Source organism: Eptatretus burgeri, chromosome 11 (assembly GCF_056783735.1).
Source record: "Eptatretus burgeri isolate ZD-2024b chromosome 11, Ebu_testis_v1, whole genome shotgun sequence".
Classification (NCBI taxonomy): Eukaryota; Metazoa; Chordata; class Myxini; order Myxiniformes; family Myxinidae; genus Eptatretus; species Eptatretus burgeri.
This window is the reverse complement of record NC_140971.1, coordinates 2,873,714-2,943,715: the sequence shown is the minus strand read 5'-3', so window position 1 is coordinate 2,943,715 and position 70,002 is coordinate 2,873,714. Positions and strand designations below refer to the sequence as shown.

At 46.5% G+C, this 70,002-nt stretch overlaps 2 protein-coding genes across 10 annotated transcripts in view; one reads left to right on the top strand and one right to left on the bottom strand.

Annotated features, from left to right (window-relative positions):
• Window positions 1–11,052: 11,052 nt before the first annotated feature.
• On the bottom strand, window positions 11,053–51,495 carry SCMH1 (Scm polycomb group protein homolog 1). 8 transcript variants are annotated; one of them, XM_085847771.1, is made up of 15 exons: window positions 51,376–51,495; window positions 43,697–43,718; window positions 43,403–43,527; window positions 35,181–35,248; window positions 34,850–35,084; window positions 31,773–31,861; window positions 31,539–31,640; window positions 29,473–29,614; window positions 22,224–22,459; window positions 22,008–22,053; window positions 21,819–21,908; window positions 19,731–19,814; window positions 18,905–19,051; window positions 13,575–13,723; window positions 11,053–12,997 (listed from the first exon to the last, which is right to left on the bottom strand). In XM_085847771.1, the coding sequence occupies exons 3-15, from the start codon at window positions 43,500–43,502 to the stop codon at window positions 12,857–12,859; spliced, it is 1,629 nt and encodes a 542-aa protein (XP_085703897.1). In that variant the 5' UTR covers window positions 43,503–43,527; window positions 43,697–43,718; window positions 51,376–51,495; the 3' UTR covers window positions 11,053–12,856. The 8 variants fall into 8 exon arrangements, with proteins under 8 accessions (XP_085703897.1, XP_085703903.1, XP_085703900.1 ...); XM_085847777.1 differs by having other exon boundaries at window positions 43,403–43,465; window positions 51,376–51,488; XM_085847774.1 differs by lacking the exon at window positions 43,697–43,718 and adding an exon at window positions 43,564–43,641 and having other exon boundaries at window positions 43,403–43,465; window positions 51,376–51,477.
• Window positions 51,496–62,266: 10,771 nt separating this feature from the next.
• LOC147016305 (transportin-1) overlaps window positions 62,267–70,002 on the top strand; it is a 44,573-nt gene continuing 36,837 nt past the window's right edge. Inside the window, exon 1 of one of the 2 annotated variants that reach the window (XM_085844916.1) lies at window positions 62,267–62,559. In XM_085844916.1, the coding sequence (XP_085701042.1) occupies window positions 62,455–62,559 (105 nt within the window). In that variant the 5' untranslated portion in view covers window positions 62,267–62,454. The remainder of the gene's footprint in view (window positions 62,560–70,002) is intronic. The other variant, XM_085844915.1, reaches the window with a different exon arrangement.

The window sequence follows — 70,002 nt, the reverse complement described above, 5'->3', positions numbered from 1 at the left end:
CTCATTGACTTGAAATTTGAAGAGGATTTATATTTCAGGTCATTGAATTCAACCACCAATTATTTTTGAGCTCCACATTGGCCAAAAGGACATCGGCCGACTTTCTAAAATGTCAATTTTCATCCGATGGGCTTGAAATTTGAAGAGGAGTTGCACATTTGGTCACTGAATTAAACCAGCCAATTATTTTTGAGATCAACATAGGCCCAAGGTCAACCACTAAGATGGTATTCCTAAAATTCTCAATTTTCATCCGATTGACTTGAAGTTTGAAGAGGATATGTGTTTCAGGTCACTGAATTCAACTAGCCAATTATTTTCGAGGTTCACATTGGCCAAAAGTTCAACATAGGTTGAATTACTAAAATTGACAATTTTCATCCCATTCACTTGAAATTTGAAGAGGAGTTGCAGATTTGGTCATTGAATTCAACCACCAATTATTTTTGAGGTTAAATTTGTTTATGGATTTTGCAAGTATTGTGCTCTGCACGGCATCTTCTTCTTGTTTGTTTGTTTGTTACTTGCAAAATCAAAGATTTTTCAAATATATTGGTCAGTCAAACTTGTTTGTCTGTCAATCGCGTACAGGTCACAATTTTAAACCGATCTTCTCGAAACTTCACCATGTGGTCCAGTTTGTCATAAGCAAGAAGCCGATTGGTTTTGAGGTCAAAAGGTCAACAACTTAGGTGAGATTTCTAAAATCCTCAATTTTCATCCGATTGAGAAATTTGAAAAGGATTTTCATCGCTTACTGAATTCAACCAACAATTATTTTTGAGGTCAACATAGGCCCATGATCAACAAATTCGGTGAGATTTCTAAAATCCTCAGTTTTCATCCGATTGACTTCTTTTATTTTTTTCTTCTTTTTTTTGTATTCATTTTCGAGGCTTATTATGAGAGCTTAACACACAGAATGCACAACAAGGGGGGGGGGGAATTACAAGAGGGGTGGGAGAGGGAAGGACAAAACAGTGGGGAACAGGGACATGAGGAGAACTGTGGAAGGGAGAGGGATGGGGTGGGGAACAAACACGGGATAAACAAGATGGACATTACAAGGACTTTCAGGAAGGAAAGCAGGGAATTTGAAGGACGTGGGTTTGGGGTGGATTAACGGGGTTGAAAAGATTATGATTTTGGATGGGGGAAGATAAGAGATGGTGGTGAACGGCTGTTTTGAAGACCTGGAGGGAAGAATGCGATTGAAGAGAGTGTGGGAGTTTATTCCAAAGGTTGGGGAAAAAGATTAATGAAAGAGTGAAGGTGAGCATTGATTCGTTATTTTGGTAGTTTTACCAGAAGAGGGTTGTTGACGGATCTTGAGCACCCTGCGGAAATATGGGGGGGAGGGGGGAGACATATCGCAGGCAGCAAGGGGGGCGAGATGGGGGGGAGACATATTGCAGACAGCAAGGGGGGGCGAGATCGGGGGAGGGAGACATATCGCAGACAGCAAAGGGGGGGGGTGAGATTGGAGAGGAGACGGCAAAAGACAAAGACCACCGACCTGCCTGCAGTGAGAGAGTGAGAGACCCAAAGACTCAGCCTCATTGTGGGAGATACCAATGATCCGAAATGCCTTGGTTTCCAAAGCGTGAAGCCGAGAAAGGTGAGATGCAGGAGCACCAGCCCACAGGGGGAGAGCAGTACTCTATCAGGCTGCGGACTAAAGCTTTGCGTGTGGTCAGGAGCTCAGGTGGGCCAAGGAATGACTTTACACGACGGAGGATGTCCAGTCGGTGACTGGCTTTGGAGGCCAGCTTGGGAATGTGGATTTAGTCTGAAACAAATCTGGAGACAGCGATGGTTCATGAGCAATGTACACGGTTTGCCTTTTTATTTTTTGACTTTCGAGGGGACGCCACGGGCAAACTGGCAGGAATCAGGAAAAACGTAAATGATGAAAGTTGTCATACTCGAAGAGCACTACTTGCATACCAACTTTCATTCGAAACAGTGGAAAACCCGAGGAGCTCGATGCCCAATTTATTGATTTTTTTTTTGACATTTTCTAAGTTCGTGACCTTGTGACCTTGACCTTGGGACGAAAATGAAAAATCGAGCTCCGTGGGGCTATGTAGGTGCCATTGGGCTAACCAAACACCGAAACCCCTGCCAGATTCGACAGACCCCCTCGGAGAAGATGTAACTTGAAATCGGCTACCCCCTAAAAACACGTTTCTTGGGCGTGGCTCCGCCCATAATGGGCGCACCACGCCCATTCTCAGGAAAACAACTTGATCATGATATCAACCTCCCACCCAAATTTAATCAGGATGGGATCAAAACCCATGGAGCTATGCTCGGGACAGACAGACAGACAGACACACACCCATAACGAATATAGTGGTCACTTACTGACTCGTGAATCAATAGTTGTCACTTACTGACTCGTGAACCAATAGGCCAGTCAGATTTTGGAGGCCAGTCTGAAATATAAATCCTCTTCAAATCTTGAAATTTGAACATTTATATTTCAGTTCAATTAATTCAACCAGCCAATTATTTTTGAGGTCAACATGGACCGAAAGGTCATGGACCAAAAGGTCAACTTAGGCCAAAGGTCAACAACTAAGGTGGAATTTCTAAAATTGTCAATTTTCATCCCATTGACTTGAAATTTGAAGAGAAGTTGCATATTGGGTCACCGAATTAAACCACCAATTATTTTTGAGGTTCAATTTGTTTTATGGATCTTGCAAGTATCGTGCTCTGCACAATGTCTTCTTGTTGGTTTGTCCGGCCGATATCTCAGCCACCTTTTGAGCGAGAAAGCTGAAATTTGTGTACAAAAGTGAAGATGTGCTTCAGCAAAACCGGTATTTTTTATTTTATTTTTTGATTTAGCAATTAATTATTTTACTTCATTATTATTGTTTTTTAAATTTTATTCCATATTTATTTTCTTTCTCATCTGAGGCACCTTTTGAGCTCGGAAGCTGATATTTGGATACGACAGTGACCAAGTGATTTGGCTATCCAGAGTATTTTTGATTTATTTGATTAATTTATCGATTATTCATTTTTCGATTAATTACTTAATTTTCAAAAAGTTGCATATTCGGATGAAACTGTGGTGGTTTAGGTATACCATAAGACAATTGATTGAGAAATCAATTATTTTACACTTATTATTTATTTTAATTACGCAATTAATTATTGTACACCGCTCCCTCCCAATTCCGTCTCCACGTGCTGCAAGGTGGCATCCCTGAGCATTGAAGGTGCCCCTGGCAATCTCGTGTGCTGTTGGATTTGTCTGTCTATCTATCTATCGTAGGGGAGGTGTACTTTGTACCTGTACTTGTTTTTTATCGTTTCCTGACTGCCATCTGATGACATCCCATGAGTAAGTGAAAAAGTCACTGTGACAATAACTGCAGTTTGCGTACGAAGCAGTGTCTGTTCATTGTAGCGGGCAGTTTTAGATTTTAACCAATCGCAATCCTTCGGCTTTGACACTTCTTTGAAAATACTTTCCCCACCAGGTCGGCGACTATGTCATTTTGATCGCTCAAGCAGTGACGATTACTTGGTTTACGAGCTGCTGTAAGGAGTACCAATAAATGGGTCACACGACTCGCTGTGCCGTGCTCTGTTTTCATCTCCTTCTCTTTCCTTTTGTTGCGCACGAGGACGTAACGAAACAAACTAACGACACCTGTTGAGTTTGATTCACATTGAAAGCTGGATTTTGGTGCAAAAAAAAACCCCCCAAACTTTATTTTGCGATGCAGTTTTCAGGTGTTCGAGTATGATAGTTCATTACCAAATGTGTGTACAAAATACAATTTCCATATGTGTTCACACCTCCACCTAACTACCAAAAAACCTCAAAGTGTATTTTAAAAATCTCAAGGTATCGTTTTGAGTTTAATCAAATAACTGGATTTTTTTTTTTTTGCCTGTCTTCCATGCAATGTTTTTATGTTCCTGTTGTTCCAGACCAGAATATTCATTTAATTGTGCTTTGGTGAAGGAATTGTTTTGGTTGTTGAGAGTCCTGTCGGGTCGCAATGACACCAGGTAAAGCTGTAATGTTCTCGGCAATGACAACATGAGATCAGAGACACCAATGGCTGCCACAGTGGCCTTGGCAATGATAACAACCCGAGATGGAAGAGACCCTGGCAGTTTGCAGAAGATATACTGGGTGCAACAAAAAGAACTGGATAACTTTGGTAAATATATTTAGTACCACAAATTATATGATGATACCCCTTGTTTTTATGATACAGAAACTCTTAGTTTTCTTTATTTTTCAGGTCTAATGGTTTCATTTAAAATAAAATTATGATTCCACAGGAGAAAGCTCAGTATGTTAAGTGGTTCGTTGAGACGAGATCCAACACGCAAGTTCAGCGTAATTTCTGTGCAAGGTATGGAAGGAATCTGCCATTGCGGATGAGATTCAGAGAGTGGTACAAGAGGTTTAAAGAGATTGGAAGTTGTCTCAAACAGAAAAATACCGGTTGACCAAACACAAGTGCAGCAGTCGAACACATGCGTAAATCATTTCAACAAAGTCCCAGAAAATCAATCTGACGCACATCCAGAGAATGGGGACTACGCACCACCGCTGTACAAAGGATTTTGTAGAAAAGACTGAACCTTTATGCCGATAAGGTGCAGATTCTACAGGAACCCAAACCCAAAGACGGACCCAAACACAAGGTGTTCTCTTGGAAATTCTCAGTCGCATCAAAGATGACGAAGGTTTCCTGAAAAAGGTCATATTCACAGATGTGTGGATCTGGGGCTCTGAAACACCCCACATGGTCATTGAACACATACGCCAGAGTCCAAAGGTCAATGTGTGGTGTGGCTTTCTCCATGAGCACTTGGTGAGTGTGTTTTTTCTTTGTGGAGGATACAGTGACCTCACCAAGTTACATGAACATGTTGGAAGGATTCACCTTCCCACAGGTTGAACACCTGCAACCGGGACGGTTTCAACGGGACGGCCCTCCCCCTCATTAGGCCTTCGTCATTTGAGCCATCAAGAATGAAAAACTTCCAGGTCGCTGGATTGGCTGAGACGGACCAACCGCCTGGCCCCCACGATCACCAGATATAAGCCCCCCCCCTTGATTTTTTTTTTCAATCTGTGGGGGTTTGTCACACATGTTGCTTACAATACCAAGGTGGCAAACCTGCAGAATGTTGGTTCTCAGATCACAGCTGCATGCGCACCGGTGGTTTCAAACATGCTGGGCCAAAGATGTACCGCCTTGATGTCCTGCACGTGACAAAAGGAGCTCACATTGAAGTGTATTGATGGTGTGCACAAACTTTATGAGTTTCTGTGTATCATATCAACCACAGTGTATCGTATCGTTTGTGGTTCTAAATATATTAACAACCAAAGTTGTTCGGGTCTTTTTGGAGCACCCTGTATAAAGCACTGACGGTTTGTGTCAATTGGAGAGAGGAAAATGTAGAAGGAGAAGGAACGGAGGAGATAAATGGGAGACATTTTCCTGAGCTGCTGGGCTGATTTTGATGTGATTAAAATCATTTTAAAACCAACTCACCCAGTAAAGGAGGAATGGAGGGTCTTCTGTGTGTTAACCTGGAATGGTTCAGCGACTGCCCCGTTCCCTGATTACGAAGGCCCCAACTTCACCCCACCTTACGTTGGTTGTTGGAGATTCAGTTTCACGACTTATATCGAACCCGGTGAGGTATCGTTTGTTGAACTCCCTCTACTGGTCGGACATTGCACTGCTGTTGGCTTGGAGACAATTTCAAAGCAGGAATCTCTTCACTGGCCCATTGTCGAGAAGGCAGCTTGCCCGTTCCTCTACTTTCTAATCTGCAAGTACCCATTGTCCTTCACATCTTAAAGTCCTGTCTTCAACGTCTCACACAACTTGACATGTGGAGTCATTCTTTTGCATACTTCAGTGATACAAGGATTTCACCTTGTGAGGTCTTTTACGACGTGATTGGCTTGTCAGTTTCATCCTGTGCGCACCCTCTGGACAAGATCCTTTTGACCGTACTCACTCCTGAACCTTCATCCATTTATAACCCACTGAAGTTCATTTTACAAACTGTTTGCTTGAGATAACTCACGACTCTTGGGCTGGAAACTTAACATCGCTGCATTGCTACCTGGGACGTTTGTACCTGTTTCATTTGGGGATTCTTAGAAGTGTTGCTTTTAATCAGTATTATTGTACACCTGGTGTTGGCTCAGTGGTTAGGGCGGCGGCTTGGGATCCTCGGGTCCTGAGTTCAAGCCTCGTCGGCTGCTGAATTAATACACCAGGGGGTTGACTCAGCCTGTCATCCTTCCGAGGTCGGCGAAATGAGTACCAGTTCCAGTGTGTGTACTGGTAGAGGAGCACTGCATCAGTGACACAGTCACGCTTCAAGAAATGATAGCTACCATAGCAGCTAAGCTGCCACACGACCACCACCACCACCACCACCACTATTATTGTTTTTAAGGTAGACCGTCGGGATGAATAAATATGCCTTAAAGTTATCCGTCTTTTCAAATGTAGATTTCACCCATAAAACATAAAAGGCACATTCGTGTCTTTATTTCTTTTTTGCAGTGATATCCTCCAGGTTACCAGTGCACTTGTCACAGTGCCTTGAGGTGGACTCGAAACAGTGTCTGTCTCGGCCGTAACTTTTTTTTTATCACTTAAGCTTTTGTCATGAGATTTTCAACAAATTTTTATTAAGAGAATATGGAGAAAACAAACTAATCGGGTCAAAGAGTAAAGTCACAGGAAGTACAAAGAGGCCTTATTAGCCAGACCTGCGCAGCGTGAGACAGCCAGGTTTTGGAATCGCTTCTGTATTTCATTGTTTTTTTTAACCATTTGAGCTTTTGTCATCATATTTTTTTTACAAACCTTTATTAGAATATCGAGAAAATTAATTCATACATTTTACTCCTTGTTTTTAAGATGCTGCTGCTGTTGTCAAGTTGAGTTCAAGCACAGAGCAGACATCGACTGGCTTTGCATTTTGAGATGCTTTCTAATTTTCATTGGCAAGGTCAATGTAGTTGAAATTGTTAATGGTAGCTGCTGTAATATTGTGTCCTAAAAAGTACAAAATCTGGTGTAAAAAAAACAACTTTTGCTTCCTTGTGGAAAGGTTTGTTTGAAGAGAGGTAAACAATGTAAATACGAGGGAGGGATGAGGAAGAAATCGTTTTTTAGTTCCTGTGTGCATTGAATAAATACAAAATGTTTCCCTGATAGTGTCATATGTGCCAGAATATACATTACAAGTTACTACAATTGTTAAAACATGTAAAGGGATGTGTCGGGATGTTCCTCCAAAAAGTACGGAAACAAGATGGAGATGGTCCCAAGAAATGATCACGTGAAATCATCTCTCCATCTTTCTTTGAATAATGGTTGGTACTAAAAAAGACACTGTGTGCGTTTGTGTTAGTTCTTGTTTGACATAACTTGGTTGCTTGAAGGATGAAGTGGGACAAATCGTTGTGGACCCAGATAGAATTAAAGGAAGATTGAAGTGATATATGGAAAGCCTGTTGAATGTAGAGAATGAATGGGATGGCAACATCGAGAGCAACCCAGTTTTAAGACCGGCAGAGAAGATAACTGAGAAGGAGCACAAAGGAGGGTTTACCGTGGGAGCTGCTGTATGCAGATGATTTGGTGTTGATTGCAGAGGGGGGATGGACTGAAGGAGAAGATGAACAAGTGGAAGGAATGTATGGAGACAAAAGGTTTGAAGGTGAATATCAGAGATGAAAGTGATGGCAAGTGCAAAAACATGTGGTGAGGTGGAAAGGACTGGGAAGTGGCTGTGTGCTATGTGTAGGAAGGGTGTCAAAATGAACTCCATTCAGTGTACAATGCACATTGAGTGAGTTGATCGAAAATGTTGTGGTGTGAGAGGGTCATTAATCAGTGTGGCAGCTACATTCAAGTGGAAGGTGTGCATAGAGGGAGCTGCAGATGAAGGAATTGTTGAGTTGGATCTTGGAGACGGCGTAAAGCTGGAAGGTGTGAAAACATTTTGCTACCGAGGAGACATGCTGAATGGAGAAAGTGGATCAGACTCGGCGACGGTTGCTCGAGAGATGTGCACGGAAGAAGTTTCGGGAACTGAGTGGTGTGCTGACGAGGAGGGGAGTGTCGTTGAAGGGAAAGGTGTATGCTACATGTGTGAGGAGTACAATGATTTATGGGAGTGAGACATGGGGAATGAACGTAGAGCAGCAACGAAGGGTGGAAATGCGAATGGTTCGGTGGACGTGCGGAATATCGTTGAGAGAGAGGAAGACAAATGATGAATTGCAGAAGATGATGGGAATAGAGCCTGTGATGGAGGTTGTGAAGAGAAACAGGTTGAGATGGTTGGGTCATGTGTTGAGGAAGGATGAAAGTGATTGGGTAAGAAGAGTGATAGAAATGAATGTAGAAGAAAGTAAAGGATGGGGAAGACCAAGAAAGACTCAGCTAAAGGTGGTGGAAGGAGAAATGCGGGTTAGGGGGTTAACAAGGGGAGACGCAGAAAATAGGGCAAAGTGGAGAAGATTGTCATGGAGCCCACAAGGCTAACCCCAACTCCAGCAAGGCAAAATGGCCTTAAAAATGCGTTGTTGTTGGAGTAACATCCCGACATCCTTTTACACGTTTTAAAACGTTATTACTTGTTTCTTTACATGCTGTTTAATTTCATTGTTGTTGCATGGAATTTGTTTTTATTTTTAAGATTTGTGTTGCATTAAACACAACCAGTCGCCCCTTCCCCCCTTTCTGCTGGAATGATGTGGGTACAGAAGAGGAGTTTGAAGTGGAGTACAATCTATGCAGAAGCTACTGAAGTGATTCCATTGATGTAATGGTAATTTCTGGTTCTGCAGTGTTTTGCCAGGAGTATGTGACAAGAGTGCCTTTTAAGGCCCTGTCACACCTTGACGATTTAGCCAACGTATGCAAAATTGGGCTAAAACGCCGGCACACGTCGAATACGTTATGGGTAAGTTTGTATACGTTGAGAGCACGCTGCAAAACACTGCCATGCGTCGTAGTACGCTGGCTTTCATCGTTGTACTTTGCGGTTGTCCTCAAATTTTAGCATGCTTGAAATTTTACGATGTATGACTCGCACGTTCCGCTACGCTGGCCATAAGTTGTAGGCACGTTATGCGATCGTCGACACACGTTACTTGCAAGTTACTCATAAGTCGAAACACGTCGAGGTAATGATTCGCGTACCCGAAACTTATTTATAACCTACGAGTAACGTGTTGTAGGCACGTTACACGATCGTTGCACACACGTCGAGGCACGTTACTTGTAAGTTACTCATAAGTCAAAACACGTCGAGGTAATGCTTAGCGTACCCAAAACTTATTTCTAACCTATGAATAACGTGCTTTGAACCTATGTGTAACGTACCTCCAACGCATATTGACATATGTAGACGTATTTGATTGACGTCTTCAGGACGACCACAGAACTTACTGAACGTGTTTCTAATTTACAGTTACCGTATAATGGTGTATTGGCAGCGTTAAAAATAAATAAGTAAATAACTTCCGATATTTCGTCACGTGCCGTTACGTCACGTCCGATTGCCTCTTCAGTTTGCTCATGTCTTATTCTTTGTTCCTCCTCTGTGAATATTTTCTGTTTGAGGATATTGTCACGTCGACGTCAAAACTTAAAAGCAAATGTCCGAATATATTTTAAAATTCGTGATAGACTAAAAAAAAACAACACAACAACAACAACAACTTCAGATATTTCGTCACGTGCCTTCACGGAGCCAAGGAGAAAAAAAGAAAATGTGCCTTGATGGAGAAAATAAGTTTCGGGTATGCTAAACATTACCTCGACGTGTTTCGACTTATGAGTAACTTACAAGGAACTTGTGTCAACGATCGCACATCGTGCCTACAACTTATTCCCAGCGTAGCGGAACGTGCGAGCCATACGGCGAGTACATCGTAAAATTTTCAGCATGCTTGAAATTTCACGACATACTAAACGTACCACAAAATATGACAGCGTACTCTTAACGTATACACAACTTACCCATACCGTATTCGACATGTGCCAGCGTTTTAGACACATTTTTCATAGGTTGGCATACGCTGGCTAAATCGTCAAGGTGTGACTGTGATGTTGACACTTCCAATTCTCAGGCGGTTATGATTTAAATCGGCTACGCCACCTGATCGTCAGCGATACGTGTAGCGCACTATGCCTAAGTTAGACTATCGTTGGACATAGGTTGTGAACGCTGACAACAGGCTAAGCATTCGTTGGTATCAGTTATCTATAAGACAACGAAACGTTCTGTGCCCGTTACTAATGTTATGCATACGACCAACACCTTATCAATACAACCGAATCTTAAAAAAAAAACATCAATTTCAGCGTACACCAACGTTTTGCATACATTTTTATACGTTGCCATTGCTGGCGAAATCGTCAAGGTGTGACAGCGCCTTTATTAACGATGTTCTACCAATTATTGTTGAGGACAAATTTGTTTTCTGGATTTTGCAAGTATCGTGCTCTGCATGACGTCTTATTCTTGTTTGTTTGTCTGTTTGTGTACAGGATATCTCAAAAGGTTGTGGACGTATCCAGATGAAATTTAATGCGCAGGTTCGGTGAGTGACAAGGAAAAACTGATTAGATTTGGGTGAAGATCCCGATCCGGTTCCAGATGCAATAATTTTTTGGCGATTCTTCACCATTGAGAGAGAGGGCCAAAAACGATACATCGCATGATATTTCAAAAATGTATTCGGCCCGATGTGTTTTTGTGGATCAGGCATTGCATGGCCGAGGTTCCTTGAAAGGGAACTCGTATGAAAAGGCAGAATGTCGAAACTCTGTCCAAATCCCCTCCATTCCACATGAGGGTAATGTGAAAAAGGTTGGGTTCAAATTTCCATGGTGAAAGCTCGACCCCGGAGATAGTAATTTGGACAGAAGTTTCTGAAATGAACATTGCTGAGGGTCTTAGCAATATGTATCTTGTATACATGAAAAGGAATGCACAATAAATGAGGGAAATCAAGCGTAGCATTTAACTATTTATTGCAACGTTAGAAATTGATAAAATGAGAATTACAGCAGATTACTTGATCTCAAATGAAATGGGACAGAGAAATGGGGATTGCTTTTGGCCAGAATCACAAATAACTATTAAAAATCCATGATTTCTTAGAAAGGGAGAGAGAGAGATGCATGGATAAAACGATGTAGATCCTAATTTTTCATTCACCAGAAAGATGCTTTAGGGACTAGAAAAAGGTTGGGATTGATCACGTGGAAATGATGCACATATCACAAAATAGCAAAAACCACAGGGGTGCAACCAATTTGATATTCCATCTCAGATGAGTCGAGTGGTACAACCAATTGTAGATTCCATTGACAAGAGGCCCAGGGGTACAACCACTTGGAGATTATATGATAGGCCCAAGGGTACAACAGTTTAAAGCACAGAATGGCTTCACTCCCAACATCAATTGTTTTACTCGTGAAAAAAATAAGCTGGATACCTGGAGGCATGAATGTTTGATCTGTAAGGGTGGGGGTGGAGGGGGAGGTGAACAAGGACAGAAGAGTTGGGGTGAAAAGGGGGGAGGGGGTGATCAAAGGTGGGGAGTCTCCTGATGCAAGCCGCATCATTGCCATCAGCACGAGCAATTGGGTCTATCAAAAGGGTATAAGGAATAACCAGGGTGGGAGATGAAGTCCTGGATATCCCGTGAAGGAAAGTCATCTTGTCTCACCGAAATCAATCACAGATCAGGTGGTGACGTGTAGGAGAGATAATCATATTGGCGTGCAAGCCTTTTAAAGTTGGTGACTCCAGATGAAGAGAGGGAACATCCAGTCCTCCATCTGGTCCACCAAAAAAGGGGATTGACTAGAAAGGGTGTGGGTGCAAGGCGGTGGAAATACAGGTGGGGATTACAGATAGAGAGAGACATTAGTCCAGAATAGGTTTCGAGGAAAGGTTGACCTGTGTTTGCGTTCGGGTTGTTACAATGCAGTTTGTGCTTTGGGTACCGATACTGTTAACGTGGTGACAAGACGGGTGAAGAGCTGGGTTGCCGAATGCTCGACAGACTGCACTTTACCTGTGTGGTGGATTGTTAGGAATGGATTTTGTACTGTTCAGAAGGGAAGAGAAACTGGGAGTGAACATGGTCAGAGAATGTGAAAGGGTTCGAGAGAGAAAAAGGAAGAAGAGGTGTCTACCATGAAGGATGATGTTCCATGGCTCACATGGCCAATCAGATGGGGAGGCAACACGATCAGTGATGTGAAAATGTGTGAAATAAAATTGAAACCTTTTTTCCCCAATAGTTTTTGATGAGCGAGAGAGTATAAAGGATGGTTGGGAGGTATGAAATGAGAATGAAATGTTGAAGGAAGTCGAAGACAGGAAGTTACAGGAATAAGAGAAGGTGGTGGGGTCAGAGGATCTGAGCCAATGTCAAAGGGCACGACGAGGAGACCATGTGTATCACACCCAAACAACAAATAGGAGTGAAAACATGAAGTCAAACACAATTTTCAGGTGTCGTAATTGCCATGCTTCGGTTTAAAATCTTTGATGAACACAAACACATGGAAACAATTCGATCGACAGCTCGGCTTATGAAGGTGTAACGTCATGCACTTACTCCAAACTGGAACCATAAGCAATACCTTTACTATTCGATGTGGTTTTCCCCATTTTACAATCTTTGCATCATTTGAAAGAGAAACAAAAAGATAGGGAGAGAAAGACAATCAGAAAGAGTGAAGACAATACAGACAGATTGTGGTGGGGAGAGAGAGAGCAAGTAATGGACGTGAACATAGTCTATCTAAAGTCGCTGGCTGTGTGCTGTTGTTTCTCTAAGACGTCCAATGTGGTGGGAGAGCTTGAGTGCTGGACCCAACTTCAACCCCATGTAGCGCATCATAGCATCTGCTCTGAGCAGCAGCAACGCTCGGCCATCTATTTCCTGATGGGAGGACGAAGGAGAGCAACGGAGAAGGGAAGTAGGAAGAAGATTAATGCAAAGCAGGTCAACAACCTTATTACTTTGAGAAATTATTAACAACACTGGAGTTAAAGTGTCTACTTTTAGGGATGGAGACAAATTATGAATCCCATGAAGAGCCATTATGACGTCCACAAATGAGAAAAAGGAAGGGGTTCAGGCTGTTAAGCACAGTATTTGCAGTGCAGAAGGTTTAGGGGGAGATGGGGAGTTGTACGTATCAATCATCATCGGAAGAAACTTTAAAACGATGTTCCTTTTGGGTATTATATTATTTAATAATAGACTCGATGATGCTCTTCACACAAGATGAAAATATTTGTGCCGCCACTCTTCTAACCGCTCGGGTAAAAAGGATGCTACATTGCCACTTGGGTTGCGTTCCTCTCCTTACTGTGCACCTTGCAACAAAGCACCCATTAACCCCATTCGTTGTGTGCCAAATATTCAGGAATATCCACCGAGCCAATCTTGCTTTCCGTCTCACATCTTGCTTTCTGAGCGTTAGGTCGGCAGAACAAGTGGCCGAGTAACTTACGTGCCGCCTAAAAGCTTCAGCCTGAGCACCACCCCCACCAGGATCGGCCGACTTCACAAAGTTGATGACATCATCAACCGACCAATCATCTGGGTGGCCCCGTGGAGGGGAAGGGCTCATGGGCGTCTCCGGCCCTGTAGTGGAACTCACTGTGGAGACGGGTACAAAAACATCACTCATTAGATACGTGCAGGATAACACGCTCCTTGTACAAATCAGTCACATCGACACAATGCTGTACCTCAGTTATATAATACCAAATTCTTGTGAACAAAAACCGTTTATAAGAAGAAACGAGATGCTCGACTTGTGACGTTACATCAAACATGGAACTTAAATCATACCTTCTGGATTGACCTGCGTGGTGTTCCCCTCTGAGCATATAGCTCATGATGCTCGGATCCCAGGTTCAAATCCTATCTTCTCTTTTGCCCACTAATGTCCTTGTTCACATACAAGTGCAATCTCATCTCCTAATGTCCTTGTCCTGTATGTACAAGCTCCTGCACGAGCCTTAAACTCAGAGTATCGTAAACATCAATACCTCGTGACACTCCAGCGACATTTGATTTTTCAAAGCAATAAATTCCTTTCGGATGACTTGATTTGATATTTGAAATGAAACAATTCGTTTCCCTCATGTCTGTCCTCTGAGCACAATCCACCCTTCCCTTAATCATCCAAATGAGATTTCAGTGATTCAAACAAACTACACAATGTGGGAATAAACTTAAAGATCAGTGAAAGTCCAACATCGTTCAGCTTCAGGTATCAAAAGGTGGTATGTGTACATTGTGATAGACTGCCTTCAGAAAACAACCCCTCGACTTTAGTCATATGTTGTTGTGTTCCAGCCTGAATTTAAAACAGATTAAATTTAAATTTTTTGTCACCGATCGACACAAAATATCCCGTAATGACAAAGTGAAAACATGTTTTTAGACTAGAGGGGGAGCACTTGGTAGAGTGCAAAACCTCCGCCGCCAATACTGCGAGGTCACTCAAGTGAACCTGATATCCTATTCATTCAATTTGACGTCAACAGTGCTCACAGAGTTATAGTTTGCAACTTTCCCTTTTACTTTTAACTTTTACATACTCAATTAATTCGTCATAACTAGATTCCTTGAGACAGAAATTGATTTTACATGGGTATATCCACCTGAAGTTCCAAAATCAGCCGCAATTATAATTTTGGCATTTTTTTTGTTGGAAATCACATAACATGTAGAAATGCAAAAAAAAAAATCGAAATTTTGTTGAAAAAAAATTAGCAATTTTTCTCGAACAATTTTTTTTTGGGGGGGGGGTTGGAAATCACTTAAAAACATGTAGAAATGCAAAAAAAAAAAAAAAATTCAAATATTTTTTCAAATTGGCCGTCATAGCGGCCATATTGGATTTTGGACCAAGTCCAAAATCTAATGGCATGATCCTTGGACCAGACCTAACCCCCCCCCACCAAGTTTCGTCGAAATCCGTTGAGTTTTTCCGTAATATTGTTCACAAACAAACAAACAAACAAACAAACAAACAAACAGAAAGGGGTGAAAACAGTAACCTCCATCCATCTTCGATGGCGGAGGTTAAAAATTTTAATAATCAATTTAAAATGAAAAGCTGAAATGTCTTGCGTCAACAAGTATTCAACCCCCTGGTCAATACTTTATAGAAGCTCCTTTTAGTCCTGGGGCTGATTCTCAGAAGGGGCCTAAAATGAAAGTTTACTGCACCCCCTGCCAACATAGGTTTTATGTGTTTTTCTTGTTTATTGATCTATAAGGTGATGATTTTAAAACATTACTCCTTCTAAAAAGTGTCCATTCGAAGTTTTTGGGGGCATTTTTGATACCAGGTATACCGCTTTACCGCTAAAATAGGTTTTTTGTGCTAGGGATGGGTGGGCATATTACATTGCAGTTAGGTTTGCTCAGAGTGCACATAGACACATAGACACATTAAATACAAATCCAGGTGTTTGATTTTGTTTTAGGAGATATTTTCGTTAGAAATTGTGCGAAAATAATGTAAAGATAGTGTGAAAATGGTAAAAAAAAAATTATGCGAAAATTATCAAAATTTTGTTAAAATTATGACAAAATACAATGTTTTGTCACTAACATCATAAACTATTATAGAAATTTGCATTCCAGTGTATTTCTTGATGTTGACTGTTGCAAATAGTGTCTGGTGCTTATTCAGTGTGAATTGCATTCGGTGCAGAGTATCACGGCATGTATTGAGAACTGGATAAACCCTTTCCAATCTGACGAGCAGCTGTGTCATTTGGCTTCTGGACACGTGGCAACCGAAGTTGTAAAGCGAGACCTTTTGGATGCTCGTCATAGAGGCGTAGGATCACTGAGGACATTTGCAGCAGACAGATTAGGGAAAGATGGAACCAAAGACTTCTACGCTACTTTACTACAACTGCAGCTGAAGACGTTCGCATCCATGAAGAAGAGACTGGGGAACGACATCTCACGCCAGCGTCCTGAAGTCAACAAGAGACATGTTTGGCCGTCTCCTTGAGATTGGTCAAAGCCGTGAACTATCTATGGAGAAGCTTCTGAGTTACCCACTTGGACCGCTCCCACTCTCAATTGCCACGCCAGATGGAAGTCCAGTGAAGACAGTCAAGGCTAAATTGCTCAGAGCACTAGAAGACTATGTGCAACCGCTGACAAGTATCCCTCCAGATGCTACCTGGGTGCTTGACGCAATGGCCATCATCCATTCAGCAAAAACGGCACCAAACATGACATACTCACAACTGGCCTCTTCACTCTTCAACACCATCACATCTGGTTATCCAGCTGGTGCGCGCAAAGACTGGGTAGTTGACACATACCCTGATATATCCATTAAGATCGCGGAGCGCAACCTGAGAAGCGATGCTGGTATGGAGAGCCTCGAAACCAAGATCCGCACAGGAACACAGAAGATTGACCAGCAGCTGAACAAGTCTCTGATGAGTGGATCCTTCAAATGTGCCCTGACAGAATTCCTCCTGAATGAGTGGTCCAAGCCAGAGTATGCTGCGCAGCTGGGCCAACAAGCACTGTTCGTGACAGTTGGAGAGAGGTGCTTCAGGTTGAAGGCCAATGACCAACTAACAGAAGTCCTGAAGGCAGAAGTGGCTGAACTGAGATGCACACACGAAGAGGCAGACACCAGGCTTTTGCTTCACGCAGCCCATGCAGCTGATCACGGTGCTTCTGCTGTGATCATCAAGTCCCCAGACAGTGATGTTGCAGTCATTGCCCTTTCAGTCTGCCATCGTATTAGCTCGCAGCTCATCTTTCGCACCGGCACACAACAGCAGACCCGCTACCTTGATCTTAAAGCTATGGCACATACCCTGGGATGCGATATCTGCTCTGCTCTCCCAGGTTACCATGCCTTCAGTGGCTGTGACTCGACCTGTGCCTTCACTGGGCGCGGAAAGCTGTCAGGACTCAAACTTCTAAAGATCGAAAATGAATTTAGAGCCACTATGAACAGCATTGGGCAGTCCTTCAGTCTGTCAGTAGCAGAACTCGCCAGAGGAGAAGAGGCCATCTGCGCCCTGTATGGGAAGAAGCAGCACAGTAGAGTCAACGAACTGAGGCATGAGATGTTTGGCGCGCATACCACAGACCCATGCAGACTTCCGCCCTGTCAAAATGCAGCAGAGTTCCATCTACGTCGTGCCAATTACCAGGCTGCCATTTGGAGAAGATGTCTCGAGAACTGCCCACATGTACCCACTCCACACGGTCATGGCTGGGATGTAGCCGGGAACGAGATCACCATCAAATGGTTAGATGTTTCTCCTGCCCCGACGTCTGTCATGGAATGTTTTAGCTGCCGGTGTCTGCGTTGTGCTGACCGGAGGTGCTCCTGTAGACAGAATCAACTAAGTTGCACCAGAGCATGCAGATGCAAGCCTGACCAGTGCGGGAATTCCAAAGAAACTATCGTTGATCCACTGGAATCCGACGATGAGACAGATGACGAATAGGACATTGAACAATTCATATGAATCCAGTTTTTCTTATCAGGTAAGTAAGATTTTGCTTAGTCTATAGGTCTTTTAACCTTATTTTACACGGGGTCTGAAATGACATGGGAGCGTGCTAGAAACCTGAAACTTGGCCAGTTGCTACTGCCACATGCTTATTTTATAAAAATGAACTCATTTTCATTTTTGCCTCAACATTGAGCTAATTCTGACATCAAGAATAATTAATTTTGGCGAAATTCTGTGTTTTTAGTAGGTAAGTTTTAGAGTAAGAACCCTCCCCCCCTTAGACAAATTGCTCCCAAATTTGGTACACGTTTTTAGAAATGACATAGGATAAACGTCACCAAGTTTCAAAGTCATACCTCTAACCGTCACGACGGTATAGGCAGAAAACAAATATGCCCCCCTCCCCCGTGTAAAATAGGGTTAATACGTGTATTATTCAGTAATAAACATGTTTTTTCAGGGTTTCGATAAACGTCCATGCAGGTTTAGTAAAGTTACAATGCCTCAGCATAATACAAAATGCTTCCTGAAGCCAACAATATTGTCCAATACGAATGCTACAATACTCAATACTGCAAAAAATGTCAGGTTTTGCCAAAACGTATCACTATATGAAATGGCTTGCAATGGGTCATTTTGACACTTTTTGAAAGGGGTAATGTTTTGAAATCAGATGTCTATAGACGATATAACATGAAAAAAAACCATCAAACCTATGTTGGCAGGGGGGTGCAGCAAAACTCAAAATTTTGGAATCAGCCCCAGGACTATTTGGCAGCGATTACAGCTTTGAGTCTTCTTGGTATGTCTGCATCAATTATAAGCTATATATTGTGGTAAGTTTAAGCATAAGTAAATGTATAAAAATAAACGATTAAAAGTGACGGTTACATGTTATAAGTTTCGCAGAGCACGGATCGGGAAATTGTAATATAAAACTGCTCGATGTGATTAGCTAATTTTGATTGTAGATGGCAGTATCGTACTATAACTCCATGGTGAGATTCGTGAAGGTGCTGGAATGTTCTCAGACTAAACTTCCAGTTTGTATTAGCATCGCATTTGCTGGAAGACATGGGATTGTTCTGTGATACTACATAAACCTGTGAGAGGGAAGTGCAGAGAGACGGGTGACATGTGATGAGCTGTGCATTTCCATCGTCCCCGTGCTTGGTTTAAGGTATTTGGGGAATAAGAATAATATTAAAAAAACTACATAGTGCACTATAATTACACAGAGAGAGGGGAAATAGAGACAAGAAGAAGAAACCTTGACAATCAATTTTTCATCTTTTTCAAATCAACCACGATGTCTGACCTTCGACTCTCCGGTTTCCCATGGAAATGCGACGTTGCCCCATTGCATGTTGAATAGCTGGCCCCGGTGCATTGTGGGATGAGAGAGGTGGTGGGGATGGACTTCGAGGGGGTAACAGTTGGGAATCAAAGTTTGAATCCATTTCAACTGTTGGGGGAAGAAGAGCAATTGCAGCAGAATCCAGATTTAGTGAAAAATCATCAACTTTGTCAACCAAACATGGAATATCTATTAGTTTAATCCTTCACTCTATCATACATGCCTGGTGTTGGCTTAATGGTTTGGGGTGTTGGGTTCGGGATCCTCGGGTCCTAAGTTCAAGCCCCATTTTCCACTGAATTAACACCAGGTGGGGTCGACTTAGCCTGTCATCCTTCCGAGGTCGGCAAAATGAGTGCCAGCATGCTGGTATCCTGTTTCGGAGTGGCGACCCGTCCAGGATTGTGCCCAACAGCCAAGGAGACTGTTTAAGCAGCACCAACACTCTGCACAGAGTCTGGTCCCAATGGATGGATAGACTCTATCATATAGGGATCCAAAATTTGGCAGTCACTTTCACGAACCATTTCCCATAACCCCCTCTCTTGTCCGAGATCATCATGGTTAATGCCCATCCAGTGTTCACCTGTTCCCAGATGCCCTCCTTTGTCAGGTACAACTCTATCATCATATACTGGCTTGCTCTTCCTCTAACCCAGAGTAAAAATAAAAATATAGAAAAGCTCAGTGAAACACGCACAGGGATGGAAGAACCAGGGGAACCCTGAATCGTGCACGTATCCAAGTTCGTCGCAAAATACAGAAAGGATAAAAATGTTAAACTAACCATCATCTTCGTAAGTACGTGGAGAGGGAGAGAGCAGGGGAGGCTCAGAGATAGAGCTGCTGCCCCGTCCTCGCACCACATCCTCTGGGAAATGGGAAAAAAATATTAAAACCTCGTCTTTAAACAATGGTTAGTAATTGTGTTTAACTACGTGTACAATGGAGGAAAATCAACACAAAGTAGCCACACGATAGAAATCGCTGTTCTATGAGCCTCGACCTGACTATAGAAAGATAAACATCTTCCATGATGACATCGTTGCACACCGAACGATACAAAGCAAACTAAATCACAACAAAACCATTTGGAACCACTACTAATGAAACCAGTGAATGGTTGTTCATTGGGAGGAAAATCGCACCCTTTTCATGCAAAATGTTGTCAACAGAAATGATTATTTATTTACCAAATCAGGAAGTTGATTAATAATAACCCTCTTCCTGCTAGTTTATTTTTCTGTCTTAATCCTCCCCAATCTGGCTCAGGTTACATCAAATCCACCACACCAAAGGCAGGACAAGAGTGCTTTCTGCATCGGGCAAAGTCCTCCCTTGGTTCTGCAGAACATAAGAGTTCGAAGAAAGCATTATGGAGGGTTGCTCTCCCTCGAGGGCCGACGCACCCGCATCTCACGTCTCGCTCCTGGAAACTGTGGAGGTCAAGACTCGAGAAAGCGTGTGTCGCCCATAAGGACACTGTCACGCCAAACCAACAACCTTCACAACCTGGACTGGTCGATGGTTTTTCAATCTTTCACCATCTATCTCGATATATATGGCCTTATCCCCCTGCTCTATCTTCACACCTGTTGAATCACCTCCCTGTGACTTTACAATCATGTTCTTTCCTCAACTCCTTTAAGGAGGTTGTATCGAGTCTCCCATTTCCATTCCGGGATTTTTTGGTACCCTCCCCAACTCCACCCCGGCCTCCGACAATCAAATTTGACTTGGCGGAAGCCAGGAAGCCCTCGATGGTTTCACAGCATATGGAGGTGCGTCGCAAGGCGATGCTCTTCGGCCACTGGGCCGAGCTGTTCCCCTCAAGGGGTTGGCCAGCACTAGGTTCAGTTTGCAGGAGCATAGCAAAGACCTCCCCTGGTTGGTTGTGCTCAGACCTGCAGCCTGGAACCACGCCAGACTGCACTGTGCAAATCGCCGAAGTGCTTCATGGGCCAGGCACCGGGTGCCTACTCCTGTACGCTCCCTACCAATTGGGCAGCTTTGGTCTCGTTCCCTGTGGAGGCCTGGCCTCACTACGGGCCGGGCGTGTAACTGATCGCAATACCAGACGGGCTTGGACTTCGCTTGCCTATGGCTCCTATTGGGAGCGCCAATTTGGCTTGCTTGTCCTGCCTCTAACTGGCTGCAGCTGGCGGAGCCTGCCGATGGGTTTCCACACTCATACAGGGTTGTGTGCCCAACTTGCAAGCCCTACAGCAGTTCTGTTTTTTGCTTCCCCAGGAGGCCAGACAATCTTCGAGATCAAATTACGACCTGCAGGGCCACGGACTACAACCTAATGATGGGTGCAGATACTGTGAATTGTTGGTGCATTGCGCTAGGAACCATCTCAGGGTGGGTTGCGAGGTAGTTTGGGCGTCTGAGTAGGTGGCGGTTGGCGTACGAGATTGATCCCAATGTGGCAGGGCTCCGTATCCTTTAACACCTTCGCTTCCTCAAGACCCAGGAGGTGGTGTGGGCCAGGCCTGAAAGAGGTGCCAATGTGTAGAGAGAGAGAGAGATAGAGATAGAGATAGAGATATAGATATAGATATTCTCACCCTACTCCCTTGCAGGAGTGGGACGGGGGCTCGTCCCAATCGTCGCTTGTGGCGACACTAGGGTGGACCTGACGGTCCGGTTTCATACAGTCACATGTGTCAAACACCCACCTCATACATGGTTATGTGCCCGACTCGCAAATATCCTTCTGTGTCAGTTGAAACCCCCCTCATTATCTGTTATTCCGCTCATCCATGAGCCTCAATGATTAATTTTGTTTACATGAGTGAAGGCAGATTTGACACTTTTAAAGCAACCCACTCATATCCCATGTGCAGGTGTCTACGTAACATATAATAGTTACCAAAATGCGATAACCGAGGGAGAGGCGTTGTCATTGTAACCGAATCCAACCAGGAACTGTGATGGGAAGAGCGTGCAGGGAACATAGAACCTGGGGATAGGAAGAGAGGAAAGTTAGAGGTACAAAGATAGACAAGAGGACACAGACAGAAATTAGAAAAAACCAACAGGAACACAAAGTGTTACTCACCGTCTCCATCGGATGAAGAGCAGGTAAAACTGTGAGAAGCTCGGCGCTGCGGAAGGAGGGACGACCACGATGAGAATTAAAATGAGGAGAGACCGGTGAAAATTGAGACAGTAGGAATGATAAGAGTGAGGGAGAGGGCCAGGTTGAAGGGAATTGTGGAACGGGTGAACAGCTGAAGTGGGGATGGAGACCGGCAGAAGAACCGTGTTCACTCACCTTGATTCCAGCTCCCCTTCCCATCCTTAAGATGCTCCTTCCACTTCCCATTGAACGTAATGGAGAGCGAGCGATAGAGGTTTGGGGAGAACGAGACAGAACAGGGAGGAAAGCGGGCGAAAGAACGGAAGAAGGAAAACGAGGTGGTCGCCCACGTCGTCGAGGAAGACGAGAGCGGGGGGAGCATGAAGGAGGAGGAGGAGGTAGAGAGAACATTGGAGGTTTGGGAATTGAAACTTGGAAAAAGAAAAGTAAAACAGGAAGAGAATGAACAGAAGTGGGGATTGATCAGAACAATTAACAGGGTAGGAGAGGAAACAAAGGAAAGAAAACGTTAGTCTTATCCACATTATTATCCCTTTAATAGTAGTTTTTATTTATTATCTGCAGCAATATGCTAAAATTGTATGATGATTTACAATGCATAATAAAATAACAAAAATACAAATTTATCAGCAATATTACAAACAATTAAATTGATATAGAACATAAAACTACAACAAAACATCCACTAACTAATATTATATTTATATATATATATATATTTATATTTATATATATATATATATATATATATATATATATATATATATATATATATATATATTTATATATATTTATATATATTTATATATATATATATATATATATATATATATATATATATCGAAGGAGGAGAAGGAGACGGGGAAGGCGAGTCCAGAGGCAGTGGGAGAGGGGGAAGGGTAGAAGTGTGGAGGTGAGAGTTAGAACTCTGAATGTTGGGACGATGACTGGCAAAGGGCGAGAGTTGGCTGATTATGATGGAGAGAAGAAAGGTGGACATACTGTGTGTACAAGAGACCAAATGGATGGGGAGTAAGGCTAGGAGCATTGGAGGTGGTTTCAAACTGTTCTACCATGGTGTGGATGGGAGGAGAAATGGTGTCGGGGTAATCCTGAAGGAAGATTATGTCAAGAGGGTATTGGAGGTGAGGAGAGTGTCTGACTGAGTGATGAGTGTGAAGTTGGAAATTGAAGGGGTGATGATGAATGTCATCAGTGCATATGCCCCACATATGGGGTGTGAGATGGAGTATAAAGAAGATTTCTGGAGTGAGTTAGATGAAGTGGTGGAGAGTGTATCCAAGGATGAAAGAGTGGTGATTGGAGCAGATTTCAATGGGCATGTTGGGGAAGGGAATAAAGAGGATGAGGAGGTGATGGGTAGGTACGGTCTCAACAAGAGAAATGTGGAAGGGCAAATGGTGGTAGAGTTTGCAAAAAGAATGGAAATGGCAGTGGTAAACACGTATTTCAAGAAGAAGGAGGAACACAGGGTGACATACAAGAGTGGAGGAAAGTGCACACAGGTGGATTACATCTTAAGCAGGAGATGCAACCTGAAAGAGATTAGTGACTGTAAGGTGGTGGCAGGGGAGAGTGTAGCTCGACAGCATCGATTGGTGGTCTGTAGGATGACTTTAGAGGTGAGGTTGAGGAAGAGAGTGAGGGCTGAACCAAGGACCAGATGGTGGAAGCTGAAGGAGGAAGACTGTTGCGTGACATTTAGAAAGGAGGTGAGACAGGCGTTGGATGGTGGTAAAGATGGGTGGGATGATTGGGCAACAACAGCAGAAGTTGTGAGGGAGATAGCTCGGAAGGTACTTGGTGTGACATCTGGACAGAGGAAGGAAGATAAGGAGACTTGGTGGTGGAATGAGGAAGTACAGGAAAGTATAAGGAAGAAGGGGTTGGTGAAAAAGAAGTGGGAGAGTCAGAGAGATGAAGAAAGTAGGCAGGAGTACAAGGAGTGGTGGCGAAAGGCAAAAAGAGAGCTAGCAAAGGCCAAGGAAAAGGCATATGATGAGCTGTATGAGAAGTTGGATACAAAAGAAGGGGAAAAGGATTTATACCGATTGGCAAGACAGAGGGACCGAGCTGGGAAGGATGTGCTGCAGGTTAGGGTGATAAAGGACGTAAATGGGAATGTGCTGACGAGTGAGGAGAGTGTGTTGAGAAGGTGGATGGAGTACTTTGAGGAGCTGATGAATGAAGAAAATGAGAGAGAGAGAAGGTTGAAAGAGGTGGAGATAGAGTATCTGGAAGTGGGGTGGATCAGTAAGGATGAAGTGAGGACTGCTATGAAGAAGATGAAAAGTGGAAAGGCGGTTGGCCCAGATGGTATACCAGTGGAGGCATGGAAGTGCTTAGGAGAGATGGCAGTGGGTTTGTTAACCAGATTGTTTAATAAAGTCTTGGAAAGTGAGAGGATGCCGGAGGAGTGGAGATTAAGTGTACTGGTTCCGATTTTCAAGAATAAGGGTGATGTGCAGAGCTGTGGAAATTACAGAGGGATAAAGTTGATAAGCCACACCATGAAGTTGTGGGAAAGAGTAGTGGAAGCTCAGTTGAGAGGAGAGGTGACGATCTGTGAGCAGCAATATGGGTTTATGCCAGGAAAGAGCACCACTGATGCGATGTTTGCTTTAAGAATGTTGATGGAGAAGTATAGGGAAGGCAAGAAGGAGTTACATTGTGTGTTTGTGGATTTAGAGAAAGCTTATGATAGGGTGCCAAGAGAGGAGTTGTGGCATTGTATGAGGAAGTCGGGAGTGGTGGAGAAGTATGTGAGGATCGTGCAGGATATGTATGAGGACAGTGTGACAGCGATGAGGTGTGCAGTAGGAATGACGGACCGGTTTAAGGTGAAAGTGGGATTGCACCAAGGATCGACTCTGAGCCCTTTCCTGTTTGCAATGGTGATGGACAGGTTGACGGACGAGATCAGACTGGAGTCTCCATGGACTATGATGTTCGCGGATGACATCAGGATCTGTAGGGAGAGTTGGGAGCAGGCTGAGGCGAGCCTCGAGCGGTGGAGGTACGCACTGGAGAGAAGGGGAATGATAGTCAGTCGGAGTAAGACGGAGTACATGTGCGTAAATGAGAGGGAGGGTGGTGGTATGGTGCGGTTGCAAGAAGTTGAGGTGGGGAAGGTGGATTGGTTTAAATACTTGGAATCAATTGTACAAAGTAACGGAGAGTGTGGGAGAGAAGTGAAAAAGAGAGTGCAGGCAGGATGGAGTGGGTGGAGAAGAGTTGCAGGAGTGATTTGTGACAGAAGGGGAGCTGCAAGAGTGAAGGGGAAAGTATATAAGACGGTAGTGAGACCAGCTATGTTGTATGGTTTGGAGGCGGTGGCGCGGACAAAAAGACAGGAAGCGGAGCTGGAGGTGGCAGAGTTAAAGATGCTGCGATTCTCGTTGGGAGTGATGAGGATGGATAGGATAAGAAATGAGTATATTAGAGGGACAACGCAGGGAGGACGGTTTGGAGACAAAGTGAGAGAGGCAAGATTGAGATGGTTTGGACATGTGCACAGGAGGGAAGCGGAGTATATCGGGAGAAGGATGTTGAAGATGGAGCCGCCAGGCAGGAGGAGAAGAGGTTCATGGATGCGGTGAGGGCGGACATGCGGGTGGTTGGAGTGTCAATGGAAGATGTGGAGGATAGAGCGAAATGGAGACGGTTGATCCGCTGTGGCAACCCCTCACGGGAGCAAGCCGAAAGAGGAAGAAGATATATATACACACACACACACACACACACACACACACACACACACACACACACACACACACACACACACACACACACACACACACACACACACACACACACACACACACACACACACACGGATCAGCTCACTGCGCTCGCCTCTCCACACGTCGTTGCAGAGATTGACGTCACAGATTTGCTGTGTTGGCATTATGATTTACACCAATCTTTATACAAACATTTCTTCTCTACAAATTTATTTGTAATATTGGTAATACTATATTTTCTTGAAATTTATTTTTTATGAAAGAAGGTCCAAGTGGTTAAATGGTCAAGGGTCAAAGTTGTCTAATCTGTCTGAAGGGTGTAAGGGGTCTAAATTGTGTTAAGGTCGTTTGGGTCTTAAGTGACTTTTGGGACTTCTGGGTCCTTGGGGTCTCAAGGGTCTTGGTGAATTAACGTTCAAACAGGACGTGATTAATTGGCATATCGTCTTCACGACTTTACCCCTCACCAATGCACCGACTCGCTGTGCTCTTCTTTTTTCTTTTTTATATCAATATAATCAATAAAATCAATTGAACTCAGTATTCAAAAGTAAAAATACATCCGACCGAACAAAACGTTCTAATATTCATTTCCGTCACCTTTCGATTAACCACAAATCCAACCACGTACTGCGTATGATAGGCCCGTTACCACCCACACCTTACTTTATCCATTCAGCCAGCTCGTGAGATTATACGATTGCACCGTTTTGATATCCTTGTGTTCTACATCCATCACATTTCACTAGTGCAGCAAACTCAAGCGCAGGTCGAGCGTACGATTGTAAACACTTACAAAGCTCTTCCGAACGTACTCAGAACTTTTACAATCTACTCAAAATACTGTTATGGACGCAGGGTCTGGTATTATCATGAGGGACCTTCTCGGACCTTTACCGGATTGGGGATGGTTTGAAAGTGGAATGAAAAGGAGGGAAGGGGTTTTCAATGGAAGAACAAACGGGTGGATTCAGATGAAGCAAAGTTTCCGTGGGAGTTATGGGGTTTCAGAGCTAACATGGTGAGGGACCAGCGATGGATGGGTAAGCGAGAGTTAAAGAAGGATCAAAAGTGATTAAAGATAAATTGTTAGATGGAGGGATTAAAAGAGAAACTGAACATTCTAACTCACAATGCATCTCCCTCTTCACAGAAGGTAGCAAGTCGATCTATACTAATCAATGGCAGTGTGTGTGTGTGTGTGTGTGTGTGTGTGTGTGTGTGTGTGTGTGTGTGTGTGTGTGTGTGTGTGTGTGTGTGTGTGTGTGTGTGTGTGTGTGTGTGTCCTCCATAACTCCAAAACCATGAAACCTATCAGCCTGAAACTTTGCATGCATCCGAAGGGAACTCCCAGGAAGTACAAGAGTGAAATTGGGTCTTTGGGTTAATTAAAACACCCCTTTTGAAGATAATTAACGGCCTTATTTAATTATATCCTTTATCCGACACATCCTCGGCCACCTCGCTCTCTGGGGTTTTAAGGCATTTCCTGGGTAACCTCGCTGGGGTCTGAAGCCGCCATGTTTTTTTGGCCTGCTCAACCATGCCTTGACTTGGAACAGGCCACAATGATTTCTTAACGATAGCTGTTTGTTTGTTTTTCACTCTCCTCACTCATATCATCGAATGCCTGTTCATCATCGCAACAAATCGTTGTATTGTCGCTTTTGGAAGTGCCGTAGTTTTCAAATTGGAAGCTTGGAGCGATTTCATGCATTATATGATACGATTTTCCACGATCTACTCTCACGGGATAAGTAAAGCATATCATCAAAATATTATTTCGGTTTGGAGGATCGGATATCGTCTGAACTAAACAAGTGTCAAACTCTGTTGTGAAATCTGCTAATTTAAAGAAATAACGAGTCTTATAACTAAGCCGATATACCTATTTACTTTAAACAAGCGAGACGATGTTCCCTCCTCCACACATACACAAGAAAATGTGAAATTTCCAAAGCATTAAACTTACCATTAAAAGGTAAGTTTAATGCTCTGGAAATTTCCAATTTTTGTGTGTATGTATGCTCATCGCCTCACTTGTTTGGAGAATTATATTGAGTGAACAAAATTAATAACAAGCTTCATTGAGCTATATGACATAATGCATTCACTACTCAATCTCGCACCCTGTCCCCCAGAGGGACTGCGTATCCATCGTATCTTCCAGATCTTTGTCTATATTTTCAGAGGTTTTGCGTTCAGGAATCAAAGTAAATATGGTGAAAAACGGACATTTTAAAATAAAGTTATGACGTTTGCGCGGACCGCAAACGATGTACGACGTGACGCGTGCACAGACGAGCAGGCAACGTGGCGGATTATTTGCAATGTTTATTTCCACGGGCAAGTAAACTTTGCGATGTCTCCAGGGTTGTTCTACATTTAATATATGGTATGCAGCCACAGCCTGGCCAGGAGATCCTCCACTATCGGAGGAGATCGACTTTGGGACACCGAGGAAAATGCTTCATCAACAGCATTAATTCGCTTTTTCCTCGTCAGTAGTCTCAGGAGGTGTGGGAACAGAGATGGCAGAAGGTATCTGTAATTTGTTGGCAACTAAAAGGATACTTCTACGCCACTTTTATGGATGGGCCGTTCTAAAGTTATCCTCATAAAAATTGCTTTTCCTCGAGCAATTTTCTTGCAAACAAGATTCCGGTAATATCACCAACTGGAATGTGAATCCGTTTGCAAACACTTCCTGGTGATGCTTTATCATGTTCTTGACCTCAGGCCTCATCCAGGGTTTATCTGCATTGTGTAATGTAACTACCTTATAGGGGAAGTATCTGTCAATTGCTGTGTTTACTAACCAATATAAAATATAAAATTTTATTTGCGTATCTGGAACTTGGAGGAATTCTTCCCGGGTCTTCGTTTTAATCCATTTACCAAAATCAGAAATGTTCTGATGGGGCCCGAGGATGAATAATTCTCTTAACTTTGTCATTCTTTTCCTCGTCTGTAAGAAATCATAACAAGATATTATTATGATCACTTATTCCCAGAGGAGAAGCAGCTTCTGTTGCCATAAAATAACGATTTAAATCAGTAACAATTGAATGCAAGACATCACCTCTCATGGAATCATATACAATCAACCGAAACTCAGGGGCTCTGAGCAAATGATTAGCATCGACTCTTATCTCATAAATTACTCAATAAACCACAATCGGTGTACATTTAACAAGCATACCGTTCTAACCAAATGATCCAGTAGGATTCGATGATGTGGGGATCTTGGAGGGACATATACTACATGTATGACTATTCTTGAGAGAAATCTTGGTCGTTAATAAGGATGTACCCTTGACCACACACATTCAAGGATGAGGTGAAACACAAACTTGAATTTGTTCGTTAACATACAAGATTACCCCTCCTCCACAGGTCTGATGGTGGTTTGTAAATATCTCATCGATTGTCCTCAAGTAAAACACCCAATCCTTCAGATGGACATACGATTGACTGAGCATCGGTCATAAAAACCTTGGTAAAGGAGATCAGGCTGTACTCGTATGCCGTCTACGAACTGAAACAATACACCGCACTGGAGATTTACACAACCTCTTAATCTCTTGATATACCTCAACCCACTCCCTCACAGGTTTTCTTTTACACACAATGGTTTGTAATTATGACAGAGATTGCACCTTTGGTTCCAGGGGGCTGTAGATTGTCACCACTTTTCTCACACCATCCCACAGGAAATATATCCCGGGAATCGTATCGACACCAGTAATCGAAAGCCCCTCTCCAGCCGTCGAAAGCCAACAGTACGCGATCCCCACTGACCTGCACAGGCAGCTCGTGGTCAGATATCAAGGGTATAATACATTACAGGTAACCACCTTTGAAAAATGCAAAACAGTGGCAGTCACAACTTATCGTTTCACTGTGTTCAATTTTAGCCACAGATGACATCATCACCCACATCATCTATACAAGGGGGGGGGGTACTTCTTAGGAAACTGGGATAACTTTAGAACTATTTTCATTCACAAAGAAAAAGAATACAGTCTTTTGACCTTGAGGTTCGAGTGGATTGGGAGGCCAGGAGGTTGGACGAGCAGCTCTGGTTGTTACGTTTGGAATGCACTTCCCCCTTTGGTATTTTAGATATATATATGAAGACCACAAGGGGAAAACCATAGATGTCAGGATAAGTCAATTTTGAAGAAACTGAAAAACAAAGTTTCAAGACTTTGGTGGACTGTTTAATAACTGTCATATAGATTTCTTTTCCAGTAAAAGGAAGAGTGATCATTGGCCGATCAAATTAAGCGTGTAGCATTTGTCAAGCTTCTATGTTATTTAATTTAAGAGCAAAGAACGAATCAATGTTGCAAACTGACATCACTGGTTATTCCCTTGTTTAATAATTGCCATGCAATTTTAACCCAGGATGTGTAGTAAATTAATGCTTGTTGGTTATTAGCATACATTACATGACTTTGGTGATCACAGATTATTTTTTATCAACATTAAACGGTCATTGTTTTTTTGTTTGATTGGTGTTCAACGCCATACTCAAGGGTATTTCGCTTATATGACGACGGATTCTCCATTTTTTACTCCGTACTACTTAATTTGATGGAAAACCGGGAGGAAACCAAGGATAAACCACCCCCGCAATAGCCGAAGTCACCTCATGTGACTCCCTCATATACCTAAGCAGGTTGATTGGGCGGTGGGTACATCGAATGAGGATGGGTACTCAGATGCGCTAACCATTAAGTCACGGCATGGGTCCCAGAAAAGTCACAATAAAGGTTTGACCAGGCTTGAACCACGATATGCACCAACTACGGAGCCCATGATATAACCAAATAGGCTATTGTAGTGCTCAGAGTTTATGCTGTGAAAGTTTGAAAACCTTTCATTTTTTAGTTTCTCAACTCTGAATATTATGGTGGAACAGTTAACATGAATGAAAGGGAGATAACCAGGAGTAAATTACTGACAACTCTGGGTTTCTACTTGTTCAGCTTTGACAACACTTGTTTTTTCATTGCATGGCTAAACTTTATACCATATAAATTATGTGACACCCCTGGTTATTTGTTAAAGTAATATTGTGAGAGGAAACCTTATGTTGCCAACTATTGGCAGGTGCAATAACCCTGAAATTTATAAAAAGTGACATCACTGGTTTTCCCCTTGTGGCATATATATATATTATTTTTTACAGTAGCCATATTAGGTTGTATGATTACCTCAGCAGGCTAACAGGATGGCCTCGACTAGAGAAACACACACTCACCTCCAAACTGTCTAGCCTGGGTTTGAATCCCGACATTATAATATAAACTGTCGTCTCGGTGTTTCACAGGGAGGGTGAGTGATTCATCAATGTGTCTTACGTGCACAAGTCCCTTGTAGGACTTCCTTGGATGGATGTTAAATGGGTGTCCCATCTGCCAGCATTCGTTGGTGGACATTAAAGATCCCATGATGTCCTTTGCGAAGAGTAGGCAAGCTATCGCCGGCACCATGAACAAATTACAAATTCCTGCCCAAACCAGCAGAGGGCACTGCATCAGCAGCACAGCCCAGCCATACCCTCAGCGAATGATGCCACCCCACATTTGTAAGCAGAACAGCTGCACCCTCAGCCAATGATGAGCGGCACAGCCGCACCTTCAGCCAATGATGCAACCCCACACCCTCAACCAATGATGCCTCGTGCTGCATTTGACAGAAGAAGAAGAAGAATTACCTCAGCAATCGTGGCTGGACATATGAGCTGCGGATTCTTTCGATCAACAGCTTCAAGTTTCATCCCCACACGGAAATAATTCTGTGGAGGAGTCAGAGGTTCCTGGAACGAGTGACAGGGAGGAAAAGCGAACACGATTATTCCCACATACGAGTTGAACACGAGGCAATGAAAGACTACAGCATGATCAGGAAGAAAAGGGCAGCCTGGAGAGAAGCGAGGACACTCAAATACCGGTTGGAAGAGGGATGCGGGAGCGATGTCAGCTCCATTTAAAGTCTTCAGGAGAAACATTGGCCACGAACTGGCGTTCATTCTGAAGCCTGGTAGGAAAGATGGAATTTAAAATACACGCACGCACACACGCACACACACTGAATGTGCACCTCAAAAAGCCAAATGCAGTTTTCCTTGTAAACCCCAAGTAGAGCCACATGATGTGGTGCAACAGACCCTTAACCCGTAACACCACATCCCTCCCCCACCCGAAGAGGAGGACCTGCCAGTCCTGATCTGAAATACTGTACTGTACTTAGAAGGAAGGAAGTGAGTTAGCAACGCCCACCTACACCAGTCTGTGTGTGTGTGTGTGTGTGTGTGTGTGTGTGTGTGTGTGTGTGTGTGTGTGTGTGTGTGTGTGTGTGTGTGTGTGTGTACGTGTGTCCTCAACAACTCCAAAACCATGAAACCGAGCAGCCTGATACTTTGCATGCACACTAAGAAAACTCCAAGGAAGTGTAAGAGTGAAAATTGGGTGGTTGGGTTGATTAAAACACCCCTTTTGAAGATAATTAACGGCCTTATTTAATTATATCCTTTATCAGGCGATGCTCGGCCACCTCGCTGTCTGGGGTTTTAAGGAATTTCCTGGGTAACCTCGCTGGGGTCTGAATTCACCATATTTTTTGGCCCGCTCAACCATGCCTTGACTTGGAACAGGCCGCAACGATTTCTCAACCAAAGGTTTTTTTGTTTTTTCTACTTTCCTCACTCATATTATTGGATGCCTGTAAATCATCGCTACGAATCGCTGGGTACATTGCAATGCTTATCAACATCCGCAGACATCGGCGTTCGTGGCTTTATTTCATTTCCACACATGTGATAACCTCGAGAATATTTTAAACTAAGCAGAATTATAATATTTAACCTCCAGATTTGAACTTGGCAGCAGTTCCGACCCCGAGAAAAGTGTTTTTGTCCAATTCGGACATATTTGACATTTTGGGCATCTCCAGGAGGTGTATGTTTAATATAACGGTTCGGTGATAGCTAATCATGTGCTAAGCGAGCCGTTTATTTTCAACCGTTTCTTTGGAGTGCTTGCATGAGTGCTTAAGCCACTCGGCGAGTGCTCTCCAAGTCGCTTGGGTGTTCGTTTCAGTAAAAGTACCCGTGTTTTGCATCTCACATCAGTTAGACATACATTTTTGCCTGTGTTGGGTCCTGTGGTGGGTGCCTCGGGAGGAATCTCATCTACTGAAAATGTGCAATTTTATTTTTACAGGACATCGCTTTCGTTAACATTTTTGTGCGATCTCCTTTTATAGTCTACCCCTCACTTCGACATCGATACATATATAAAAACACAATCAGGTCCATCTGACCAGGTGTTCGCCATGTTTGTTCTTGCTGTGAAGGCAGAGAGTATAGATCGATATTTTGTGTTCAGTGCATCGACAAGTTTTTGAATTGAATTTCGCTAATTTCCCATTTTAAATCCTCTTTCAAAGAACGCTGTTTCAGGAAAAATCTTTGTGTTTGTCGTTTTTATTTACTTTATGTGTGTGTATGTACATAAACTGTATAACCACAATGGCATTTGGTGTGTGTGTGTGTGTGTGTGTGTGTGTGTGTGTGTGTGTGTGTGTGTGTGTGTGTGTGTGTGTGTGTGTGTGTGTGTGTGTGTGTGTGTGTGTGTGTGCGTGTGTGCGTGTGTGCGTGTGTGCGTGTGTGTCCCGTTGATTGGTATATACATATGCGGGTTTCAGAATGTGGAATGGAGTCCTCCCAGGGCAGGCTCAAAAGTATCCACCTTCATTTCAGTAAGGGGTCATGATTCACAGACCAAGGTGTGAAGTTTTCTGTTCTTAAAGTTTTGTTCAGTGGGCTCTCTTCAAGATCGTCGCTGAGCCCAGGACAGCTTCCAACTGTAGTTCATCTGTTATAATATTCCCAGGGATGGTTTTTTAATATCTATGTGAGGTTCTTCGTCATCATTCCCATGAGGTTCTTCATCATCATTGGCACAACTTTGGCATTCTTGAGCTTCCAGGATCTTTTCACTTCATTCTTGAGGTCTTGGTGTTTGATTATTTTCTTTATTTCTGTTTTGTGTAGTCCAAAAACAACTGCTATCAACCAGTGTGACCACTCCTTGGCTTTTTCACAAGATCTTGGCTATTCGTTGTTCACCTTGGCATCTTGGTTTTCTATTGGTTTTCTTGGCGTATAGGTTTTCTATTATCATCGCTTTTCCGAAACCTTGTGAATTCTTGGCTTTTTTCATTGGCTCACCTTGGCATATATGAAAATGAGGAGTGGTCACACTGCTATCAACACCTCAATTCGCAATGCCTTCTTCTTATTTTTTGTATGTCACAATGATTTGTTTTCGATGTTCACGCTCGATGGGATCATTAGGTCACACATGAGCGATACTTCAATGTTTTCATTGATTGCTTTTGGCTCATTTTCCCACAAATTTTCTGGAACTGGAACATAAGTTTTTGCAGATGTGCCAGCGGATTACTTTCAAACTCTGCTGTGTCGTTGTGTGTACAGCTGTTCTGAGATGGGTTTTTTTTCTCATGTTCGGTCATTAAGCATCACATATCATTCTCCTTGCTAATGTCACCCCCACCCCTCACCTTTCTCTCACCTTTTCCTCTTCTCCCTCCACTCACTCTCTGTTTGTCTGTCCCTTCCTCGCTTTCCTCTCCGAGTAAAATGCAGCATCCTTCTCCCACACCTCTGTCTCTATCTGTCTGTCTCTGTGTGTGCCTCTCTCTCCTCGCACTCCTCCCTCCCACAGTGTATAGCAACATTTGATGAGGAATCGCTCTCCCCACCTCCACCTCCACTCACTTCCTCTCCCTCCCCCTCTCTTCCCCTCTCTTCCCTCCATCCTCTCTGCCTCCCCTCTTCTCTCTCTCTTTCTCTCCCCCCCCCCCCCCCCCTTCCTCCCTTAATACCCGTCAGCAAAGCAACAGGTTGTATTTGTTGGTGAACACTAAATATGTCTTGAGAGAATCTTTAACAGCAAATACCAAGTTTAACTCTTCAGCATGCAGCTCAAAATGGTTCCTCACCAAGTGGGGGCTGCAGCAACCCCCCTGCTTGTTCCCAGGAGCCAAGCGGTGCGAGATCAGGGCAGTCCGTCAATCTCCAGAAGTCATTCTTGTTGTCCGATCCGTCCAGACGTAATCGGATTCGCGCACCGCTGACGCCGACGACGCTGGCAACACAAACGGAGCCAACATTCCGAGGATCCGGAACTTCCAATTTCATTCCCACTTTGAATCCGCATGGTGGAGGTGTAGAAGCCTGACAGAACAACAAAAAAAAAGGAAAAGAATGATCGCACAAAGTAAAGAATATAGCAAATGGAGGGTAAGAAAAGAGATGAAATACCAAACATACCTGTTTAAAACAATGTGCAGGTGCAGCTAACGCACCGGTTTCTCGAAGATAATCGTCCCAAATGAAAACTATGCGACAGAAAATGGAGAAAGTTGGAAGGGTGGGACACCATGAGAACAATTGTAGAGATACCCTCTCCCACTCTGTTCTCTTCTAAAAAAAAGTTATCATTGCAGATGTTCAAATGCAAACACACAAGCACAAATAAAAACATTTTGGTTGATCCTTACATTAGTCAATTTCGCATAAAAAAATATCCATCAACGCACGTGCCCTAAAAACCTGCTCTGCCACATTTTCACACCAACATTCATGGTTGTCTGACAGTCCAGGAGAGGGAATTTCGGTCAGACATGTCTTTTCACCCTGTTATTTGCCCGAGGTCATCTTCAATCTGCTTGGAAATCGGCCAACATCACTGCATTACATGAACAAATTTCAAACACTGATCACCTTAACTACAGACTATCAGCTTACTTCAAACTATCTACAAGTTCATGGAATCTATCATCACAGTCGATATGAAATCATTCCTTTTCTTCAACACCCTCATCCCAGATCACCAGAGTTTGGTTTCAGACCAGGTCACTTCACCATGAACATGCTGCCTCTACTCTCCCAACAATGGTGGAGGCCCTCATTATCAGACGTGAGATCAGGGCAGTCTCTCTGGACATATCACGTGCTTTTGATACAGTCTGATATCCTGCCTTGCTCTCCAGACTCTCTCGCAATGGAATCCAAGGCCAACTCCACACATGGCTCACTGGCTTCCTCTACTCTCGTCACCAAGTTTGGTGAGTAGGGCAGGGTGCCAGACTGTGTCAAAAGCACGTGATATGTCCAGGGATACGGCTCGGATTTCCTGTCTGGCATTGAGGACCTCCATCCATTGATGGGAGAGCAGTAGCAGCATATCCAGGGTAGAGTGACCTGGTCTGAAACCAAATTGATGATTGGAAATCAAGCCATTGGAGAAGAGGAAGGATTTCATGTCTGAAGCAATGATGGATTCCATAACCTTGCTGATGATTGGGAGAAGGCTGATTGGTCTGTAGTTACAGGGATCTGTTTTTGCACCTTTTTTATGCAGGGCAGTGATGTTAGCAGATTTCCAAGCAGATGGCAGATGACCTTGGGAAAATGAGAGGGTGAATAGAACAGAGAGATGGTGAGCAAGAGCAGAAGAGCAGGCTTTGAGGACACGTGGGCTGATGCCGTCTGGACCGGTTGCAGAATCTGACTCGAGGTTTGAAAGCAAGCTCTCCACCTTGTCAGGAGAAAGGATACAGAGTCCAGGGACAGTTGGGTGCGACTGGGTAAAGTGGGTAGAGATAGTGATGGGTTTGGGACACAAGATTTAGCTGCAAACACCGAGTTTAGACATTCAGCTTTATCACGTGTGGAATCAGCAGTGCGGCCATTTGAGGTAAGGGAGGGGATGGAGGGAACATACACCAGAAACAGATTTGATTAAACGCCACCAGGATTTTGAGGAGGGAGAGAGGTTTGAGAGTTCAGACTTGAGATGAGAAAGATGTTGTTTTCTGGCTCTCCTGAGGGTAGATACACACTTGTTCCGAGCTTTGTGGAAAGAACTGAGATTGCCCTCAGTTGGGTTTGCTTTCCATGAGGCAAAGGCAAGTTGTTTCAGGACAACTGCCTCGCCACAAGCTTCAGTAAACCAAGGGCGGGAGGAAGGGTAAGACAACTGAACACGAGAGGGGATAAATCTGTGCATGAGGGAGAGCAAGTTTCTTTGAAAGAATTCCCAGGATGAGTTGATGTTTGAGAAAGTAGTGATAGGAGACCAGTCTGTAAGTTTGATGGCTGCTCGGAGACCCTGCCAGTCGGCAGGTGAAATGCCAGACTCGACGGCGGTGAGGTGGTTCTCTGATGACAGCCAGAGAGATGTCCACTTTAACAAGGACGTGGTCAGAAGAACCAATTGGAGCGAAGGAAGAGCAGCAGATATTGTCAGGGAAATTTGTCAAAATCAGATCCAGAAGAGATGGAGTACCATTGGTTGAGATCCGGGTCGGGAAGTTGACCGATTGAGTCAGTCCCAATGAGTCACAGAAAGCTTTTGCTGATGTCCCATGGCAGGTGAGAGAGGTACCCACACCTAGCCAACTGGCGTGATGACAATTGAAGTCGCCACATAAGAGGAAGAGAGAGTTTGGATGAGAAGATAGAAGATGGTCCATGTTTTCGGAGAGTGAGGTGTAGATGGAGTCATCACTGTTCGGTGGACGGTACAGTACACATATAAACATGAGGTGGGAGTGGAGGGGAAGCCGAAGCCAGAGGTATTCCTGGGGGGTGGGGGAGTGAGAGCAGTGCAGGGAGAGTGAGGAATAGAGTCTTTGATGAAGAGAGCAACACCTCCACCAGGACGAGGCTCAGGTCTGTCATACCGTAAGAGGGAGTAACCAGGGAGAGATACTTGGGAGTCAGACACGTCTTGGGAGAGGAAAGTTTCTGTTAGGCAGATAATGTCTGGTTTGTCAGTGGCAACCTGCATGGAAAGATCTGAAAGGTTTGAGCGAAGGCCCCGGATATTTGAGGTCCACACTTTTAATGAAGAGGTAGGGGAGGAGGCTTTGGGTGCAGGAGGTGGAGGGGCGGGGGAGGGTAGGACGAGGGACGAGGGGGGGAGGTAAGGAGGGTTGCTGAAGGAGTGTGGGGTATTGCAGAATAGCGAGGGAGGGGGCCGAATGAGGAGGAGAAAAGGCTCTGTGGTGCTGGGAGAGAGGGGGACAAGAGACAAGGAAGATGGCAGTTGAGGATTTGAGGAGGTGGAGTGAAGAGATGGACGTGAGAGGGCAGTGGAGGGAGGCAGGTTGGTGGATGAGAGGGGGGGCAACTTAGAGAAGGAAGAGTGAGGGGGATGAAAGGTGGGAGAAAGGTGAGGGGGGAATTTTTGAAAGAGGTGAGAGGGAGGCTTGGAGGGAGAAGAGTGGGATGGTTCCTTTGAGAGTGAGAGTGAGGGGTGAGGGGGTGAGTTGGCACTGAAGTTGGAAAAGAAGAATGGTTGATGGAAAACGAGCATCCATGGCAAACTGTGGTTTTTAAAAGTTTTAGGTCAGAGATGCGATTTAACACAATTCTTGATGGATGCAATGAAGGCGAATTCAGAGCATGGAGAGAAGAAGCGCTGTAATAGTTGGATTTTTTAGGCAAGGAATGAAGGAGAGGTCGAAATGAGAGCAGTCTGTTAAAATAGCAGAAGAGAAGTGCATTGTGAAACAGTAAAGAGTACCACATGTGTGAGAGAGGAAGATGAAGCATTATAAGATCGTTTTTGTTGTTAATATTAATGTATGAGAGAGTTCAACAGATTAGGTCATGGAAGTGTAAAAAAAAAGAAATCGAGGAAGACGAGGAGGAAGTTAAGAGGAAGAAGTAGCAGAATCGGGAGAAGGTGAGCGTGTTGTTGTTGTTGTTGTTGGGTATTTTTTTTTTTTTTTTTTTTTTTTTTTTTTTTGAGATAAGAAAGAGATTAGTTGGGAGAATGGGGGATGTTTGGAAAGTGGGGAGGATGAAAATTGAAGGTAATGGGGAGGATAGAAATTGAAGGAATGGGGAGAAAAAACAAACAAAGAAACAAAAAAAAACGATCGAACACCGAGTGGAACCGGTAGGCCTCAAACCTAGGACTAGGCCTCAAACACCAAGTAAGAACGTCGACATAAATACTCACAAAATAGCACGATTTTTGAAACAAAACCGAATTAGGAACACACATTAACATGTAGGTGAGAAAATTAAACAGTTAAAACGGGACAAATAACAACCGGAACTTAACTTTGAGAATGTCAGCAGGGAGCCCCGAAGGAGACCTCTTGCCGCTCAAAACCGGAACCGGAACCGGAACCGGAAGAGAATCAGCCTTCTCCCAATCATCAGCAAGGTTATGGAATCCATCATTGCTTCAGAATCCACCAACATGTGGCTCTCAACGGAATCCTTTCATCTCCTCTCCTTGTCAAGGCTGGAGTGCCCCAAGGTAGTGTTCTGGGCCAAGTGTGATTCCTGATCTTCATCAATGATTTCTCTGACTGGAAAATCCTCTTTATCCATTTGATGATGACTTCACCCACTGCAATGATGTCCTTCATCCTTCAGACAGGCAGGCTGCAACCTCTTCCCTCTCTTCAGACCTTGATTTAAAAATAAAATCACAAACTGATCAAACACTTGGACTATGTCTTTAAATCCTGACAAATCTCACACTCTCACACTGTTACTTTCACTCTCATAAAGGACCATCTGGCAAGCCCTCCCATCTACTTCCTTAACAATCATCTTGAAGAGGTTCAGTCACTCGAACCTTTGGGCTTCATTATCAGCCACAATTGGCCTCCAGAGCCTTGATAAAGCTGAACTCCAATACATAATCCACAGCTTAATGGAGTGTGTGTGTATATATATATTATCTATATCTATATCTATATCTCTATCTCTATCTCTATCTCTATCTCTATCTCTATCTCTATCTCTATCTCTATCTCTATCTCTACTGCCTCACATCTTGCTCAGCTTGCCACCATGGAAACCAAGGCCTTTAAGATTAATATAATCTCTCATGATGAAGCTGAATCGATGGGCCTATCACATTCACATCGCAGCTCAGTGGTCTCTGTCTTCAACCGCCTCCTTTCTGGTCTCCTACCCTCTATCCTTTCTGTGCTACCCCCCCCCCCCCACCCCAGGTTGGTGAAGGGTGCATGTGGTCTGCCAACAATCCCCTTCTGGTGAAACCACTCATTCGTTTCTCTTTCCCCCCCCCCAGGTTTTTGAAGGGTGCATGTGGTCTGCCAACAATCCCCTTCTGGTGAAACCACTCATTCGTTTCTCTCCCCCCCCCCCACATGGAGAATCAACTTCCTGAGTCTCTTGACTTCCATTCTTCTCCAGGGCTTCAAGATAACTGTTCACCACCATCTCAAGTCATCCCCCATCCATACTCATGATCTTTACTATCCCGGTAACCCTCCCCAAACCCACTTCCTTCCAGGTTTCCAGTTTTTTTTCTTCCCGAGTCTGAGACTGTAGATCCAAGTTGTTCACCATCTGTGTCCTCCCCTTGCCCTCATTCCTTATTTCTCAAAGTTTCCCTCAACTTTGTCCCTTATCCCTGCTGTTGGTGTGTCTGCTGCTTATCCCTGCTCAACAGCTGGAACATACTTCAGGTGAGCTTATGTGATAGTGGTTCATCCATAAACACTTGCAACAGAGGGAGAGAGAGAGAAGAGAAGAGAGAAGAGAGAAGAACAAAATCCTGGACTGGAGTGTAGGATTCTCGATCAAGGTGATGTAAGACATGCCATCGATAAACAAAACCAAGACAAGACATGACAACAAAGCCCACAAAATGTCACGATACTGTCATGCCCATAACAGTATGCAACATAAACATCAACATGTGCAGATTCTGTTGTCTGGTCCATAAGCCACAAAATCAAAAGTTTTTCCCATCTCAGCGATCACTCCACGACATTCCTTGGTAAGTACCTTCACATGCTCGAAAATTCTCGCCTTGTGCTCGAGTATCGTCGCACTCATAGACCGGTTAAGTAAAAAGATAGCGATCATCCGACTTGCGAAGGTGTTTCCCCTCTGACCGTTTTATCATGTCTAATTTCATTTCTAAAGTAAGGGTCTTGCATTCCTCGAGGCACATGCATCACTTGCTCATCTTATTGGTGTCTTACATTTCTCTGACATTCCGAGAGTCACGAAAACCCGAGCAGAGAGGTTACGGTGCAGTTTAATCCTGGGGAGAATTATTTTTTTTACTAAAAATTTTCACCCCCTATAAAAAGGCGTTTAAATGAAAATTATGAAGTTCAAATCGAAAAGTGTCTCTACTTTGTCCATTACCAACACCAAAAAGCAATCTATTTTCATTATGATTCCTTTGCAGTTGAAATCTAATTTGAAGACCACACAGAACTTTATCATGATCACAAAATCCAACTAGAGGGGAGCACTCGGTAGAGTGTAAGACCTCCGCCACCAATACCGCTAGGTCACTCAACTGAACCTGATATCCTATTCATTCAATATGACGTCAACAGTGCTCAGAGTTATAGTTTGCAACTTTCCCTTTTACATACTCAATTAATTCGTCATAACAAGATTCCTTGAGACAGAAATTGATTTTACATGGGTATATCCACCTGTAAGTTCCAAAATCAGCCGCAATTATAATTTTGGCATGTTTTTTTTTGTTGGAAATCACTTATAACATGTAGAAATGCAAAAAAAAATAAAAAAAAAATCGAAATTTTGTTGAAAAAAAAGTTGCAAATTTTTTTTTTCTCTAACAATTTTTTTTTGGGGGGGGGTTGGAAATCACTTAAAACATGTAGAGATGCAAAAAAAATTAAAATATTTTTTTCAAAATGGCCACCACAGCGGCCATATTAAATTTTGGACCAAGTCCAAAATCTAATGGCATGATCCTTGGACCAGACCTAACCCCCCCACCAAGTTTCGTCGAAATCCGTCGAGGGGTTTTTCCGTAATACTGTTCACAAACAAACAAACAAACAGAAAGGGGTGAAACTAACCTCCGATCTTCGATGGCAGAGGTTAACAAACAAACAAACAAACAAACAAACAGAAAGGGGTGAAAACAGTAACCTTCGATCTTTGATGGCGGAGGTTAAATATACCTTAAAGAGGAACTGCCACAGTAAAACTATTACCCGTTTTTGTCTCATTATACATTCCTTTCCTTTGACTATATCCAGGGTCTGTATTTGTTCCCGTTGCCATATCATGAATAAAACCTTCGACAGCCCCCTTCCCTTTCCCATTCTATCACAAATGAATATAGTGTAAATTTCATCATTTCAGATGTAGCAGAGACATAATCAACCACTTCAACTTCTTGTGTTCCAATGTACAAACGAACACTATCAAACATTTTCCAGAAAAAATAATTTATGAGTGTAGCGTTTGTGTTATTCGCAACCTTTGTGAATGTAAATTTACACGACAAGAAACTTTCGGCTTGATTCAAATAAGTTTGTTGATTGTTTATTTCAAAACTTTTAGTTCCATTTGTATTCCAGTCTGTTCCAGTTATGGCATTTACCTTGAAGTAGTCTTCATTTTTAGTAGAGTTTGAGATGACAATGGTATCATCCAAATCATAGATACTATCAATTGCTTCCATACTTGTATTTATTTAGGAAAAAAAACAAAATTTGAACAAGTAAATAAAAAGGCTGTGCATGTGTTTGATGATAAATATATACACTTTAGGAAACAGAATTGACACCCTCCCTTATGGATATACATAAGTGCTAAAAAAGAAAGATAATTGGGGTTGGGGGGTTTTCAAGGACTACTGAAGCCTTTTTTTACCGGTACATAAATGATTGAACCAAGTAATAGCCAGACCAAGAGGTGGAGAAAATCACAACCTTGGTATTCAAATGGAAAACATAATGAACATGAAAATTATCAAATAAACATTGTTGAAGAAATAACCAAAACAAGTCAATAAAACAAATAAGTGAATAAATTTAAACACAAATCAATCAAAGGATATAAAAAATATAAATATCCTTGAATGGACAGAAAACTGACGGTTGCCAATAATCAACGGAGAAATAATATCCTACGATCTCAAAATGATACGTAGCTCAGGGGGATCTGAAAGCAGAACGTTGAGAGAGGTTTATCATTTCATCTCTGTTCAATAAAGATATTTAACTGAAGAAACAAATCCCAACATACTGTTTATTAACAGTCTCAATGGTGACGAAAGGCATTAGACAATAAAACACTTTGATAAACGACAAAACAACCAAATATTTAGAGGCTCTCTTTTTGAGGTCAATGACCAGAGAGATCGTTGAGGTCTTTACAATTAATTAATTAATGTCAAGATGGTAAGAAATGTCAAGATATCAATGTGGGGAGAAATTGGGGGTAGATGATCACAAAGGATTTCAATGCTGACCTGTGAAGATGTGCTAAGACGGGGAGGACCAAAACTGCAATTGCATCAAAACATTGCAATCACATGAACATGCAACACACACACACACACACACACACACACACACACACACACACACACACACACACACACACACACACACACACACACACACACACACACACACACACACACACACACACACACACACACACACACACACACACACACACACACACACACACACACACTTCCAGAATACCTGAAGGAGCCGGTGGTGGGGCAGTTGGACGACCTTTTGGTCTTTCCTTCTTCACACAAAGGTCTGTAAAATTGGAATATAAGAATTTGTCCGACATCATCCACTTCCTTTGTCCTTATCACGTGCTTCCAGGAACAAAAAACAAAACAGAAAAAACTCACTCTCTTTGTATTTGATCATCTGTTTGCTTCAATCACCGTTTAACTACACACAAAAAAGCGTGCACTTGATTCGTCCGTCTGCGAAGAACAAAAATTAAGGAAGCAAAGGCGGAACAAAGGTGAAGTTACTCACCTGCTGTAGTCATTTTGTCTATCTGCAAAAAACATATCAGCAACAAAAGTTATAAGATCAAATCAAAACAATAAAATGAAAATCCAAAAGATGGAATAGTGTACAAAGGGAAACATGTGTTCCAACTTTTACACAAGAAAATAACCAGGGAGGTCATACCAAAACGAGCACAGAAAAGGGCCCGCCATCCCAACAACACACATCAGTTCCCCCATGACCACACTGCGCACGCTCAACTGCCCGCATCCCCTTGACCCGTGTGCACTCACCAGCCCGCAGCCCCCTCGCGCCATGTGCGCTCACCCACCCGCAGCCCCCTCGCGCCATGCGCGCTCACCCGTACGCAACCCCCTCGTGCCGTGCGCGCTCACCTGCCTACAACCCCCTAGCGCCGTGTGCACTTTCCCGCAGCCCCATCACCTTGCACGCGCTCACCTGCCCGCAGCCCCCTCACGCCACACACGCTCAAACACCCGCAGCCCCTCGCTCCATGCACGCTCACCCCGCCGCAGCCTCCTCACTCTGCACACGCTCACCCGGCCGCAGCCCCTTCGCGCCGTGAAAGCTCACGCACCCGCAGCCCCCTCACGCCATGCGCACTCACCCGCCTGCAGACCCTCGCGCCACGCGCGCTCACCTGGCCACAGCCATCTCGCACCGCACGCGCTCACCTGCCCGCAACACCCTCGCACCGTACGCACTTGCCCGCAGCCCCTTGCGCTGCGCGAACTCACATGCATACAGCCCCCTCGCGCCACGCACACTGACCCGGCCACATCCCCCTCACTCTGCACACGCTCACCCGGCCGCAGCCCCTCGTGCCGCGAGCGCTCGAACGTGCCTGCAGGCCCCTCACCCACCTGCAACACCCTCGCACCGTGCGCGCACACCCGCCTGCAGCTTCCTTGCGCCGCGCATGCTCAACCGTCCACAGCCCCTCGCGCCGCACGCGCTCACCCACCTGCAACTCCCAAGCTCCACGCACGCTCACTCGCCTACAACTCCCTTGCGCCATGCACACTCACCCGCCTGCAGCTACCAAGCGCCACGCGTGCTCACCCGCCCACAGCCGCCTCGCGCCGCGCACGCTCACCTGCCCGCAGCCTCCTCATGCCGCACACGCTTACCCACCCGCAGCCCCCACGCGCCATGCGCGCTCACCTGCCTGCAGCCCCCTTGCGCTGCGCGCGCTCACACGCACACAGCCCCCTCGCACTACGCACACTGACCCGGCCACATCCCCCTCACTCTGCACACGCTCACCCGGCCGCAGCCCCTCGTGCCATGAGCGCTCGAACATGCCTGCAGGCCCCTCACGCGCTCACCCACCCGCAACACCCTCGCACCGTGCGCACTTGCCCGCAGCCCCTCGCGCCGCGCGCGCTCACACAGACCCCTCGCGCCACGCACACTGACCCAGCCGCATCCCCCTCACTCTGCACACGCTCACCCGGCCGCAGCCCCTCGCGCCGCACGCGCTCACACGCACGCAGCCCCCTCACGCCCCGCACGCTTACCCGGCTGCATCCCCCTCACGCAGTGCGCGCTTACGCGCCCGCAGGCTCCTCTCACACTCACCCACCCGCAGCCCCCTCGTGTGCTCACGCTTATGCGCCTGCAGGCTCCTCACACACTCACCCACCCGCAGCCCCCTCGTGTGCTCACCTGCCCGCAGCCCTCTCGCGCCGCGCGCGCTCACCTGCCCGCAGCTCCCGAGCACTACGCTTGTAGCTCCCCAGCACCACTCACGTTCGCCCGCCCACCCACCCGCAGTTCTCTTGCTCCACAAGCGCTCGCCCGTAGCCCCTCACGCAGGCGCGCGCTCACCCACCACAAATTCCCTCTTTTCCATGCACGCCCGCCCGCCCCCAGCTCACTAGCCCATGCACGCTTGCCCGCCCCCAATTCCCGAGCCCACGCACGCTCACCCACCCACAGGTCCCGAGCCCACGCACGCTCGCCCGCCCCCAGTTCCCGAGCCCACGCACGCTCGCCCGCCCCCAGTTCCCGAGCCCACGCATGCTCACCCGCCCACAGGTCCCTAGCTGTGCGTGCTCACCCGCCCACAGCCCCCTCGCACCGCACACGCTCACCCGCCCGCAGCCCCTCGCGTCGTAGGCGCTCGCCCGCAGCCCCCTCACGCCATGCACGCTCACAGCCCCGTCGCACCGCGCACGCTCACCGGCCCGCAGCCCCCTCCAGTTGTGCACGCTCACCCGCCCACAGCCCCTCACGCCGCACACGCCCGCAGCCGCTTTGCGCCATGCATGCTCACCCGCCCACAACCTCCTCACACCGCACGCACTCACCCGCCCGCAGCCCCTCACGCCGTGCACGCTCACCCGCCCACAGCCCCCTCGCGCCGCGCACACTCACCTGCCCACGGCCCCCTTGTGCCGCACACGCTCACCCACCCGCAGCCCCCTTGCGCCGTGCGCGCACACCCGCCTGCAGCCCCCTTGCGCCACGCATGCTCAACCATCCACAGCCCCTCGCGCCGCACGCGCTCACCCACCTGCAACTCCCAAGCTCCACGCACGCTCATTCGTCTACAGCTCCCTTGCGCCATGCACGCTCACCCGCCTGCAGCTACCAAGCGCCACGCATGCTCACCCGTCCACAGCCGCCTCGCACCACGCACGCTCACCTGCCCGCAACCCGCTCGTGCCGTGCGCGCTCACCTGCCTACAACCCCCTCGCGCCGTGTGCACTTTCCCGCAGCCCCATCACCTTGCACGCGCTCACCTGCCCGCAGCCCCCTCACGCCACACACGCTCAAACACCCGCAGCCCCTCGCTCCATGCACAATCACCCCGCCACAGCCTCCTCACTCTGCACACGCTCACCCGGCCGCAGCCCCTTCGCGCCGTGAAAGCTCACGCACCCGCAGCCCCCTCACGCCATGCGCACTCACCCGCCTGCAGACCCTCGCGCCACGCGCGCTCACCTGGCCACAGCCATCTCTCACCGCACGCGCTCACCTGCCCGCAACACCCTCGCACCGTACGCACTTGCCCGCAGCCCCTTGCGCTGCGCGAACTCACATGCATACAACCCCTCGCGCCACGCACACTGACCCGGCCACATCCCCCTCACTCTGCACACGCTCACCCGGCCGCAGCCCCTCGTGCCGCGAGCGCTCGAACGTGCCTGCAGGCCCCTCACCCACCTGCAACACCCTCGCACCGTGCGCGCACACCCGCCTGCAGCTTCCTTGCGCCGCGCATGCTCAACCGTCCACAGCCCCTCGCGCCGCACGCGCTCACCCACCTGCAACTCCCAAGCTCCACGCACGCTCACTCGCCTACAACTCCCTTGCGCCATGCACACTCACCCGCCTGCAGCTACCAAGCGCAACGCGTGCTCACCCGCCCACAGCCGCCTCGCATGCTCACCTGCCCGCAGCCTCCTCGTGCCGCACACGCTTACCCACCCGCAGCCCCCACGCGCCATGCGCGCTCACCTGCCTGCAGCCCCCTTGCGCTGCGCGCGCTCACACGCACACAGCCCCCTCGCACTACGCACACTGACCCGGCCACATCCCCCTCACTCTGCACACGCTCACCCGGCCGCAGCCCCTCATGCCGTGAGCGCTCGAACGTGCCTGCAGGCCCCTCACGCGCTCACCCACCCGCAACACCCTCGCACCGTGCGCACTTGCCCGCAGCCCCTCGCGCCGCGCGCGCTCACACAGACCCCTCGCGCCACGCACACTTACCCGGCCGCATCCCCCTCACTCTGCACACGCTCACACGACCGCAGCCCCTCGCTCCGCACGCGCTCACACGCACGCAGCCCCCTCACGCCCCGCACGCTTACCCGGCTGCATCCCCCTCACGCCGTGCGCGCTTACGCGCCCGCAGGCTCCTCTCACACTCACCCACCCGCAGCCCCCTCGTGTGCTCACGCTTACGCGCCTGCAGGCTCCTCACACACTCACCCACCCGCAGCCCCCTCGTGTGCTCACCTGCCGGCAGCCCTCTCGCGCCGCGCGCGCTCACCTGCCCGCAGCTCCCGAGCACCACGCTTGTAGCTCCCCAGCACCACTCACGTTCGCCCGCCCACCCACCCGCAGTTCTCTTGCTCCACAAGCGCTCGTCCGTAGCCCCTCACGCAGGCGCGCGCTCACCCACCACAAATTCCCTCTTTTCCATGCACGCCCGCCCGCCCGCCTGCCCGCCTGCCCGCCCATGCACGCTTGCCCGACCCAGTTCCCGAGCCCACGCACGCTCGCCCGCCCCCAGTTCCCGAGCCCACGCACGCTCGCCCGCCCCCAGTTCCCGAGCCCACGCACGCTCGCCCGCCCCCAGTTCCCGAGCCCACGCACGCTCGCCCGCCCCCAGTTCCCGAGCCCACGCACGCTCGCCCGCCCCCAGTTCCCGAGCCCACGCACGCTCGCCCGCCCCCAGTTCCCGAGCCCACGCACGCTCGCCCGCCCCCAGTTCCCGAGCCCACGCACGCTCGCCCGCCCCCAGTTCCCGAGCCCACGCACGCTCGCCCGCCCCCAGTTCCCGAGCCCACGCATGCTCACCCGCCCACAGGTCCCTAGCTGTGCGTGCTCACCCACCCACAGCCCCCTCGCACCGCACACGCTCACCCACCCGCAGCCCCTCGCGTCGTAGGCGCTCGCCCGCAGCCCCCTCACGCCATGCACGCTCACAGCCCCGTCGCACCGCGCATGCTCACCGGCCCGCAGCCCCCTCGGGTTGTGCACGCTCACCCGCCCACAGCCCCTCACGCCGCACACGCCCGCAGCCGCTTTGCGCCATGCGTGCTCACCCGCCCACAACCTCCTCACACCGCACGCACTCACCCGCCCGCAGCCCCTCACGCCGTGCACGCTCACCCGCCCACAGCCCCCTCGCGCCGCGCACACTCACCTGCCCGCGGCCCCCTCGTGCCGCACACGCTCACCCACCCGCAGCCCCCTTGTGCCGTGCGTGCACACCCGCCTGCAGCCCCCTTGCGCCACGCATGCTCAACCATCCACAGCCCCTCGCGCCGCACGCGCTCACCCACCTGCAACTCCCAAGCTCCACGCACGCTCATTCGCCTACAGCTCCCTTGCGCCATGCACGCTCACCCGTCCACAGCCGCCTCGCACCGCGCACGCTCACCTGCCCGCAGCCCCTCGTGCCGTACACGCTTACCCACCCACAGCCTCCATGCGCCGTGCGCGCTCACCCGCCTGCAGCCCCCTTGCGCCGTGCTTGCTCAACCGTCCGCAGCCCCCTCACGCCGCATGCGCTCACCCACCTGCAACTCCCAAGCTCCACGCACGCTCATTCGCCTACAGCTCCCTTGCGCCATGCACGCTCACCCGCCTGCAGCTACCAAGCGCCACGCACGCTCACCCACACCACACGAGGTGTATACAACATGCTGCAGGTGGTGTATACTCTCCTACATCTATTGCACGTGTTTCATACAATGCCTGATATGTTGTTAACCATGTTACACACCATGGAACACTATCCTGCAAGTCACAAACAATCGTGCACAATGACCTTATCATGTGCTTCCTTCCCCCAATGTAACACAAAGACCCATCCACCAAGCTGCACAAGCTCCATTGTCCTGCACGCTACGTTCTCTCTACACACAGCTCTACGTGTTACATACACATTGTACTTCACACAATCCTGTCCGTCATACTATACCACACTATAACCACCAAGCTGCACGGGTTAACATACCATACTACACTATAACCACCAAGCTGCACGTGTTACCATACCACACTATAAGCACAGCATACCATACTACACTAACCACCAAGCTGCATGTGTTACCATACAATATCATACCACACTATAACCACCAATCTGCACGTGCTACCATACAATACCATACCACACTATAACCACACAGCTGCACGTGTTACCATACAATACCATACCATACTATAACCACCAAGCTGCACGTGTTACCATACTACACCATAACCAAGCTGCACGTGTTACCATACTACACTATAACCACCAAGCTGTACATGTTACCATACAATACTATACTATAACCACCAAGCTGCATGTGTTATCATACAATACCATACCACACTATAACCACCAAGCTGCACATGTTCCCATACAATACCATACTACACTATAACCACCAAGGTGCATGTGTTACCATACCATACAATACAATACTATAACCACAAAGCTGCACATGTTACCATACAATACCATACCACACTATAACCACCAAGTTGTACGTGTTACCATACCATACAATACAATACTATAACCATCAAGCTGTACATGTTACCATACAATATCATACCACACTATAACCACGAAGCTGCACGTGTTACCATACCATACCCACCAAGCTGCACATGTTACCATACAATACTATAACCACCAAGCTGCACATGTTACTATAACCACCAAGCTGCACGTGTTACAATACAATACTATAACCACCAAGTTGCATGTGTTACCATACAATACAATACTATAACCACCAAGCTGCACGTGTTACCCTACAATACAATAACCACTAAGCTGCACGTGTTACCATACAATACAATACTATAACCACCAAGCTGCACGTGTTGCCATACAATACAATACAATGCTATAACCACCAAGCTGCACGTGTTACCATACAATGCAATACTATAACCACCAAGCTGCACGTGTTACCATACTATAACCACCAAGTTGCACGTGTTACCATACTATAACCACCAAGTTGCACGTGTTACCATACAATACAATGCGATAACCACCAAGCTGCAGGTGTTACCATACAATACAATACTATAACCACCAAGCTGCACGTGTTGCCATACAATACAATACAATGCTATAACCACCAAGCTGCACGTGTTACCATACAATGCAATACTATAACCACCAAGCTGCACGTGTTACCATACTATAACCATCAAGTTGCACGTGTTACCATACTATAACCACCAAGTTGCACGTGTTACCATACAATACAATACTATAACCACCAAGCTGCACGTGTTGCCATACAATACAATACAATGCTATAACCACCAAGCTGCACGTGTTACCATACAATGCAATACTATAACCACCAAGCTGCACGTGTTACCATACTATAACCATCAAGTTGCACGTGTTACCATACTATAACCATCAAGTTGCACGTGTTACCATACTATAACCACCAAGTTGCACGTGTTACCATACAATGCGATAACCACCAAGCTGCAGGTGTTACCATACAATACAATACTATAACCACCAAGCTGCACGTGTTACCAAACAATACAATACAATGCTATAACCACCAAGCTGCACGTGTTACCATACAATACAATACAATGCTATAACCACCAAGCTGCACGTGTTACAATACAATACTATAACCAAGTTGCACGTGTTACAATACAATACAATGCTATAACCACCAAGCTGCAAGTATTACCAAACAATACAATGCTATAACCACCAAGCTGCACGTGTTACCCTACAATACAATGCTATAACCACCAAGCTGCACGTGTTACCCTACAATACAATACTATACTATACTATGCCACAACAACCAAGCTGCACGTGTCACACACAGGTATCCCGTGTTGCACACCGTCTGCGTGACGTGTTACAAACACATCGTCCTGCACAGGTCACGTTTAAAATGGACACCGGAAATAATGGGAAACGTGCACGCGCGTTGTTCTTCACATCGCTACTCACCTCAACGCGCCATGTCGCTCGAACGTCATGACGTACTTCCCAGAACACGTCCACAAACGCTATGACGTCATCTTCTTCTTCCCCCTCTTCTTCTTCCGCCTCTTCTTCCGCCTCTTCTTCTTCGCCTCTTCTTCTTCTTCTTCTCTTGTATTTGATTGGGTTTTCAGAACAGTGAGGCTCTCAATACGCCACGTACTTAAACACTTCGGCTGGAGAGGACGGGGACGGGCTATTTTATCTTGATTGACCCGTTTCTTTAATAAATCTCAACGATGTCCAGGGTGTTCATATCTCGATCGGCCTGGTGTGTCAGGTATACCTGACCAGGTGATCCCCATCTCTCTGGCAGAGTGTAAGGAGGCGCGATCTGGGTCCCCTGGACCGAGGATGTTGTGTGAAGTTGGTCCGAATCTTTGGGGACCCGACACCGCTCGCAGAGTCCCTTTGGGTGACACCCTGTCGGCCTATCCGATGTAAGCAGGAGTTAAGAGTTTAATGTCTGAAGGCTGAACCTCGACAGGATTATTACCTGGACAAGATTATTACCTGGAGGGATGATTACCTGGACAGGATTATTACCTGGAGGGATGATTACCTGGACAGGATTATTACCTGGAGGGATTATTACCTGGACAGGATTATTACCTGGAGGGATTATTACCTGGACAGGATTATTACCTGGAGGGATTATTACCTGGACAGGATTATTACCTGGACAGGATTATTACCTGGAGGGATTATTACCTGGAGGAATCCTCGGGAGAGTCGAGGACAACAGGTGGAGGTTCCAACCAAAGGGGGCACCTTGTAGTACCATATCCTCTTGGTGGAGGCATTGTTTGTATAGTACCATATCCTCTTGATGGAGGCATTGTTTGCATAGTACCATGTCCTCTTGGTGGAGGCATTGTTTGTATAGTACCATATCCTCTTGATGGAGGCATTGTTTGCATAGTACCATGTCCTCTTGGTGGAGGCATTGTTTGTATAGTACCATATCCTCTTGATGGAGGCATTCTTTGTGTAGTACCATGTCCTCTTGGTGGAAGCATTGTTTGTATAGTACCATATCCTCTTGGTGGAGGCATTGTTTGTATAGTACCATGTCCTCTTGATGGAGGCATTGTTTGTATAGTACCATATCCTCTTGATGGAGGCATTGTTTGTATAGTACCATGTCCTCTTGGTGGAGGCATTGTTTGTATAGTACCATGTCCTCTTGATGGAGGCATTGTTTGTATAGCACCATGCCCCTTGGTGGAGCCATTGTTTGTATCGCACCATGCCCCTTGGTGGAGCCATTGTTTGTATAGCACCATGCCCCCTTGGTGGAGCCATTGTTTGGTTTCATTAAACATGACTCCTGATTGTCTGAGAGACTTCCGACGGGCCCAGGAGAGATTAGGGTGATAAAATCTGAGCCGAGTGCATGCTTGGCTGCCTGGCCATAGACCTCTTTGCCTCTGCAATGCCCACGTGGGCAGGGATCCGACGCAGGTCGACGACCATGCCCCTCCAATTAGCTGTGTTAATGAGGTGAGGAACCTCAATAACCGGGTCGTACCGACCTCCAGACTGTAGGGACTCCAAGGCCTTCAGACCATACAGTACAACTGCACTGAAGGGGTCGAAGTCAATTGTCCACTCGAGGGCCAAAACGATGGCAAATAGTTCAGCCGAAAACACCCAAAGATGATCGGAAAGCCGAACGGACTTGATCACCTTGACGTCTGGAATGCAGAAAGCAGCCGTTGTTCTCGCTCGTACAGGGTCTTCAGAGACGTCTGTGTGGACGTGTCAGGATTGATTCCAAACTGTGTTGATATATCCATGGCCTGGTTATGTGTTACAACCGGGTCGCCCCAATTACTTTTACCCCAGAGATCCAGATGTATACAAGGGGATTCTAAGGTCCAGGGGGCCCACGTTGCCACTTTGTTTGAAGGATTTGCAGGTCAAGAATCCAAACCCAATTATTTTGCTGCCCTCATGCATGTGAGTCCAAAGGGAGGTGGGAGGGAGATTCCAACAAGAACTTGGAACTCCCAACAGTCTGAGAACAAAGCTTTGCCTAGATGGTTGTCCCTTGACCAAATGCTCTTTGCACAATACTTCAGATTGGATGCTTCCCACCGAAGAGACCATGGCATCTCGCCGGCTTCTACAAGGAAGGCACAAACCGGGGTGCCCAAACACACACGGAGTACCTTGGATTGGATGATTTCCAGCTTTTTACAGTTGGTTTTGGACATATCCCCAAAAGGCTGGACTGCTATAGTCAAATTGAGAGCGGATAAGGGGGCTTTATACACGAGAAGGAGGCTTTCCTGATGTGCTCACCAAGTTGTACTGGATAGGCTACAGAAAAGGTTGAGGCCTTTTGCACATTGGCTGAAAGTTTTTTGATATGGAGGTTCCAGGTTAGGCCCCTGTTGAAAGGTAACTCCAAAAATGGAAACGTCCGAGGAGGCATTGACGGACGTACTGTTGACTGTTATCAGTACATCCGTGGCCTTCCCTTACTGGTTGAAAATGATGAACTTGGACTTGGATCCAGAAATAGTAAGTCCCCATTTTTGAGGCCACTACTCAATCCTACAGACATTAGCCTGGAGTTTTTTGCGCCGAAAAGTATGGGTTTTTGCTCCGAGTCCACACGGCAATATCATCTACAAACAGAGATATTTCTACTATGGGGCCCTGAGGGAGAGGCTGCATCGTTAATCACGGTTTTGAATAGGGTAGGGGCTTAAACAGCTACCCCGAGGAATACTGTTATCCATGAGAAATATAGTAGACAGCGCTTGGCCCACTCCCACTTGGAAGAATCTGTTGGACAGAAAGTCCCAGATCCACCGGAAGATTCTGCCCCTGATACCTAGTCGATATACCTTGTACAGAAGGCCTTCTTTCCAGACTGAGTCGTACGCCTTGTGGATATCGAGGAATACTCCAAACAGCGATTATTGAGTATCTAAATATTTCCTGAGGTCATTGGCCAGTGAGGAAATGTGGTCAATGGTGGAGCGTCACTTTCTGAGCCTGCTCTGGTACTTGTAGAACAGGTTGTTCTTTTCCAGGTAGAAGACGAGCCATTCGTTGACCATCTTCTCCATAATTTTGCTGACAACAGGGATGGGTGCAATCGGTTGGTAGGAGGATGGGTTTGAGGGGTCTTCTCTGACTTTATGGATGGGATGACATTGGAGTGTTTCCTGTCACAAGGAAGCTTTCCTGAAGACCAAACCTTGTTGATGAGTTCAAGGAACACTCCCAGCACCATATCATCCATGTGCCTGAACATAGAGTAGGTTAGGTGGTCAGGACTCGGCATGCTATTCTTGGACTTAAGAATGGCTTGCTTGAGTTCCCAAAAAGAGAAGTCCAGGTTGAGCGGAGACCTTACAGGACAGGCGTCATTGAGAACATCTTTATGTTGGTTGGCAAAATGACGCCAATCCACTTTGTACTCTGGGTCAGTGTCCGTACCTTCAATGGGGTGAGAAGTGTATTCCCAGGGTGGTAGCCTCGTCACTGTTGAGCCAGAGGGTTTAATTGTTGCAGACAAGCATGGGGATAGTTGTCCCTCCATCTGTGCTTCCGTTCATACATTTTACCCTTCTCCAGATGGTTTGAAGACCGGCGTCCGGGTTGATGGATTGAACAGGAGTGCCAAGAAGTAGTCTTAGCTCGTTTGATTACTCAGTGGGCTTGGGCTCTTCTCCTTTTTAACTCAACGGTGTCTTGAATCAACAGGGATTTTCTGACTCTTTTCAGAGCAGCCCTCCTCGTCCGGATAGCCTGTTTGCATTCATCATTCCACCAGGAAGCTTTGATTTTTCTGGCCAGCTGAACTTTTGCAGATTGGGATTGAATCTTGGGCGATGGTGTGTGTAGTTTTGACTAAATTGCTATTAAAGGTGTTGATGTTCTCGTAAGCAAGCTCATCCCTCACTTTCTCAGAGCAGCACTCGAGAAAAGCAGTCCCAGTTGGCCTTGGAAAGGTTCCATGAGGGGGGTCTGTCCAAATCATCTGGGTCCCTTTCCAATTTGTGGTTGGAGATCACCGGTAGGTAGTCACTACCCAAACTGTCAGAATGGACCCACCATTCACATCTTCCTGCTGCAGATGAGGAGACAGAAGTGAGGTCAAGAGGAGAAGACTTCCCTGAGGATGGATTGACAAAGGTCCCATTTCCGTCATTTAACAACACCAGGTCAAATTAATCGATGATGTTTTCGATGCACTCACCATTTCTGTTGGTAAGTTTGGAGCCCCATAGAACGTTGTGATTGTCGAAGTCACCCGCACCAGAGGATCACTCCATTGCACTTGTTTAGGATTTCCTGGAGTGTTGTATACATCAGGGGTTGGCACGGGTTGTAGAAATTCACAATTATGACGGTCTCCCTTGTGCATGGGATTTGGATTAAGTTACATTCCAGTTCAGCATTGTAGTCCATTACCATTTTTTGTGTTACGTATACATTGTCGAGGCTCATATGAGAGCTCACACACAGAACGCACAACAAGGGGGGGGGGGGCAGGAGACAAGAGGGGTGGGAGAGGGAAGGACAAAACAGTGGGGAACAGGGACATCAGGAGATCTGTGGAAGGGAGAGGAATGGGGCGGGGAACATGGGGAATACAAGATGGACATTAGAGGGACTTTCAGGACTTTACACGACAGGGAACTTTCGAGAAGGAAAGCAGAGAATTTGAAGGAGGCGGGTTTGGGGTGGATTAATGGGGGTAGAAAAGATCGTGGGTTTGGATGAGGGAAGATAAGAGATGGTGGTGACCAGCTGTGCTTCAAGACCTGTAGGGAAGAGTGGGATTGAAGAAAGTGTGGGAGTTTGTTCCAAAGGCGGAAAACAAAGAGGAATGAAAGTGAGCAGTGATTCTTGATTTTGGTAGTTTTACCAGAAGGGGTTGCTGGTGGACTTGAGCGCCCGACAGATATATAGGGAAGGGGGGGGACATATCACAGAGAGATGGGGGGGTGACACCAGAGATGAGACGGTAGAAGAGAGAAAGACCACCGACCTGTCTGTGGTGAGAGAGTGAGGGACCCAAAGACTCAGCCTGATCATGGGAGATACGAGTCATCCGAAATGCCTTGGTTTCCACAGCGTGAAGCCGAGAAAGGAGAGAGGTAGGAGCACCAGCACAGAGGGGAGAGCAATACTCAATCATACTGCGGATGAAAGCTTTGTATGTGGTCAGGAGCTCAGGTGGGCCGAGGAAAGACTTTGCACGATGGAGGATACCCAGTCGGCGACTGGCATTTTTTGGCCAGTTTGGAAATGTGACTTTCCCAGGAAAGATCATGGCAGATAGTGAGACCCAGAAGCTTGAATGAAAGGACTTCTTCAAGAGCATTGTTGAGAAAGCAGATGGGTGGGGCGGGGGGGGGATCCAGACGGTCCTTTCGGAGAAACACAGTGAGAGTGTGAAATTTGTCCGGATTGAAAGACATGTTCCATGTGTTGGACCAGTTTGTGATTTTACCCAGATCTGCAGAGAGTGAAGAAGCTGCTGCTTACCGGTCTGAGGGATTACAGATGGTACGTTAGCGGGTGGAGTCATCAGCAAAGAGAGAAAGAGGATTTTCCAGAGAGTTGGAGAGATCATTGATGAAAACCAGAAAAAGAACAGGGCCCAGAACGCTACCTTGAGGAACTCCAGCCTGGACAGGAAGAGGGGATGAAAGAACTCCATTTAGGGCCACACGTTGACTGCGACAGGAGAGGAAATCTGCGAGCCATGAGTGGAGATGGCCTTGGATACCATAGGAAGAGAGTTTGGTGAGCAGGGCAGGGTGCCAGACTGTGTCGAAAGCACGTGATATGTCCAGGGATACTGCTCAGATTTCATGTCTGGCATTGAGGACCTCCATCCATTGTTGGGAGAGCAGAAGCAGCATATCCAGGGTCGAGTGACCTGGTCTGAAACCAAATTGATGATCGGAAATCAAGCCATTGGAGAAGAGGAAGGATTTAATGTCTGAAGCAATGTTGGATTCCATAACCTTCCTGATGATTGGGAGAAGGCTGGTTGGTCTGTCGTTGCAGGGATCTGTTTTTGCACCTTTTTTATGCAGGGCAGTGATGTTTGCTGATTTCCAAGCAGATGGCAGATGACCTTGAGCAAATGAGAGGGTGAATAGAACAGAGAGAGGGTGAGCAAGTGCAGCAGATCAGGTTTTTAGGACACATGGGCTGATGCCGTCTGGACCGGTTGCAGAAATCTGAGTCGAGGTTTCACAGCAAACTCTCAACCTTGTCAGGAGAAAAAGACACAGACTCCAGGAACAGCTGGGTGTGACTGGGTAAGGTAGGTACAGAAAACGATGCGTTTGGGACAAGATTTCGATGCAAACACCAAGTTTAGGCATTCAGCCTTTTCAGGTGCGGTATGAGCTGCACAGCCATTTGAGGTGAGGTAGGGGATTGAGGGGGAACATACACCAGAAACAGACAAAACTAGAGGGGCACTCGGTAGAGTACGTATCTCCATGGAATGCCTGATCGAGGAGAACATATCGGGCCCAACAAATTTTTGAAACATCCTGCGAAATATCGTTTTTGGACCTATCTCTCAATGGTGAAGAATCACTTTAACAATTAAATAATTCTCGTATCCAGATCCAGATTCGGATCTTCACCAAAATGTAAACAACTTGTCCCTGCCATACACCTAACCTGTCCACCTAGTTTCATCTGAATCCGTCCACAACTTTTTGAGATATCCTGTACACAAACAGACAGAAAGGGGTGAAAACATAACCTCCTTCACCTTCGGTGGTGGAGGTAACTGGACACCACCAGGATTTTGAGGGGGAGAGAGGTTTGAGAGTTCAGACTTGAGATGAGAAAGATGTTGTTTTCTGGCTCTCCTGAGGGTAGATACACACTTGTTCCGAGCTTTGTGGAAGGAACTGAGATTGCCCTCAGTTGGGTTTGCTTTCCATGAGGCAAAGGCAAGTTGTTTCAGGACAACTCCCTCACCACAAGCTTCAGTGAACCAAGGGCGGGAGGAAGGGTAGGACAACTGAACACGAGAGGGGATAAATCTGTGCATGAGGGAGAGCAAGTTTCTTTGAAAGAATTCCCAGGATGAGTTGATGTTGGAGAAAGTAGTGATAGGAGACCAGTCTGTAAGTTTGATGGCTGCTCGGAGACCCTGCCAGTCGGCTTGAGTGAAATGCCAGACTCGACGACGGTGAGGTGGTTCTCTGATAACAGCCAGAGAGATGTCCACTTTGACAAGGATGTGGTCAGAAGAACCGATTGGAGCGGAGGAGGAACAGCAGATATTGTCAGGGAAATTTGTCAAAATCAGATCCAGAAGAGATGGAGTACCGTTGGTTGAGATCCGGGTCGGGACGTTGACCGATTGAGTCAGTCCCAATGAGTCGCAGAAAGCTTTTGCTGAGGTGCCATGACAGGTGAGAGAGGTACCCACACCTAGCCAACTGGCATGATGACAATTGAAGTCGCCACATATGAGGAAGAGAGAGTTTGGATGAGAGGATAGAAGATGGTCCATGTTTTCGGATAGTGAGGTGTAGATGGAGTCATCACTGTTAGGTGGACGGTACAATACACATATAAACATGAGGTGGGAGTTGAGGGGAAGCCGTAGCCGGAGGTATTCCTAGGGGTGTGGGGGAGTGAGGGCAGTGCACGGAGAGTGAGGAATAGAGTCTTTGATGAAGAGAGCAACACCTCCACCAGGACGAGGCTCAGGTCTGTCATACCGGAGGAGGGAGTAACCACGGAGAGATACTTGGGAGTCAGAGACGTCTTGGTGGAGGAAGGTTTCTGTTAGGCAGATTATGTTTGTTTTGTCAGTGGCAACCTGTATGGAAAGATCTGTCAGGTTAGAGCGAAGGCCCTGGATATTTAAAGTCCACACTGTTCATGAAGAAGGAGGGGAGGATGTTTTGGGTGCAGGGGAGAGTAGAGGTGGGGGATGGTAAGGAGAGTTGTTGACAGTGTGTAGGAGATTGCAGAAGAGCTCAGGGAGAGGGTTGGATGGGGAAGAGGACGAAGGGCTAGGTGGTGATGGGATGAGTCACAGTGGGAAGTAATAAGAGAGGGGGAAAAGGGAAGTTGGAGATTGGAGTAGGTGGAGGAATGAGCTAGAAGAGAGGGTGGGGGAAGTGTGAGGGGTTAGGGGGGTATATTTGAGAAGGGGGAGTGAAGGGGAGATTTGAAAGGGAGGGGAAAAAATTGAGGGAGAAGGGTGAGGGGGAAGAATTGAGGGAGAAAGGTGTGGGGGGATAGGGATCTTCTGGGATAGGCATTCCTTTTCTCAGATGGCCCTGATCTCATGTCTGACATTGAGTGTCTCCATCCATTGTTACTTGAGTAAAAGCAGCATGTTCACTGCAGAGTGACCTGGTCTGAATCCGAATTGGTGATCTGAAATGAGGTTATTCGAGAAAATGAATGATTCCATCTCAACTCTGATGATGGATTCCATGACCTTGTTGATGATAGGTCTGTAGTTCAGGAGATCAGTTTTGCACCTTTTTATGTGTTGCAGTGTTGTTGGCAAATTTCCAAGCAGAAGGAAGATGACCTGAGGCAATTGACAGGGTGAAAAGGACAGAGAGAGAGAGGATGTACAAGAGCAGCGGAGCTAGATTTTAGGACGCATGAGCTGACGCTGTCCTGTCTAGAAACAGGCTGAGAGTGGAGGGTTGAAAGAACCTTCTCTGTCTTCTCAGGATAAGTCCAGGAGCAGTTGGGAATGACAAGGAAGGATGGGTACAGAGATGGAGGGTTGGGAACACAAGATTTGGAATCGAACACAGAATTGAACCGTTCGGCCTTCTCACGAGCGGAGTCGGCTGTGGTGCCATTTGAAGGGAGTTAAGGGATGGAAGGGGAGCATACACCAGAAATGGACGTAACAAGATACCACCAGGTTTTAGAGGAGGGAGACGAGTTTGAAAGTTTATTTATGAGGTTGGACAGATGCTGTTTCCTGGCTCTCCTGATCGTGGACACACTTGTTGCGGACTTTTTGTCATGTATTTTCATTAGGGGTGATGAAATCTCCTCAATCTTCCTCCCATGGGAACACCACGTGGTGGGCAAGTCGGACAACCAATCAGCAGTGAGAAAGCTGTGTTGCACCTGGTCTCGTGACTGGCAGCCAATCCTAACGACGTCTGACGTCGATGTGGAGAAAGCCGCATGACGTGTGACGTCGACGTAGAGAATGCCGCGTGACGCGTGACGCGTGACGTAAGGTCGTCATCTGTTGAGAAAAGTGAGAAAAACTTTGTGAAATGTAAACTGGAAATTGAAGGTTGAAGAGTTTTTGGATTTGGCAGAATTCTCCTATTTTTGCCCATTTTTTGGCAGTTATTGATCGTACATCATACAAGGGTTGAAATAATCACTCAACTACGATAATCACAACACATCGAGCAATCCTGGACTCTTAATCCATCCATGCATGGGGACCATTCTCTGTGCAGAATGTTGGTGCTGCTTGAGCAGTCCCCTTGGCTATTGGGCACAATCCTGGACGGGTCGCCACTCCGACACAAGGCACTCATTTTACCGAACTCGGAAGGATGACAGGCAGGGTCAACCCCACCTGGTGTTAATTAAACAGCCGAGCGGAATTTGAACTCAGGATCCTAGGATCCCAAGCCCACCACCCCAACCATTAAGCCAACACCAGGCTTGGACTCTTCATAGGATGCGTTATGCTTTTTTTAGGAGAGTGAGGTGTGAGGACCTTGAGAGAGTGAGATGTGAGGGCCTTGAGGAGAGTGTCGTGTGAGGACATTGAGGAGAGTGAGGTGTGAGGACCTTGAGGCGAGTGCAGTGTGAGGACCTTGAGGAGAGTGAGGTGTGAGGACCTTGAGGAGAGGTGAGGTGTGTGGACCTTGAGAGTGAGATGAGGCTCTTGAGGATAGTGAGGTGTGAGGACCTTGAGTGAGGTGTGAGGATAGTGAGGTATGAGGACCTTGAGAGAGTGAGGTGTGAGAATCTTGAGGAGAGTGAGGTGTGAGGACCTTGAGGAGAGTGAAGTGTGAGGACCTTGAGAGTGAGGTCTGGGGACCTTGAGTGAGGTGTGAGGACCTTGGGGAGAGGTGTGAGGACTTGGGGAGAGTGAGGTTTGAGGACCTTGAGGAGAGTGAAGTGTGAGGACCTTGGGGGGAGAGGTGTGAAGACCTTGAGGAGAGTGAAGTGTGAGGACCTTGAGAGTGAGGTGTGAGGACCTTGATTGAGGTGAGAGGACCTGGGGGAGAGTGAGGTTTGAGGACTTGAGGAGAGTGAAGTGTGAGGACCTTGAGAGTGAGGTGTGAGGACCTTGGGGAGAGTGAGGTTTGAGGACCTTGAGGAGAGTGAGGTGTGAGGACCTTGAGAGTGAGGTGTGAGGACCTTGGGGAGAGTGAGGTTTGAGGACCTTGAGGAGAGTGAGGTGTGAGGACCTTGAGAGTGAGGTGTGAGGACCTTGGGGAGAGTGAGGTGTGAGGACTTTGAGGGGAGTGAGGTGTGAGGACCTTGAGAGTGAGGTGTGAAGACCTTGAGAGTGAGGTGTGAGGACCTTGAGTGTGTGTGATTCAGACTGTGAGGTGTGAGACACATGAAGCTTGTGAGGTTTGAGGCCCAGGGAAGGACATTTCAGGACCGTGAGACGAGACCCTTTATCCGTGGACGTGATTACAGCGCTCGCACACCTCGTGCAGTGAACCGTTTCCCGACTCGTTTCGGCGAAAGTAAGTTTAAAAAAGACGTTGAAGCGCGCGCTTTCAAAACGTCCAATCAGAATGAAGCCTTTGGAATGACGAGCATCCGTAACCGCATTTCGTACGTTCAGAATGAATTGTTCGTCGGGACTTCATTTCATTTGCTTTTGTCTCCTTTTACTTTCCGCTTTTTAAAATACAGAATAATAATAAAAAAAATCACATTCGCGCTTCGCCAGGCTCGTGCGGAGATGAAGGGTTTCCGTTAAGTTAACTTTCGCTCCGTTCTCTCCGAATTTCCTTTTCCTCCTTCTTCGAACCCGTCGTGTTCTTCTTCTTCCTCACGATCGTGGGCGCAATGGCGGCGGATTGGCGCCCAGACGAGTCAGGCCTACAGCAGATCCTTCAGCTCCTGAAGGAGTCTCAGAGCCCGGACACGAACACGCAACGCGCCGTGCAGCTCGTATCCTTCAGTCGGCGCCCGGAGCCGCCGATCGAGTCGACAAGCGGTGATATTGGCGGGAACCAGGGGGCCACACGGGTCCTCACTAACTTATTTTACCCTTTAACTCACTTCCTGGTGGTCGTCGTGCTCGTGCTCGTGCTCGGGTCGAGTACCCGCGGTACATTGTCCTTACTCTCGGCTTGTTTGCTCGTACTTTGATGGGAAGTTTAATGACTGACAAAACTTACTGGAAGGGGTCCGTGTGTGTGTGTGTGTGTGTGTGTGTGTGTGTGTGTGTGTGTGTGTGTGTGTGTGTGTGTGTGTGTGTGTGTGTGTGTGTGTGCGCGTGTGTGCGTGCGTGTGTGCGTGCGTGCGTGTGTGTGTGTGTGCGTGCGTGCGTGTGTGCGTGCGTGCGTGCGTGTGTGTGTGTGTGTGTGTGTGTGTGTGTGTGTGTGTGTGTGTGTGTGTGTGTGTGTGTGTGTGTGTGTGTGTGTGCGCTCTCTTTCTGATGGGGCGAAACGAACAAGTTATTTAATTGTTCTTTTAATTCACATTTACGGGGAAGTAAGTGACGTAACAACATTGGTTTTCTCTTTTTCTGTCTTGTTCACATCCGTGGGGATTAAAATGAGCACAACGATGAGCGCTCAGTGTGTCAGGATGGGCGAGTGCTGCCACGAGGGCCGGGTGGGGGCAAGGGGGTCCACACCCCGGGAAGGGGGGGAGGGGGACCAGACCCAGGGGAAGTACCGCCTCCGCAGGTGAGGGCAGAGTGGGTGGAGTGGTGAGGGGCATGAGGACAACTCAGGCGGTGGGGAGCAGGATGCATGAGGGCCAAGTTGGCAGGGAGGGCGTGAGACCCAAGTTGGCGGGGAGGGCGTGGGGCCAAGTTGGAAGGGAAGGTGTGGGACCAAGTTGGCGGGGAGGGCATGAGGGCCAAGTTGGCGGGGAGGTTGTGAGGACCATGTTGGAGGGCAGGGCGTGAGAGCCACCTTTTCACAGAGGGCGTGAGGACCAGGTTGGCAGGGGGGAGAGCGTGAGGGGCAGGTTGGCAGGGGGAGGGAGAGCGTGAGGACCAGGTTAGTGGGGGGAAGAGTGTGAGGGCCAAGGTGGCGGGCAGGGTGTGAGAACCAAGTTGGGGGGGGGGGCGTGAGGGCCAAGTTGGGGGGTGGCGTGAGGGCCAAGTTGGGGGAGCATGACGACAACTTGGTGGGGCATGAGGACAACTTGGGAGCAATGAGGGCCAAGTTGGGGGGAGTGTGAGAGACAAGTTGGCAGGGGGGGGATGAGGGCCAAGTTGACCGGGGGGTGGGGGAAGGGTTTGCGCTCTTGTAACGTGCGAGGGCTATGTGAGGACCGTACGTTGCGAGGTTTGTTGCGGGCGAGGTGTGTGGTGAGGACTGCTTTGGTCAACATGCAAGGGCCATGCGTGGTGAGTGCTGCTCCCGGTGACATGTGAGGGAAGTGCACCGTGAGAGGCGTGGTGAGGCCTACAAGGTGTGAGGGTTGTGCTCAGTGAGGGCTGCTCCGGGTGAGGTGAGAGGGCCGTTCATGGCAAAGACCACTCCGAGTGAGGTGAGGTGAGGTCAGAGTCCACACGGCTTGAGGGCCAGCGAGCACGGTGAGGAATAAGGGGCCTTCCAATAAATTTCACACCAAAGCTTCAGCCGGCAAGATCACTGCCTCGATTATCTGGGATGCCAAGAGAATCCTTTTGATGAACTGCAGTCTTCATAAGAACTACCAAGCAATGGGGTTTATGTCAGGTCCGTGCAAAGATTGTAGCAGATAATTCAGGAGAAACATCTGGGAGTGTTGAGCCAATGGTGTGCTCGTCCTTCATGATGATCCACTGGGTACCTAGACTGTTTTAGTTTGGTGCGGACTGCCTGTCGTGTTTGTGCGTTTGAGCGGCTGGATCACTCCACTCCCAAAATGGCCTCGGCCTACCACCCTCAGTCAGACTTCTCTCTTGATATTTGAAGTCCAACCAGGTGAACTGAATGAAACAACCCGTGAGACGCAGCTGAACAAGCCACTGCAAAAACCTCCAAACAACCGAAGGGTGTTTGTCGAAGTGACGTCATATTGTATGTGAACAAATATGGCTTTCATTTGGGGCGGTTGTATCTCGTTCCTCAAACTTTTAGTTGTCTCATCACGAATAAGTGTCCTCCACTTGGTTCGTATTTCCGAAGGTACCTTTGTTTAATTAGGGTACCCTATTGTTTTTCTTCTGTTTATTATTAGGGTACCCTGTGAGTACAGGGTACCCTATTGTTAGGGCTTCAAGCATGGCTGAAGCTCTTGAATTCGTTAGTATTATTATTATTAAAGGCGTTTTTATGTTCTACTGACCGATTTTGTGGCGGATCTGGAGGGAAAACTGTCGGATGAAATTAAACGAACCTTAACAGGATAATTACTCACCACCTGAAGTTTATACTATGAAACATTTGATGACGTAGGTCACGTGGTATGGCGGCCATATTGGATTTTATCCAAAACCTAAAAACATCTTCTTCTCCAGAAGGGATAATCAGACAGCCTCAATCTTTTGCACACATTTGCTAAGTTGCATGCGAATGTTAAGTTGTTAATTTGGTTGAAATCGTTATTTAATTTATATGATTTTAAATGATGCCGATTCGCCTCATTAAATATGCAAAATATGCAAATGAGAGTTGAAAAAATTTAATGACAAATTTAGATAGCACATAAACAGGGGACTCCCAATATATTTATACTATGTCTGTATTTGACCCCAGTGAGCCCCCAGAGCCCCCCCAAAGTTGAAAATGACCAATTTTTTAAATGTCATAAAATGAAAACAACGCTTGGATGAAATTCAATGAAACTTATCCATTTAATAATTCTCCACCTGATGTTTATACTTTGAAAATTTTGATGACGTAGGTCACGTGGTATGGTGGCCATATTGGATTTTATCCAAAACCTAAAAACATCTTCTTCTCCAGAAGGGGTAATACGACAGCCTCAAACTTTTGCACACATTTGCGAGGTTCCATTGGAATGTTAAGTTGTTAATTTCGTCGAAATCGTTGCATAATTTATATGGTTAAACTGATGCCGATTCGCCTCATTAAATATGCCAAATATGCAAATGAGAGTTGAAAAAATTTAATGACGGATTCTGATAGGCCTTGAAGAGGGGACTCCAAATATGTTTACACTATGTCTGTATTTACCCCAGTGAGGCCCCAGAGCCCCCCAAAGTTTAAAATCACCCATTTTTGACATGTCGTAAAATGAAAACCAAAGAAGATAGACAAAAAGTGACCACACATTCTGGAAGATATTTTCACGTTCTACAAGTTCGCCATTTATATTAATATGCAAATGTGGAGTTATTGGACTTTTTTGGGGACTTGAAAATTTGTCCAGCCTCGATTTGTCCAATGTGAAGTTACTTTCTCTATCATGTATTGCTATGGGCTTTTCAATCCTTCATTGATATAACTTGAGGGACCCCGTAGCTGGGCCACATTGCAGACTTGAACTAACTTTCTAACTCGGAAAACCCACATCATGTGACAGGGTGATGGTGTTGAAATTTGTTAAAACGGTGGCACGCCTTGAAGCCCGGGATTACTGGTTTACCAGTTTTAATTTATTATTAGGGTACCCTGTTAGTACAGGGTACCCTATTGTTTTTCTTCTGTTTATTATTATTATTACGCATTATACATTATTATTATTCGCTTTAAAAATCATTTTCTCTGGAACACTAAGTCCGATCGCCAGGAAATTTTCACCATAGTATGTATCTTTTTTGATAGCATAACCACGTTATAATTATGACGTCATTGGTCACGTGGTGCGGTCGCCATCTTGAAAAAAGCGATAAACTTTGGACATCTGTATCTCCGAAACCGTGCAATGGAAAATTTTTTCGTTTGATACATTTTACTAAGCTCCCTATGGGGAACACGTGTGATTTTTCGTGACGTCATAGGTGAAGCGATATACCGGTGAAAATTCGTTAAGTAGAACGGCGTATAGGAAAAATCTGAAATTTTTTGAGCGTCATCCACGCCAAAATTCATCGTCAAAAATGTTTTTCTTGACGTCATCGATGACGTAATTCGGCCGCCATCTTGTTTTTTAGTGTTTTTTTTTTTTAATCTTCTTCTCCAGAAGGGCTGGACAGATTGAGGCGAAACATTACAGCTACATTCCCCAAGACGTTCTCTTTCAAGTTTGTTAATTTCTTCTTGATTTGATCACATGGTTTGGTGGCCATCTTAAAAAAAACCCTAAAACCTTCAAACATCTTCTCCAGAAGCCCTGGTCCGATGAAGGCTGTTTCACAACTATATTCGGGACATGTATGTGATTTAAGTTTGTGAATTTCGAAATGACAGGTCACATGGTTTGGCCGCCATGTTGGATTTAAGAAAAATATTAAATAATGTTTTCTCTGGAATTCCTTAAGCCATCGAAGCAAAAATTTGCAACTGCCTTCTACCATCAAGTCTGCATACATGGCAAAAAATATTTTACCTCAGAAGTCACATGGTTGGGTGGCCATCTTGGATAGAAAAATAGACCTTATCCGATTTACATGAAACTTCACAAACTTGTTAGGGTCGATGATGGAAAGCAGAATTTAAATTTATGATATCTTCGGTCACATGGTTCGGCAGCCATCTTGGATTGAAAATGAATAAATTTTTTAAATCTTCTTCTCTAGAAGGGCAAGACAGATTAAGACGAAACTTCACAGATATATTCCTAATGAGGTCCTTTCTCAAGTTTGTTAATTTCTTCTTGATCGGTCACATGGTTTGGCGGCCATCTTGAAAAAAAACCCTAAAACCTTCAAACATCTTCTTCTCCAGAAGCGCTGGTCCGATGAAGGGGAGATTTCAGAACTATATTCGGGACAGGTAGGCGATATAAGTTTGTTAATTTCGAATTGATAAGTCACATGGTTTGGCCGCCGTGTTGGATTTAAGAAAAATATTAAATAATGTTTTCTCTGGAACCGCTTAACCTAACGAATCGAAATTTTACAATTATCATCTACCATAGTGTATGGGCGCGTGGTAAAAAATTATGACGTCACACGTCACATGGTTTGGCGGCCATCTTGGATAGAAAAACGCACCTTTACCGATTAACACGAAACTTCACAATCGTGTTCCAATACCGAGTTGGAAGCAGAATATAAATTTGTGATGTCATAGGTTACATGGTTCGTCAGCCATCTTGGATTGAAAAATAATATCTTTAAACGTCTTTTTCTCTGAAACGGCTGAACAGATCCAGGCGAAACTCCACCACTATGACCGCCTCTCCATGACGAATAAAACGTTCTCACCCCCTTTTGAGGTACGACGCAACGTTTGGCAGCCATAGTGGATTGAAGGAAAAATATTAATTAATGTTTACTCTGGAACTACTATATCAATAAATGTGAATCATCAGCGATGTGATGGAAGGTTCATGTGGATTGAAGGTTTGAAATTTCAATGGGATCGGGCCCAAGGTTTGGCAGCCATGTTGGATTTAAGAATAATATTAAATAATGTTTTCTCTGGAACTGCCTAACCTGTCAAAGCGAAAATTTGCAATTATCATCTGCCATCGTGTGTACACACGTGGTAAAAATTACGACATCATAAGTCACATGGTTTGGCCGCCATCTTGGATTAAAGGATAAATATTAATTAATGTTTACTCTGGAACTGCTGCGTCTATATATGCGAAACTTCAGATTTATAATTGAGGCGACATGTGAACCAAAAGTTTAAAAATTCAACCTGATCGGCCATGCAGTTTGGCAGCCAGAATTATTTAATTATTTGAATCTGGGAGCCAGTCATAACGAAATTGAACGCTTTGTGCTGCCCGGTTCGTAGCTCTTCAGTTCCTCGCAGTATTGAAGCAGGCCTGTGTTTGTATCACTCTTAAATAATGTTTTCTCTGGAACCACTTACCCGATCAAAGCGAAACTTTGCGACTGTCATCTGCAGAAAGTCCCATGTTGTATCAAAGGCGGACGTGTGGGTACCCGGTCATCACTGCCAGCAGTTATAAAGTGGCAGTTCTAGTTTTTATTTGTTTTTCACACAATGGATCGCCCCTCTGCTCTTCTCACGCCAAATTTCCCTTCATGTTCGTCATTATCGACCTTGCCACACAGGGCAAGCCCAGTACCGCACGATGTATTGGGTCAGTCACGTTGATTATTACAGTAAATGAGGAAAGATGGCTTTTTATTTTTAACTATTGATAAAAAATAGCAATTTATTTATTTATTTAACCCTTGCATGCACATGTTCATCATTTGTTCAATTAAGTGACATTATCTGTCTGTTTTAGGTCACAGCTGGGAGGCAGCAATTTGCTTCAGGAAGAAATAAGTTTGTTCTTGACTGTGATGAACTCCTCGTCCTCTTTTGTGCGCAGCACAAGGCTGCGGATCACATCATTGGATGAGGGTGCAGCTGTGCCGCTGATGCAATGCACCTATTACCAGTACACTGGTACTCATTTCGCTGACCTCAGGATGACAGGCTGAGTCAACCCCACCTGGTGTGACTTCAATCGCCGACAGGGGCTCAAACCTGGACCCTAAGATCCCGAGCCAGCCACTCTAACCGCAAAACCACCACCGGGCTTAATGCTAAATGACCATCAGGCTTAATGCGCCAAGCTCTCCTTTACTCTCTCAAGTGTTGATGAGCTCTCCTCTGCTCTCCCCCTCTCTCTCTCCCACCCTCTCGATCTCTCTCCCCCCCTCTCGATCTCTCTCCCCTCTCGATCTCTCTCCCCCTCTCGATCTCTCTCCCCCCTCTCGATCTCTCTCCCCCTCTCGATCTCTCTCCCCCCTCTCGATCTCTCTCCCCCCTCTCGATCTCTCTCCCCCTCTCGATCTCTCTCCCCCTCTCGATCTCTCTCCCCCTCTCGATCTCTCTCCCCCTCTCGATCTCTCTCCCCCCTCTCGATCTCTCTCCCCCTCTCGATCTCTCTCCCCCTCTCGATCTCTCTCCCCCCTCTCGATCTCTCTCCCCCCTCTCGATCTCTCTCCCCCCTCTCGATCTCTCTCCCCCCTCTCGATCTCTCTCCCCCCTCTCGATCTCTCTCCCCCCTCTCGATCTCTCTCTCCCCCGTCTCGATCTCTCTCTCCCCCGTCTCGATCTCTCTCTCCCCCGTCTCGATCTCTCTCTCCCCCGTCTCGATCTCTCTCTCCCCCGTCTCGATCTCTCTCTCCCCCATCTCGATCTCTCTCTCTCCCTCTCGTTCTCTCTCTCCCCCCTCTCGATCTCTCTCTCCTCCTTCTCGATCTCTCTCTCCTCCCTCTCGATCTCTCTCTCTCCTCCCTCTCGATCTCTCTCTCTCCTCCCTCTCGATCTCTCTCTCTCCTCCCTCTCGATCTCTCTCTCTCCCCCTCTCGATCTCTCTCTCTCCCCCTCTCGATCTCTCTCTCCTCCC

Coding starts and splice junctions, on each gene's coding strand:
- SCMH1 (XM_085847771.1), bottom strand. CDS start 43,502: ATGATGTCGGACAAATTCTTATATTCCAATTTTACAGACCTTTGTGTG. Junction 31,862..34,849: donor GTTGCTGCAGCCCCCACTTG/GTGAGGAACCAT, acceptor CTTTCCTACCAG/GCTTCAGAATGAACGCCAGT. Junction 19,815..21,818: donor CCCTCGGTTATCGCATTTTG/GTAACTATTATA, acceptor CCCATTTCCCAG/AGGATGTGGTGCGAGGACGG.